General features: G+C 48.2%; 2 protein-coding genes and 1 pseudogene across 5 annotated transcripts in view; 1 reads left to right on the top strand and 2 right to left on the bottom strand.

Annotated features, from left to right (window-relative positions):
* The window catches only part of LOC125638580 (membrane-spanning 4-domains subfamily A member 15), a 13,841-nt gene extending 6,695 nt beyond the window's left edge, over nt 1-7,146 (bottom strand). The window contains exons 1-3 of the mRNA XM_048854535.2: nt 7,037-7,146; nt 4,444-4,610; nt 2,361-2,480 (exon numbers count right to left, since the gene is read on the bottom strand). Of these exons, the coding sequence (XP_048710492.1) occupies nt 2,361-2,480; nt 4,444-4,599 (276 nt within the window). The 5' untranslated portion in view covers nt 4,600-4,610; nt 7,037-7,146. The remainder of the gene's footprint in view (nt 1-2,360; nt 2,481-4,443; nt 4,611-7,036) is intronic.
* A 27,608-nt stretch (nt 7,147-34,754) lies between these two features.
* Nucleotides 34,755-35,666, top strand: LOC125637881 (olfactory receptor 9G4-like; annotated as a pseudogene).
* Nucleotides 35,667-46,607: 10,941 nt separating this feature from the next.
* Nucleotides 46,608-70,599, bottom strand: LOC125637882 (membrane-spanning 4-domains subfamily A member 15). 4 transcript variants are annotated; one of them, XM_075129244.1, is made up of 9 exons: nt 70,185-70,599; nt 69,970-70,077; nt 69,276-69,349; nt 66,519-66,801; nt 65,085-65,201; nt 63,079-63,135; nt 50,940-51,065; nt 49,902-50,015; nt 46,608-47,020 (listed from the first exon to the last, which is right to left on the bottom strand). In XM_075129244.1, exons 4-9 carry the CDS (start codon nt 66,786-66,788, stop codon nt 46,907-46,909), a joined length of 798 nt encoding a protein of 265 aa, XP_074985345.1. In that variant the 5' UTR covers nt 66,789-66,801; nt 69,276-69,349; nt 69,970-70,077; nt 70,185-70,599; the 3' UTR covers nt 46,608-46,906. The 4 variants fall into 4 exon arrangements, with proteins under 4 accessions (XP_074985345.1, XP_074985344.1, XP_048708889.2 ...); XM_075129243.1 differs by lacking the exons at nt 69,276-69,349; nt 69,970-70,077; XM_048852932.2 differs by lacking the exons at nt 69,970-70,077; nt 70,185-70,599 and having other exon boundaries at nt 69,276-69,947.
* Between the last annotated feature and the right edge of the window lie 506 nt (nt 70,600-71,105).

Below are 71,105 nucleotides of genomic sequence, written 5' to 3'. Positions count from 1 at the left end.
ATCTGCTGGGCGTTTCCATATGGCAGGGTAGCTGTGAAGTTCTCCAGACAGGATTTGCTTTCCCTCCATGTCACCACCTGGATCCATTGCCTCCCTGACAGTTGGACAGAAGCCTAAAGCCTGTATGCCCTATTCTACTTGCGCTATATTGATGACATCTTCATAATCTGGACCCATGGAAAAGAAGCCCTTGAGGAATTCCACCATGATTTCAACAATTTCCATCCCACCATCAACCTCAGCCTGGTCCAGTCCACACAAGAGATCCACTTCCTGGACAGTACAGTGCTAATAAACGATGGTCACATAAACACTACCCTATACCGGAAACCTACTGACCGCTATTCCTTCCTGCATGCCTCCAGCTTTCACCCTGACCACATCACACAATCCATTGCCTACAGCCAAGCTCTGCGATACAACCGCATTTGCTCCAACCCCTCAGACAGAGACAAACACCTACAAGATCTCTATCAAGCATTCTTACAACTACAATACCCACCTGCGGAAGTGAAGAAACAGATTGATAGAGCCAGAAGAGTTCCCAGAAGTCACCTACTACAGGACAGGCCTAACAAAGAAAATAACAGAACGCCACTAGCCGTCACCTTCAGCCCCCAACTAAAATCCCTCCAACGCATTATTAAGGATCTACAACCTATCCTAAAGGATGACCCAACACTCTCACAAATCTTGGGAGACAGGCCAGTCCTTGTCTACAGACAGCCCCCCAACCTGAAGCAAATACTCACCAGCAACCACATACCACACAACAGAACCTCTAACCCAGGAACCTATCCTTGCAACAAAGCCCGTTGCCAACTGTGCCCACATATCTATTCAGGGGACACCATCACAGGGCCTAATCACATCAGCCACACTATCAGAGGCTCGTTCACCTGCACATCCACCAATGTGATATATGCCATCATGTGCCAGCAATGCCCCTCTGCCATGTACATTGGTCAAACTGGACAGTCTCTACGTAAAAGAGTAAATGGACAAAAATCAGATGTCAAGAATTATAACATTCATAAACCAGTCGGAGAACACTTCAATCTCTCTGGTCACGCGATTACAGACATGAAAGTTGTGATATTACAACAAAAAAACTTCAAATCCAGACTCCAGCGAGAGACTGTTGAATTGGAATTCATTTGCAAATTGGATACAATTAACTTAGGCTTGAATAGAGACTGGGAGTGGCTAAGCCATTATGCAAGGTAACCTATTTCCCCTTGTTTTTTCCTACTCCCTCCCCTCCCCCAGACGTTCTTGTTAAACCCTGGATTTGTGCTGGAAATGGCCCACCTTGATTATCATACACATTGTAAGGAGAGTGATCACTTTAGATAAGCTATTACCAGCAGGAGAGTGGGGTGGGGGGAGGTATTTTTTCATGCTTTGTGTTTATAAAAAGATCTTCTACACTTTCCACAGTATGCATCCGATGAAGTGAGCTGTAGCTCACGAAAGCTTATGCTCAAATAAATTGGTTAGTCTCTAAGGTGCCACAAGTACTCCTTTTCTTTATGCACAGGTAGCTGACCCTGAGCTTGGGACTCAGAGAGAGAATTGCATGAGCCTCTTGATCTAAGAATAAGGGCCAATTTAGTCCCCTGCTGATGGCTGCATCAGTTTCAGTAGTGTCTTATGGGGCGCAGCCACTGGCGGGAGGCAAAGATCCACCATCTCCCAGACTGGGGTGTATACACAGTGGAGCCTGATTGAACGTAGGGGTGAATTTCCATCATATCTGAGAGTTCTTCCCTGCCAGAGCTGGGGCCTCTCCGTCGGAGCGGTGATTGTGGGGTGAAAACTAGCAGACTGAACCCCACCCTCACACCAGCCTGAGGAGTGTGGGGGTGGGGGGATGGATCTGATCTGGGGCAGGATTGGGGCAGAGCAATGTCATAGGGGTAGGGTTGCCAGTGTGCCCCAGCATTCAGGGGTCTCGCCCACGTTTCCATGAGCCTCATTTGCAGGCCTGCATCCCAAAATGTGTGTGAGCGCTGATGATGGCATGCTGGCCCAGGGTCCTGCACAACTGCATGCCGTGACCCTGCACCATGGGGGGGCCCGATGGAGCTGCCACAGGTTGAGCAAACAGACCCATCCTAGGGGGAGTGAGTCCACCCTGAAAGCATTTGCAGGGTTACCACCACCTTCTCCGCCCCTCCCAAGGGCTCAGTGCATAGCACACTCCCTGTTATTCTGAAAGCCTTCCTGGCTATGCTCACTGCCTTCTGTGCCAGAGTTCAGGGCATATCCCAGAGCAAATTTGTTGAGACACCCCCCTGCCGCCCCTGAAACTGGATCAAAGGGCTGAGCTTCTCACTCCCGGAGCTGGCTGTGCCTACCAGGAAGCCGATCCAAAAGTAGACTCCGCTGGCCACGGTGAGGGCTGGGGCTGGGAATTCAGTTACCATCAAGGCAATCCCAAAGGAGATCTGCGTGAAACCAGATACGATCTGAATAGCCTAGAGGGGAAGAGGAGATGGAGCTTGGTGTTACTTATACACAATATGTGCAGCAGCATTACCATGATCTATGGCATCACTGTTATCACCATAGCCATCACCACTGACATCATTACCTCCATCACCCCGCCATCACCCCATTACCCTGCTAACATCATCACCCCACCATCATCATCACTGCCAATCTCATCACCCCGCCAACCCCATCACCGCCATCACCCTTATCAACCTCATCATCCCCACCGTCATCACCACCATCAGCCCATCACCCTGCCAATGTCATCACAGCCACCAACCCCATCACTCCATCATCCTGCCAACATCATCACCGCCATCAGCCCAACCAACCACATCATCCTGCCAACATCATCCCCATCACCCTGCCAACATCATCACCCCCACCATCATCATCCCGCCAACCCCATCACTGCCATCACCTTCACCAACCTCATCACCCCCACCATCATCACTGCCATCAGCCCCACCAACCCCCTCACCCTGCGAACCCCATCACCCCGTCAACCCCATCACCGCCATCACCCCCACTAACCTCCTCACCCCATTACCCTGCCAACATCATCACTGCCATCAGCCCCACCAACCTCATCACCCTCACGATTAGCCCCACTAATCCCATCACTAATCCCATCAATATCATCACCCCATCACACTGCCAACATCATCAACCCCATCATCCGGCTAACATCATCACCACCATCACCTCTGACAACCCCATCACCCTGCAATTATCATCATCACTCCCACCACCCCCACCAACATTATCACCATCACCCCATCACCCTGCCAACATCATCACTGCCATCACCCCCACCATCAATGCTAACCATCGTCTTTACCATCCCCACTACCGTTATGAACAGCAGCTGCATCCCCACTGCTGCCATTGTCATTATTTTCTGTTTTCTCTCCCCCCACCCCACCCGGGGAACAAATTGCGACTCCCCTCACATCGCCTCTTGAGATCTCCGTTCCTGGAGGAGCTCGTCTCCTGATGACCCACAGTGTCTGAGACACACATGCTCAGTGGCAGCCCTTAGGTTAGCCCCAGGCCCTAAACTTATCAGCAGAATGAGAGCAGATGGGGGAAATCAGCTGGGTTGAGGCACCAAAATCCTCCCATGGAGATAATCCTCTCTGATTTACATTGTCTGGCTGGCCAGCATTTTTCTGGGCATACGGGGAGATGTTTATGCCTTTGAATGCCAGGAAGCTGTTAATCTAGGAAACCCTGCAGCTATAGCACTCCATGGTGTGCTCTTGCCAGCTCTCGCCAGCTAAACGGGGCTCAGGCTGTGTTAATAGCACTGTGGGAGGCTGGTGATGCAATAGGGGGGTTCTTCACTTGGGGTTAGGTCCAGACCTGCTCCCTAGGGTAAGTGGGGCACTTGCCTGTTGGAGCAGAGATAAAACTGAGGTCACACATGGTCTTTTAAGATGCCAAAGGGGGAGGTTTGATGTGGCATCCTGGCTCATGGAATTACTCACTGCCTTCCTCAAATTTCCCTCCCGCTGTTTCACTTGCACATGGCTGCTGCACAGTTGCTGTGTGTCACCCCAGAGGTGGCTGCATTTCAGCGGCTGGAGCTGCAGCGTGGAATCTTTAGGGATGCAAGGGGCTACGTGACCATCCAGTGGGGGGTGACGCTTACAGTTCAGCTGGCGCTAGCTGAGCCCCTTGTTGGGCCATCTCAGCAGCCAGGCAAGGGCTGAATGTGCAGGGCGCGGGTTCCAATTCTAAGCCCCCCCCCCACCCAGTGAAGAATTAATTCTTGCTCCTCTAGGCCTCACCCACAGCATCCTTGCAAGTGAAGGGAAGGAGAGTCCTTTAGTTTCCTAGTGACCCAAGGGGAAGAGCCCCGCTGCCCCTCACTAAGTGCACTGTGCGGGGGTGGGTCACTCTCAGTTCCCCTTCGTTCATCCAGCAGAGATGTCAGACCCTCACCCCCAGTGCCTTGGGCTGTGCCTTCCTGAAGCCTTTGACCTGGGCGGAGCTGGGCTGTGGAGCCGTTGAGTCCAGCTGTGCAGCCCGGGGGTCAGTCTGCGGGATGACCTCTGTGATGACCTTCATCCCCCCGGATTCTGTCACTGTTGCTGCCATTTCGGTGCCAGCTGTGGAGAGAATGGGGAAGTTGGGGTCAGTAGCAGGACAAGGCCGGGGCAGAGGAATGGCAGCTCCCCACTGCGGGAGTTAGGCAGAGGAGAATCCTCCACTTCCTGCCAATGGAATGGGACAGCCGACTCCTTCCTAGCTGGGGAATCCCTTCAGACAAATAGCCTATAGAGGAAGGGTGAGCTTGCTATGGGCATCCCAGGGTCTGCTCGCTAAGGGGTTCCCATGGAAGAGATCCCAGGGACCTGCTGGCTAAGGGGCTCCTAGAGGAGAGACCCCAGGGCCTGCTTGCTAAGGGGATCCCAGAGGAGAGACCCCAGGGGCTTGCTCACTAAGGGGATCCCAGAGCAAAGACCCCAGGGTCCTGCTTGCTAGGGGAATCCCAGAGAGAGACCCCAGGGGCTTGCTCACTAAGGGGATCCCAGAGCAAAGACCCCAGGGGCCTGCTTGCTAGGGGGATCCCAGAGGAGACATCCCAAGGGCCTGCTCACTAAAGGGATCCCAGAGGAAAGACCCCAGGGGCCTGCTCGCTAAGGGGATCCTGGAGGAGAGGTCTCAGGAGCCTGCTCATGAGGGGGATCCCAGGGGAGATAATCCCTGGGGCCTGTTCACCAAGGGAATCCCAGGGGAGAGATCCCAGGGGCCTGTTTGCTAAGCGAACCCCACGGGAGAGATCCCAGGGGTCTGTTGGCCAAGGGGATCCCAGGGGAGAGATCCCAGGGGTGAGCTAACTAGGGGGATCCCAGGGGAGATCCTAGGGGTCTGCTTGCTATGGGATCCCCAGGGAGAAGTCCCATGGATATTCGATGTACAATGATCCCAGTGGTTTACCCCTTAGGGTTTCCAGAAGAAGCTAGGGGAGGGGCAAATCGCAGGCTCCACTGAAAGGCAGTGCAGGGGCCATTGAGGCCAGTCCTGTGGCTGCGTTCTGTGGGGACAGATCCTGGCCCCTGTTACGTCCCAGGCACCTGGAAGTGATGAGGCTGTAGGCTTCAGGGAGTGGGAAAGGAGTCATGGGGCAAATAGCCCCGCACCGGGTAGACTGCTGTGAAGACTGGTGGACTAGCAATACAAGTAGGTCCCTAGGATCCAGGGCGGGCTTGGACAGCTCACATCTTTACTGCAATTTTGTTCCACGCTAGCTCGATGAAAGCTAGTGCGGGTATGCCACAGCGCTGCAGTCAGACCTCTGACAGCAGCATGGACACACTCAAAGATTGCTCCATGCCAAGCATGTGGGTTACTTCCTGACATTCCCCCCTGCCCTGGCAAAGGGAGAAGAAATTCCAGGGGATGAGGCTAAGGGAGTGGGTGGGGGTTAGAGAGAGGAGGCCAAAGCAGGGAAGGAGGACACCCTCCATTTGCTGGGAGAAAGCAGGGCCTGGGGAACAACAGAACCAAACAGAGATGGGGGGAGGGGGGAGAGTGTGAGAAATGAAACAACAGGAAGAGAGGTTTCAGAGTAGCAGTGGTGTTAGTCTGTATTCGCAAAAAGAACAGGAGGACTTGTGGCACCTTAGAGACTAACCAATTTATCTGAGCATAAGTTTTCGTGAGCTACAGCTCACTTCATCGGATGTAGCTCATGAAAGCTTATGCTCAAATAAATTTGTTAGCCTCTAAGGTGCCACAAGTCCTCCTTTTCTTTTTACAGGAAGAGAGAGAGTGAGAGAGGGAAAAACAGAATTGGTGTGGAGGGGAAGATACAGTAGAAAAGCTATAGGGAGGGAGAAGGAAACAAAGGGAAGGACAAAAAGTGAGGAGGGGGGACAAAGTATTTAGGAGACCAGATCCCAGGGCGAGCTCCCTATGGGAGGTAGGGATAGAGTAAGAGGTGCAGAGGAGGAGGAGGAAAGATAAAAGGGAGGGGGAAGAGAGAAGCACACAGGGGAATAAGGAGGATGGAGGAAGAAATGAAATGATGGACTCAGAAAAAAACAGAGAGAAGGAAATTGGCAGAGACACATTTTGACTCCAGTTGTTCAGAACTCTTGATGGATTCAAAACTACCACAATGCAAGTGCCAATCTAACGATTGCCCCCAGTTCCTTGGGGATCTCCCACTCCCCTCCCCCTACCCCCCAACCTAACAATCACCTCCAGTTCCTCAGGGATCTCCCACTCCCCACAGCCCCCTGCCAACTTAATAATTGCCCCCCCAGTTCCTTGGGGATCTCCCACTCCCCCCCCATCAATCTAACAATCTCCCCCCAGCCCCTTGGGATCTCCCACTCCCCACAGCCCCCCCCCCCAATCTAATAATCGTCCCCCAGTTCTTTGGGGATCTCCCACTCTCCCCCATCAATCTAACAATCTCCCCCCAGCCCCTTGGGGATCTCCCACTCCCCACAGCCCCCCATCCCCAGGGTCTCCCTGCCTCAGTGAGTGTCTGTCAGGGGGAATGCAGGGGGCTGCCTTCACTTACTCTGCCTAGCTGTTTGGCTGGTGGGACGCCGTGTGTTGTGTTGTGCAAGCCTCGGGTTCTCTCTGCCTTGGCAGCTTTCCCCAGCTTGTTGGCCAGAGTCCAAGGGTGGGCGGGAATGCAGGGAGCCTGTCAGAGGAACTCATTGCCATTCTGGCAGCTCTGCACTGACAGGAAGTTTGTTTGTGGACATTTGGGAGGGTTCCTGTTTCCCAAGTCTCCCATTCTGGCCTGTTTCCCAGAGCTGGGGAGGAAAGGGGGCGGCGAGAGGGAGGATCTGTCCACCTCTGTGGATCTGGGTGCCTGTAAGAGAGACAACATGGACCGGAGACAGAGACCATGCGCAGGGAGAAAATAATGTGAATTACTCTGTATCTTCATGAAGTATGCACAGCCCTGGGCACTTGAAGGCCCCTCTGTATCCCCAGTATATCTTCTGTATACAGCATGTGCCCTGTGACCAGGGAGCCCTTGATGTCAGCTGGCAGAGGGCACAGGGCAGCATAGGGATTCCCTGGGTTGGCTACCTGCATAATAGCTCACCGAAGGGTGGCATGTGAGGTCTCTATCAAGAGCCAGTAGCCTACTGATTGTCACAGTCATTGTGAAATGTACATACAGGTAATATTTAAAGAGTCATGTATCTATAATAAAAATTATGTTCTTAAGGTCTTGGAGTTAAGGCCGGTCACCAGGCAGTGACATACCTCGGAGATGTTCCTTTCAGACAGGAGGTAATAGACACCTATTTCCCTGTCTGGCCATTTGTGTGTTGTGCGCCTCTCAGTGGATGTCTATTTGCAAACTTAGCCAGGTCTGAATTGAGAGGCTGTACAAGAGAGGCAATCTATAGGGAGAAAGAAGCAGCAGGGGTGGGGGTGGCCTGTTGATGAATAAAGACAAAGAATTGGCTGGTATATCTTGGTGTGCAAGAGACACGCTGAATTCTTCACCAAGGAGGCCAACTGACTGTATTCTTCTCATGAAAGGAGGGTCCCAGCCAGCCTGGCTATAAAACTCTGCAAGGATTTTGGGTGAGCAATATTCTACAAGACATGAGAGTATCTTGTGAATTAAGTCTAGGCTCTAGAATGCATGTTATGATTTTGTTTTATATGTAGTCATTTGTTTCCAGTACTTCTACTTGCTACTATTTGGATCTCTCTGCTTTGGTAAATAAACTTGTATTTGATTTCACTATAAACAAATTGAAGTCATGTGAATTGAGCAGAGTGGTGGTCTGAGGTGGAACTGATAAGCTGGGCCATATGGCTTCTTTGGAAGTAGCAGATTGGTGAAGTCTGTGAGTGTCTAGAGGGCCAGGGGGTGGGCACTCCAGTGGGATGCTTGGAGGGTGCCTGTTGCTAGCCTATAGAGAGCCTGCAGGGCTTGGGAGGTCTAGAGGGGAGTGATTGTGTTGCTTGTGGCTAATGGAGTTGGGGAGCTGACCCCCACCAGGCACAGACAAAGCTCCCTCATGCTAAGGGCAGGTGGTAGCAAGATGCTTTCACTCTTGTGTGACAGGCACACTTCCTTCACACAGCCCTGGCAACATGTCTCAGCCCTGCCTTGGAAGGAATGGCTGCCTCTGGGAGTGAGCGGGACTCCTGTATGCCCTTGTCATCAGCCTCATCTCCTCATAGCACTGTGGCACCAGCGGCCTGTGGCTGACAATGGCCAGAATCTCCTGCAGAAGCTGTGGGGTTTTGGGGAAGATGCTCGGAAACTTTCTGTGGGAAAATGCCCTTTTTGCATAGTCCAGAGTTTTCAGCAGGACATCTCCCTGGCTGGCCAGCCTGGAAGACTCATGTCAGTTTCACTGCCTGAATTTTATCTGAATTTCAGAATGTGAAATTGACAAAAGCCATCCCAGAGGGGGTGCCCAGTTGTAGTGCCTTGACTCTGTGCTGCCCGAGCTCTCAGCCTCCCTACCTCCTCCCCAGCTCTGGGGCTGAGGAGGCTGAATGCCCTGACTGCCTCTCTGCTTCTCTGGCTCTCAGAGATGGGGGAACCAGGAAGGTTGAGTGGCTGGGCTGCCAGAGCCAGGTGCCAGGGTGAGTGGTGGGGCTTTTCATCTGTTGCAGCCAGGTGGGAAGGCTCTTGTCAGTTTCACTTTCAGAAACTAACAAGTGTTTTCCAGAGGGGCAGTTGAAAAGCTCCAAAGGAATTTTACTTGAGATCCCTTCCTGCAAACAATGTCACATGTTTGTCTTTTCCTCCTAGAATGGAAATTTTTCAAATATGCGACATTGTCCATGGAAAGGGATTTCCATTTTCCAGCCAGCTCTAGGGAATACGTCTGTGTCCAGTTATCTTTTGCTGTGGTGTTATGACCACGATTAGTGACTGTAATGGTCCTTGTGAATTAGATCATCCATCTGGTGTGTGAGGAGGAAGCTATGTTTTGGGAAATGGGGCAATCAAGGCTGCTCTGGCCCTCTGGCCCCATCAGCAGTGAGTGGATTTCCCTGTTTGAACAATAGGGTTTTGAATGGACTTACCTCTTCCCAAAGACTTTTTAGGGGGAGAAGAAGGGAGGCTGGAATTTCTTCCTTCTCCCCGCTCTCCAATCTCGGCCCACGACTTAAAGAGCTGCAATTTTCTCCAGCTGACCACCTGACATGGTGTCAGGAAAAATCTGCTTTTAAAGGAGACTGGCTCTCTAAGGAAGGAGAGCCAGTTCACTGCCAGAAAGACAAGACATGGCTGGAGGCATCGGGGCAAGAAGCAACTTGCTGTTCCTTTAGGACACTGGCCAAAGCCCCAAGGACTCTCAGGAGGGATGAGAATTCCAAGGAGGTGAAGGTGGTGAACTGCATTCAGATGTTCATTGTTTTGTCTACATCTGAATTTCTCCTGTGCTGTCTACAGGGTCTGTGTTTAAGAACTTCCTTTGCAAAGCTTGTATTCCTTGCTTTATCTGCCATGTGTCCTCTAAGAGTTAAACTTCTGAGTGCACAGCTCTGGGGACAGCATGCATAAACTACGGGTGGGAGGCCTGGGGGGCTCAGCACTGCTCTCGGGGTGGAGGGCAGTATGACTGTGGGATCTCACATGCCAAAATGGGCACCAGAGAGGACATCTGCACCCCGGGAGTGTGCTGAGAACTCAAAGCTAGAGACAGTATCAGGAGGCTGCTCAGAACCAGCAGGCTTGAAAGCACAGGGAATCCTGACATTGGGTCCAATAGAGCTGACTGAGTTCACTAGAAGGGAACTCAGCCAGGGCTGTAACAGAGGCCAGAGAGGATTTAATTACCTCCGGCAAGCCATGGTGCAAATCCCAGAGGGAGGGCTTGACATGGGGACTGGGCTCATTCAGTTATCTCCATTGGGTTAATCCAGTTGTGTCCTGCCAAGAGGATTTTCCATGTAACATGGTGGATAGGGTGGCTCAGATCTGGACTGAGAAATCTCCCGGCATGAAGGCAGAGCAAGGTCTGGAGGGACGAAATGCCAGATCTTCTCTGCTTGAGTTTCAGCCTCTGCTGGGGGAGCACAGGGCTATGATCTGAGGGTTGGACTCAAGTTTCCTGGCTGGTGAAGGACAGCAGGCAAAATCCAGTGCTCAGGGAGAAAGTCCTTGGGCTGCTGCCCTTTGGAAGGACTGTCAGGCCTCTGCTCTAGACACCGACCATGTGATGTGGACAATCTGGTTGTCTGTCAGCCCCTTTCAGATCTCCCTGAGAACGCTGTGGTGAGGCAGCTCTGGCAATGCCCGGAGTCCTCAGCTTTCTTAGGGCTGGATGCGAAGACTCTGGAGGTCAGTGGGAGCCCTTCGATTGACTTCAACAGGCTTTGGGCCAGGCCCTTCGACTGTCAGTTCTGTGGAGCCTCAGGGGGAATGTAAAATAATACAGACATGAGTTCAATTCATTGAGGTTCAGATTCACAGCAGAGATGGTGAGCTTTGCAAAGAGTTCCTTTAGAATTCAGTTCATAGGTCATAGTCCAATGTCCAAATCTCATATTCAGGGTGTACCAGCATAACTGGGACTTCAGTCTTGTGACTCAAACTTCCCCTGATGAAGCCTAAGCAGATCTGAGATGACAGAATCAGGACCCAAGGATCTTTTATACAATTTCATGTCTTTTGACAAGTTGGAATTTCTTCAGGGAACAAAAGGTAATTAGGATGACTTTGAAGGAGGTCCATCACCAGTACTTAGCTATATGAATTAACATAAGGCCATTCACAGTACATTTCAAAGAGAGATGAATGCCGAGATATCCTATGTTTACAATTAATTTAAATGCAAGGATCTTCTTTTGACCTCTGAATTATCAGAATACAGCATAGACAGGGACTGTTGATTACATTGTCAGACCCTACTCATACATATGTAAAAACACAAACATTATCTCCCCACATGTCTTTTGAGGGTTATTTATTTTGCAGGATGTTTAACCCTTTCTAGCCATGTGTCACAGAAGGGTAACACTAAGCTCAGTTTTAGCTTATGCAATGGGGACTGAAAATCATTTGCCTTTGCAAGGAAGGAAATAAAAATATGTGTCACATCCTTCTTCAAAAGCCGGACAAGCATTTCATTCTCTAAAAGGAACTCTGTACGCAAACAGATGAGGTTTCACAATAGGGTTCAGAGAAAACATGGGAGCCTTTGCCCAAGCTCTACATGAACAAGCAGAGCATTGTGGCTTTGGCATCCAAGATCAAGGACACTGTGCAGCAGAGATTGTCTAGTAGCTGGGGTTTTCAGCAAGGAGCTTTCAGAACAAACAGCCAATATCTTAGCTAGCGCTGGACTAGGCAAATCTAACCGGCACGGCAACGTGAGCTAGTGAAAATTAACTGCCAAAAAACTTTGCTATTGCAGTGTTAAGGTTGCCCAGTAGTGCCTCGTGCCCTTCAAGATCATGGAGAGAGATTAAATTTAAACCTCTGAAAACTAAGAAATTAAGAGTTATGGTACATAACAGCCGGTTGGCAGCCGGTGTCAAGTGGAGTGCCCCAGGGGTCGGTCCTGGGGCCGGTTTTGTTCAATATCTTCATAAATGATCTGGAGGATGGTGTGGATTGCACTCTCAGCAAATTTGCGGATGATACTAAACTGGGAGGAGTGGTAGATACTCTGGAGGGCAGGGATAGGATACAGAGGGACCTAGACAAATTGGAGGATTGGGCCAAAAGAAATCTGATGAGGTTCAATAAGGATAAGTGCAGGGTCCTGCACTTAGGACAGAAGAACCCAATGCACAGCTACAGACTATGGACCGAATGGCTAGGCAGCAGTTCTGTGGAAAAGGACCTGGGGTGACAGTGGACGAGAAGCTGGATATGAGTCAGCAGTGTGCCCTTGTTGCCAAGAAGGCCAATGGCATTTTGGGATGTATAAGTAGGGGCATAGCGAGCAGATCGAGGGACGTGATCATCCCCCTCTATTCGACATTGGTGAGGCCTCATCTGGAGTACTGTGTCCAGTTTTGGGCCCCACACTACAAGAAGGATGTGGATAAATTGGAAAGAGTCCAGCGAAGGGCAACAAAAATGATTAGGGGTCTGGAACACATGACTTATGAGGAGAGGCTGAGGGAACTGGGATTGTTTAGTCTGCGGAAGAGAAGAATGAGGGGGGATTTGATAGCTGCTTTCAACTACCTGAGAGTTGGTTCCAGAGAGGATGGTTCTAGACTATTCTCAGTGGTGGAAGAGGACAGGACAAGGAGTAATGGTCTCAAGTTGCAGTGGGGGAGGTTTAGGTTGGATATTAGGAAAAACTTTTTCACTAGGAGGGTGGTGAAACACTGGAATGCGTTGCCTAGGGAGGTGGTGGAATCTCCTTCCTTAGAAGTTTTTAAGGTCAGGCTTGACAAAGCCCTGGCTGGGATGATTTAATTGGGGATGGGTCCTGCTTTTGAGCAGGGGGTTGGACTAGATGACCTCCTGAGGTCCCTTCCAACCCTGATATTCTATGATTCTATGATACCCTCCCCACACAACCTTAACTCTACCCTCCTGGAACTGTCAATAGCCACTAGAAATGGCTCAGTCAGGGTGGTGCCACAATAAGTGGATACAAATCACCCAGCAAGAAAATAGTGGCAGCAGATGTGAGAAGGAGGAAAGAAAACATTCCCATGGGGAAAAGGGAAGCATCATTTTAAGAGCGTAGAGTTCCCATGGGAAAAAGGGGGTAGGTGAGGCAAAGGCAGACTCAGGGCAAGTGAGGTCTGCTCAGCTAGTAGAAATGTGCAAGAAAACCAAGAAATAATGACAGTGAAAACATGTTTGTACAACAAAGGAATTAAGGAGATGACCTCACTCACCTTCCCTTGGTTTTTTTTCCAGAGATCTGTGTCCAGAGAAAGCATCATGAGCAGACTGGGCTGTTAATCTCAAAATCTGCAGTACTATTGTTAGATTTAAAATTGATTCAGGGGCAGAAGGGTCTGTGATTTGTGAAGCGTCTTTTAAGAAGAGCCCTAGCTCTGACCCAGAGTAACCAAGGGCAGAGCTCAGTAGCCTAGAGGCACAGATAAATGAGCCAACCTTATCAGAGCTTGCGAGAGTAATTCTAGAAGGATGGACTATGTGAAAAATCCCAGGTCCTTCCAAACACAAAATCCCTTTGGGAACACAGTGATGGAATTCCTGCATCTCATGGGATTCTTTCCAAAGGACACCATTGTCATGATGCCACACAGCGTGAGATCACAAATACTAAGCATTATCCACAGTGCTCTTCTGGGTATGGAGAAGTGTAAGAACAAAGCCCGAGATGCCATGTTGCAGCCAGGCAGGAATGCTCCTTTGAAGATAAGGTATCCTAGTGTGGAATCTGCAGTCAGGTGAGGAAACAAGAACCTCTGTTTGCCTTTGGTTTAAAATTGGTACAGATCTGTTTGAATTAAGTGGGAATGATCCTCCATTATTAGTGGACAACTACTCAATTAAAAAAAATTTGAAATGTTGCACAACACATCAAGTAGCAATGTAATAACAAACACTGTGAATTGCAGGTAGCTCATCATGTGATTCCAGAAGAATCACAGATAAAGGTGCCCACAAGTCACAAATTATTTTTATTATAGTAACATGTAGGGGCCCCAATTTTGGACCAGGCACAGTACAAAACACCACAGATAGTTCCTGCCCCAGAAAGCTGACAATGTGAGTATATGACAAGACAAGAGACAACAGATGGATGCAGACAGGTAGGGGAGCACAAGGAAACAATGAGAAAATACTGGTAGTTGATCTCAGTACGACATTGTCAAGTTTTTTGAAGGCCAATAGCTCAATTTAACCATTCCCTTTGATATCTCAGTTCAGCCACGTTATGTCACATCCTTTCGATGCACAATCAAATAGGTTAGCAGAAGAGTAGTACAAATAGCAAAAAACTTGAGCAGATGAAAACAAAAAGTGGCAGATTCAGTGGATCCCAAACTTAGTACTGTCAGAATATTGCAACCCATTTATCACTGCTTTATTTGGATCCCCAGCTGAGATACTTGTGGGCAGAAGGACAAAAACCTAGCACCAACATATGAAAAAGTTCTTGAGCCATAATCAAGGCACGCTGAAGTAGTTTATCAAAGAGCTACATACCAGGAGACAAGAACAGAGGAAGTTCTATGACAGGAATGCCAAATTGCTACCTCCACTGTGAGTGGGAGAATGTCAGATTCCAAACCCACTGCTGGACTAGCCACATTAAGGTCCATCATAACCACCGCTCAGTCCTCCAGAGGAGAAGAGGTATTGGCTGTGTTTCTTGAGGAACATCCAGAATGTTGCTGGAAGTGCTTGGATGCTGCCAAGAATTGGTTCTGAATGGAAAAATGCTAATTCATCACAACTGTTCATGAAACAAGGTTGGCTTTGATGACTTTCCCAACTTGAGAAAATGTGGAGGAAAAAAATTTCAAAATTGTCAAAACATTTCCACATTTTCAAAATGAAAAGTTCTGGTTTTCCAGTTCAAAATAACTTGTTTTTTTAAATGTAAGCTAACTGGACTGAAAAGAAAAGAAGTTGAAATTGCAATGAACTGTTTCAAAATTATTGAAACATTTCAATTGACCACCTCCCACAAAATTAGTTTTTCTCTTTGCAAAATTTTTTTGAGATTACAACTTTTTGTCCTGATTCAAGATGGGGAAAAATTTCTAACTCTTGAAAAATACTTGCAGGGTGGAAAAACCATTTCCCACCCAGGTCTCACAAGTAACAACGGCCCACTCAGGCTGACATCTTATTCGTCATGGACTTCAACCTGGTGGCCACCATCTCCACCATCCTGGCCTCTTATGGCTCCATTACTGTTGCCTGTATTGGACCCCAGTTCTGAATTTTCACTGTTTTGGACATAGCTAATGGGTTTTGGTCTCTGCCACTAGCTACCTCGTGTCAGTATAAAACTGCATTCACATGGGAGGGCAGTCACTTCTGCTGGACAGTCCTACCCCAGGGATATAGGAACTCCCCGGCAATTTTTCACAGATACATGAGACAGGCTCTGGAGAGGGTGGATTCAGCAAGGTGCATACAATATGTAGATGACCTGTTGTTAATGTCAGGGACAGAGGAAGAAGACAGGGAACTAACCGAGCAGGTCCTTCAAGCTTTGGCAAGAGAAGGATTGAAGGTCAATGGGAAAAAGGCTCAGATGGGACAGACAAGAGTGACCTACTTAGGAGTGGAAGTGTCTCAGATGGGAAGGGAAATTGATAAGGGACGGGTGCAACTGATCCAGTCCCTGCCACTGCCTACAGATGTTAAAAGCTTGCAAAGTTTTCTGGGTCTAACTGGATTTTGCGGGGATTTTGTGGCCAATTATGCAGAAATAGCCCAGCCTCTATTTGACCTAACCCGAGCCTCAACTTGGGAATGGTCAGAAGAGTGTACTGAGGCAGTGAGAGTGCTAAAGGAAAATCTGGCCAGTGCTCCAGTGCTGGCCTCCCGGATGGGGAGAAATTCTTTTATCTGTACCCTTTGGTATCGGACACTACCATTGGTATTGGACACTACCATTAACACAGGAGTATGGAGCAAAGGACTGACCTGTGGCCTTTGCCTCTTGACTTTTGAGTGCTGTGGAACTGAAGTATGGATGGTGTGGAAAGGTGCTGTTGTGCTCCTACTGGGGGGTTGGGAAATTCAAATGCCTCACGGGAATGCAGAAAGTAATAGTCCAATCTCATCATGACCCCCTGTGGCTGTTAAACATGCACACAATCTTACAGGGACAAGTGAGTGGGCAGCATATTGCCCAATGGTTGCTGGCTCTACAGGCAGAAAATATTAAAGCAGAAGTGTTAAAGGAACCCATAGTCTGGGTAGCTGGATTACATCTGGCTGGCACCCCACACCAATGTGAAGCCAGCCCAGGTAAAACCCAACATCAGGTGTTTCGGGCGGCTAACCCCAATCAGGTAAAGGAGGGGACACTGGTATGGTTTTTGGATGGAAGTTGTATGTATCAAGGGGGACGGAAAACTGCAGGCTTAGCTGTTGTGGGAATCAGAGGCAATGAGACAGTCAGCACCACTGGTTTCTCACTAGAAGCAAAGTCAGCTCAGGAGGCAGAACTGGCAGCCTTGCTAACAGCTTTAAATGAAGTGGATCCCAAATTTGAGCCAGAATGTTGGGTGGTGGTAGATTCAGATTATGTATTTCGTGGTGCCACATTAATGCTGAGATGGTGGGCAGATAATCATTTCAGGGCAACAGACGGCTCCACAATCAAGCATGCTACCTGGTGGAAGCGAATGGAGGAGCTCAGTCACTGTTTTACACGGATCAATGTGGTAAAGGTAAAGGCACACAAGAAAACAGGACCCCTAAGCAAAGGAAATAATCTGGCCGATGTAGAGGCCAAGTGGGTTGCAACAGAGGAACCCCTATGGCCCTGGGAGCCAGAAGAGAGTGTGTCTGTAGCAGTGTTAACAAGAAGCGGGGTGGATACAGATCGGGGAGGGTGAATTCGAGAGTTGCAAGAATCTGACCCAGGACTGGAAGGCATCATGAAACTTGGGGACAGGCATGTGCCAAAGGTGGAACTAATGGAAGGGATTTGGTGTGTCTTAACAACTGAGGGACCAGTAATGTTGTGCCCTCAGGGAAGTCAGACGGCTTTCTTAAGCTGTGTCAAGGTTCCTTCCCCACTCTGAACTCTAGGGTACAGATGTGGGGACCTGCATGAAAACTCCTAAGCTTACTTTTACCAGCTTAGGTTAAAACTTCCACAAGATACAAACTAATTTTACCCTTTGCCCTTGGACTTCCACTGCCACCACCAAACTTTATCTGGGTTCCTTAAAATACATAGTTTGGAAACATCTTTCCCCCCAAAATCCTCCCAACCCTTGCACCCCACTTCCTGGGGAAGGTTTGGTAAAAATCCTCACCAATTTGCATAGGTGACCACAGACCCAAACCCTTGGATCTGAGAACAATGAAAAAGCATTCAGTTTTCTTACAAGAAGACTTTTAATAGAAGTAAAAAGGAATCACCTCTGTAAAATCAGGATGGTAGATACCTTACAGGGTAATTAGATTCAAACATAGAGAATGCCTCTAGGCAAAACCTTAAGTTACAAAAAAGACACACAGACAGGAATATTCATTCTATTCAGCACAGCTATTTTCTCAGCCATTTAAAGAAATCATAATCTAACGCATATCTAGCTAGATTATTTACTAAGTTCTAAGACTCCATTCCTGTTCTGTCTCCGGCAAAAGCATCACACAGACAGACACAGACCCTTTGTTTCTCTCCCTCCTCCCAGCTTTTGAAAGTATCTTTTCTCCTCATTGGTCATTTTGGTCAGGTGCCAGTGAGGTTACCTTTAGCTTTTCTTAACCTTTTACAGGTGAAAGGATTTTTCCTCTGGCCAGGAGGGATTTTAAAGGGGTTTACCCTTCCCTTTATATTTATGACAAACTGGGTGCATGGAAGCTTGGCAGGGGGACACCCCGGGTTTGAGGAGGCACTGGGAACTTTAAAAAGGTTTTGCTGGTGGCCAGGAATGGCAGCTGATTTAAAATCACATCTGGAACGTTGTTTGGACTGTGCCAGGCACAGCCCACCACACAAGGTGCTAAGGGGAGAATTAATGAGACAAGCTCCAAGGGGACCATGGGAAAGAATACAAATTGACTACACAGGACCCCTACCACCAGATCACAGGAAAAACCGATTCATGTTGGTGGTAGTGGATGCTTTCAGCAGGTGGGTGGAAGCTTTCCCATAAAGTATCAAACTGCCCGGGTAACTGGTAAATGAGGTATTCACTCGCTGGGGGGTCCCAAAGGTGATTGACTTAGACCAAGGAGCAGCTTTCCAGTCAGATCTGTTAGGGGAGCTATCGGCCTTCACTGGAATCACACAGTTGTTCCATATTGCTTATCACCCACAGGCTGCAGGGCAAGTGGAACGCATGAACCACACCATTAAAAGTGAGCTAAGAAAGGGAGTAGAAATGGGAGGAAAAAACTGGTCAGTTACTGCCCTTTGTCTTAATGAGAATAAGGGCACAGGATTTTCTCCATATGAAGCTCTCATGAGAAGGCTCATGGAACGGTGGGAAAATCTACTTACCCCAGTACCTGGGGAAGTCACTATACACGGCTTAACACAAGAATGGATTTTAACTCTAATTGAACATGTAAAAGCAGGCGGTGGCCTGGCAAGACGAGCAAGGAGCAGCAAGAGTCAAAGCATGGTATGACCTGCCTGGGGAGCGTAATCTACCCATGGTGGGAGATCTAGTGATGTACAAGATTCCAGGTCAACACCATCCGTTCCCAGCTCCTAAATGGAAGGGCCCCTACCTTGTCCTTGACCAATTAGGGCCCAGTCTGCTATTACTGGGTACAGAGAATGGAGGATGAAAGTGGGTTCACTGCATGCAAATAAAAAGGTACAAACAGGGGATTGGGAAAGGGGACGTGTAAATTTTGTTATGTGTGTATTACAGGTTAATTCAAAAAGGAGAAAAGGATGAAAATTCCCTGGCCCTGGATGGAACAATTACTAGTGCTAATCACAATTGTCACATTTACAAATTCTATTCAGATCCCACGATGTGAAGTGTCAAAAGGAGGAAACACATGGACGGCTACACATGCAACCTGTGACAATAAAGCTAATGAAGACTATGAGAATCTCCCCATAGAAAGATGTACCACTAATACTCCAACAGGAATTTGGCAGTGTTGGTATATGGTTTATGGATTAGATGGGGGAATCCCAACCTGGTGGAGAATATCAAATTTATCAGAAAATATCGCATGGTACTCCCTGGGTGCTGCCATGATTAACGATAGTGGAAAACACAGTTACCCAGCTATGTGGTTTGTTACAGAGGGTCCAAAGAATATAACCCTCTGGTCTCCTGGAGCAAATGATCCCTCTTGGGAAAATAGGGCCCCACATTTAGGGTGTGATGTTACCATATGTAACCACAATGGTACTTCCATGGAAGATAATCCCCGAAGGTGTGATTGTTATGTACATATTACATTAGGTGTAAAATCCCCTTTGGGACGCTGGGTGTATGATGAGTTAACCATTTTACAGAATGTAACCCTACAGGTGATATGGATGCCAAGTTGGAAGAATCCAAATTTAAAGTGGCCACAGCCTGGAGCCGAGAATATTCCCCGATGAGCAAATGTATGGGAGCCATTGTGGGAGCAGGTGCAGCCAGCACTTTTTGACATGTCCTTTCACTCTATTACATGGGTGGTATGCCCCAAGGAATGGTGGGTGGACCAAATCCATCCTAATTGTAGTATGTACATAAAAGGATTGAAACAACAATTCAATGGGTGGGTAAGGGGACACACCTGGAATCGTCATCGGAAGAGGGGATTGTGGGCAGCGGGGAACACTATGCTGGGTACATGGAATGTGGGGGACGAGTGGGTAACCAAACAATTAGTAAGCCAAAATATGAAATTTCAACAACAAATTAATGAATTAATGGCACAGCAACAATCGGCAGTTGCCACAGGGTGGAGGACAGCAGTAGAGGTAAACTTGCAGTTAAATCGTTGGGCAGGGGACCTGGTGACATCGGTAGGGGATGGCTTCAGAAGACTAACATGGGGAGAAGTGTGCATAGGTATTCAAAATGCTCAGCTAATAATGTTAATGGATATTATGAGAGATGCTTGGTCAGAACAATGGCCTTCAGTATTAAATCGGGAGGCTAGCCCATATTTATCCACAATTGCAAAAACATACCCATCTACCTGGAAAATAACATCCCCGACCTGTGGGGACAGTTCTTGTGCAATTGTTACTATGATACCATGGGAAGGAAATGCAAATAAGGTGGTTCCCTTGAACCCTATGGGAGTAAGTAGGGAAGGGGGAGTGCATTGGGAGCCACTAGGAAATAGGTGGTGGGGGGGTGGAATGGGGTAAATTGGACTGTCATCACATTAAGCAGTTGTATATCCAGAGGAGGAATATGGATGTGCTCCTCTCCTGTGACTATGGAGGAGCAGGATCAATGGCCTATTGCAAAGGGGGGGCATTTAGGGGTAATATATATGGGGTACAGTGTATTCTGTTGGGAATGTATGCAATCCTGCAATATAACACTAGGAGGCAAAATCCTTCCAGTGTATGACCAAATTATGAACTTCTATACACTGCCACCTGGACTATGGTGCACCAATGGATCAGTGGACTTAATTGTTGTAAACAATCGAACCGGCACCTACTACCCCATACTGTACAAAGTAGTTGAATTGGTTTGGACAATACCAAATTTCACTGTGGATATTCAATGGACACACAATATGGACAAAAGTACACAAAGATTACAAGAGCAACTTGCTGCAAGCGCCAACAGTTGGACACACTTACAATACACTACAGGATGGCACTGACAAAATTTTAACCTTATCAAAGGAGGAGAAGCAGTGTTTTTGGTGGTGGCCAGGATGTTGGACCATACTGCAGTGGTCAGGACTCTCGGTGTTGCTGTGGATTATCATAGCAGCTGATGTATTGTTAACTATATAGTATGCATATGGAAACGATCAAGGGGGGCACAACCCCCTAGAGAACAGCCACTAATTATAACCTATAAGTAATGTAGTAAGCCCCCCCGCCAAGTGTACTAGACAACCCGGACCCAACCTTCTCGGGCCCACTATACTGGGAAGTCTGGAACACTAATTTTAATAGATGTAGTATGCCCGTACGAGAGAAGGTGCAGGGCATGGTACTACACAATGGGCAGTGGGACAGATGGAGCATCGACACCTTCCACCTTGATGCCTGGCCCTATCAGAAAGTGTGTCGCCATATGTCCTATGCTTTTCCTGGGATACTTGGTGTAGCCAAACAGCCAGCCCCCCCCCCTCAGACCAGCATTGCTGGGAACACAAGGGAGCCAAAACAACAGGGCACTTAACATAAATTCCAGCACAGCCTTTGAAGTTGTGAGAAGCCCAGGTGTGCTGCTCCAATGTGCCTCTGGGAACATATACAACGATTAGGCTCACAGCAGACAGAGAAGCTGTGACAGACATGGCTCTTAGCCCCTACTAAATAGCGTGATGCACACACCCCTACAGCACCATGATTTTTGAGTGCTTTTCACTATCTACCTGCTGGTCAGATAAGTGACAGCCTCCCAAGGCTTCTGCAGCTAAGAGGGTCCCTAAGCCTTGTCCCTTATTCGTCTTTCCGCGGAATTGAGTGACCGATCCTGGCTTGGCACCGCTGGAATCGAGAGATGCAAGGAGGGTAAGAAGCACCCACACCTGATCTCCTATCTTTAGTGTACACATATTTTGAAATAGAGCTCTATACTTTGTTTTCTTTCTTTGGGATTGTGGCTTCAGTTTTGTAACTTGTTTGTGTGTGTAACATCTCTACATTTAAATAAGTAGGCACTAGCAATTTTGTAACCACATGATTAGAATCTAGTTTAATAAATTTTGGTAACCATTTGTGCATAAGCCTGACTTGTTTCTCTGGTTTACTGTAAAGCAGCCAACACAATTAAAGAACCTCAGCCGTTTTGGCTATAAAGCCTGGCCATTAGGTGAGAGTACTAAGAGCCTAGCATTGAGTTGTGCCGCCTCCACGGGGCAAACTCTTGGGGCGCCTGTCAGTCAATCCTGACTGCCCACTGCGAAGGAGCTCTGAGCTCTAGCAGTTAAAGTCACGGGTGTGGAGAGGCTCTTAGTGCTGCCATTGGGGCACCTGTCAGTCAGTGTTGACTGCCCACTGCGAAGGAGCTCTGAGCTCTAGCAGTTAAAGTCACGGGTGGTTAGGACCTTGGGGCATCCGTCAACCTAGCCCGGGCTGCCCGCCGCGAAGGGACAGTGTGTCCTAGCGGTTAAAGTCACGGATGGTATAAAACGGGCATAGCTGGCACCTCACCAAACATCCTTGGCCATCGGCTAACACCTGGGCAGGAGGATCCCAAAAGAAAAAACGGGGTGGAGTGTTAGGATATAGATATTCAGGCCTGTCTGTAAAGGCCTATACTCTAAGAATGTAGGTATATGTTTATTATTTAGCTAGTAATAGAGGTATACAAGAAAGAATCTGTGTAAGGGCCTTCTCTCACTGTGACAGTCTGAGGCCCTGTTCTTAGGCCAATGCCTTTGGCTAAGCAGCAGAGGCAGCCATAAACTGGGAAGCGACCGGTCACATCCTCACATTCCAAACTAGTCAATCTGGGGCTGTTAGGAAGGTGATCCAATCTATCACCTCCAGAGAAAGGGAAGAGCCTAGAAGATGTAAAAGGAAATTTAGGTTGATAGTTTTCTGTCTGGTAAGAACTCACTTATCAATAGATACAGCTGGGAAACCCTTATGTCTTTATAGATGTAGTTGTGAAATCCTCACTTCTGTATTATTTTGTCATTATAGTTCCCACTTTGCTATTGTTTATTGGCATGGTCTCTGTCTGGTTCTGTGATTGTTTCTGTCTGCTGTATAATTAATTTTGCTGGGTGTAAACTAATTAAGGTGGTGGCATATAATTGTAACCCTTCTGCCAGGCCAAGTTGATAGCAGCAAGGGCCGGGTTCAGTACACAGGGGCTCCCTCTCATCAAAGCAAATGCAAAACTGGCTCGAACCCCCACCCAGTGACCTGGGAAAATCTTACACACCCCCTGGGCGCCTCAAAGAGGCAATACTTCCCCTCTCGCAAGCACAGAGTCTCGGTGTAGTAGAGAATCTTTAATAACATGAGGTAAACAACATCAGCATTAAATTGGGGAAACACCACAACTAGTGTTCATTAACCAAACCATGAGCAAAGACCCACCCCAGCAAATTGGGCCACATCCTTTCCCTCGGTTCTTGAGTCCCAGAACCCAAAAGTTTCTTGAGTCCAGCAATCCACAAATCACCCAAAGTCCAAAAAGTCCAGCCCCAGAGTTCAAAAGTTCATCTGCAGAGTGCTACTCCCCAGTCTGGCTAAAATATGCCTGTGTGTGGGGGGAAAGAGGTAAGGGGCACCTTACGTGTCCTGAAGCTGACTGCCCCACAGGGCTCTGCTCTGCTGTCTCACGAACGGCTCCGCTCCACCACAACCGGCTCCGCTCTGCACAGCTCACCGTCTCACAAACGCTCCACTCCGCCGTCTCATGAACAGCTCTGCTCAGCTCACCGTCTCACGAACACGCCGCTGTCTCATGAATGGCTCTGCTCAGCTCACCTTGCCGTCTCACAAACACTCCACCAGCCTATCCACGAACGGCACTGCTGCACTCTAGATCTTCCGGCTCCCCACTACTTGACACCGTGCTCAGTGATTCCAGTTTATAGTAGTGGGAGCCTTAGTGCTGGTGCACCATAAGGCCAAAGTGAATTCAGCACAGTACCTGTAGCAAGACTCTTAATCCACCCAAAATTAGCTCTGACATTCCACAGTGGAGAGAGACAGAGGTACAATTGGTGTTTCAGGCCATCACAAGAGGGCCCACACCACCAGGTACTAATACCTATCTCAAGCCTCTCTCAATTCACAGAATTTTGGAACCCATGTCCCTTGCCTAGCGAGTGCTACTTAGTTGATGGTGAGTCCCTCCATCATAACAAAAGGCCAAGTACAGTTCCAAGCACAGTTCCCATAATCAGGGTAATAACAATTTATTCTTCCCGCCTCAATAACAGAGACACTGGGGATCCCACAACAGCCAAAGTGACCATTTGGGCAGTTATGGCCTCATTCTAGTTGGGGTGGGTGTGCCTATGCAAATGAGATCAGCCCCTGAAGTTCTTTTCCACAACTTGCCACACCTCACCACCAGATGTCAGGGTGGAGCTCATCCTGACTCTGCTTACATAATTGGTTAGCTAATCATGTTACAATATGTTAGGATTGGTTAGTTAAATTTCAGTAGAATGATTTGTTAAGGTATAGCTAAGAATATTACTATATAAATTAGGGGCAAACAGGAAGTAAGTTGGGATTCGAAAATAAGGAAAAAGGAACTTGGATTCAAGCTTGCTGGAAGTTCATCCCAACGAACATCGAATGGTTTGCACCTTCGGCCTTCAGGTATGGCCGCTCTCTGTTCATGCGAGAAGGGCCCGGGAAGTGGGAGAGTGAAGGAATAAGCTCTCTCTATCTAACTTTTTGTGGGCCCGGTGCCAAACATATTTGAGGGCCCCCATATAGTCATTATGGGCCCCTTCCAAGTGTGGGCCTGGCGCAATGCCGCTGTAGTATACCCAGCACTGCTGGGATGGGGATGAAAACCTTTATTCATACAAAATCAGATATTTGAAGCCACACTTGATTGAGACCTCCACTCAGCCCACAGAGAACAAACTGGGCTAGCATCCGTATATGCAGAGTACTCTTGAATTTGTTTTATTTGTGTGGGAGGGGGGTTGTTTGTTAGTTTTGTCTTTTTTGTTTAAACACTCAGGGCCTGCTTGGGGCCCTGAACACAAGTGCTTAGGTAGCACATTTATGAGCCATATTAAGCCCGGATGGAGCAGTCAGTGGAGTTGCACCTGCAACTCCGCATCATCACCACCACTTCCTCCACGCAAAGTTATGTTTCATTTTTTTTTTTTTTGAAAGCTGGATTTTCTACTTTGGTACAATAATGTTTACAAAACTTTTTAAAAAGTTAGTTTCTTTAGCCTATTTCTCCCTTTGCCTCACCACCCCTCATGACTTCAAGTGAAACAGTAAAGTTACTGGGGAGGAGTGTGGGAAGGAAAATTGCTGGTGCCCTTTTTGCAGGGAGAAAGGGCCACTGAGACATACACCAAGGCTACCACAATCCAGCCTCAAGCCCCCACCCCAACCTTCACATCTGGGCTCTCCTCCTATCCCTCCTACTGTCTGCATCCCACACAACTAACCTCCACTTTCACACAAAAGCTCTCCTCAATCTCCCTGCTACCGCCCACCCACCCCCCACTTTCACCCCAGGGCTGTCACCTTCCTCCCTTCTACTGCCCCACACAGAGCCAACCCCCGACCTTCAAGTCAGACTCTCCCCTCCCTCCCTCTTCCACTCCACCCTGCTTCTCCTACCTCCACCCGGGGTCACTGCCAGCTCCCACAGCGCACACGGACTTGCCCCACAATGCCCCTTCCCCTGAAACTGTGCTGTGCCCTCTCCCCGGAGTGTGGGGGAAGTTTCTGGGCATTCCCACTGGCAGCCAGCCCCGCTGTCATCATGCCCCCAACCCTGGGGGCCACAGACAACCAGCCTCCCCTGTATCGGCCCACTGGCAGGGGACACACACTGCACAGGCGCTGACTTTATAATGTGCCCCCTGGCTCTGCCCCAGACCCCTCCCCCACTATACCCCTTCCCCCAAGGCCCAACTTCCACCCTGCCTCTTCCCAGCCTGTTCTGCCCCCTCCCCAGAGTGTGCCATGTCCTCACTCCTCCCCCATCCCCCCCAGAGCCTCTTGTGTGCCAAGAAACAGCTGATTATGGCAGGCAGGAGGTGCAGGGAGGGAGGGAGAGGCGTTGATTAGTGGGGCCCGCCAGTGGGCAGGAGACACTGGGGGGAGGGGGAGGTTCTGATGGGGGGCATCTAGAGAGAGGATTCTCTGCACCACCTCAAACCACCAGCCCACCCCAACCAAGATCCCATCTCTAGCAGTGGCCAGATCTCTAATGCTTCAGAGGAAGATGGAATAATTCCCTAGATTACAGCTGAGCATCAGTGGGGGGCAAATCTTTCCTGACCCCTTCAGTGTCTGGCTGAAGCCATGCAGCTTGAGGGTGGATTATAGTCATTAGGGTCTCCAGTACGTGTCCCCAGAGCACAGCACTGTGCTTGGAAGAGGAGGCTTCCAGGTGTCTTGCCTACGTGCCTGTATTCAGAAAGTCTCTAGCTGTGTTTTTGGATGGGGTGGGGAGCTAGGGGAGAAACGCTTGCTCTGTGCCAGAGTCATAAAGCCACTCAGGGTGGGGTGAGGATTCCCTGGCCCTCGGACAGGGGCCAGTCACAAAAAAAAGTGCCCTGTATCTTGGCACCAGGGTTTCTGAATGCCCTGGTGGGCAGTGGCTGCCATGGAAACCCAAGGAGAATGATACGGGTTGCAGTGTAAAGCTGTGAGTCGGGGGGGGGGGAGGGGAGTGCTCACTCTGGGAGGGATGGTTGGGGGGAGGGATAGCTCAGTGGTTTGAGCATTGGCTTGCTAAACCCAGGATTGTGAGTTCAATCCTTGAGGGGGCCATTTAGGGATCTGGGGCAAAAATTGGGGATTGGTCCTGCTTTGAGCAGGGGGTTGGACTAGATGACCTCCTGAGGTCCCTTCCAACCCTGAGATTCTATGATAGGGGAATTCTGATTAATTCCTGCAGGGAACAGCCCTGGGGCCTGTTTAACACTGAGATCCCCTTTTCTCCGGTAGGTCTTGCCTCTGGTTTCAGCCTCCAGTCTAGCAATGGGGGCAGTCCCTGCACTCCTGGCCTGTGTCTCTTTACACGGACTAAATGAGTGTCTCTGCTACAGGGAGTCAGTGTACACAGAGCTGATAGCTCGAGGTTCACGCTGCCGTGTCTGGTTGCCATGCAGCCAGGTTGGCTCTCGATTCCATCGTCCAAGCGTTTCCCAGCTCAAGTCTGCATCACCCCATTAGAGGCAATGCGTGTGTGTGTGCAGGGGCAGGATGTGGGGTCAAGTGCCCCCCCATTGGCCTGCCAGGGGAAGGGTGGGGCTCTACTTTCTCTCCCTGCGCCCCCTCTTCCCCCTATTGGTTGCTCTCCCTGGCAGCTGGGTGGGGAACAGGAAAGAGCCACGTCTGCCTGAGAGCGGTAACCTGCTCCCTGCCTGGGCTTGGCTGCATGGGGGGAAGAGGGGACTCCAGCTCACTTGGCCCCTTTTGAAACCCTCTAAAGAGCAGGCAGCAGAGTCAGAGTGGAAGTAAGGGCAGAGTGAGGGCAGCAGCATCAGCAGATGTTACTGAGCCAGCTCAGTTCCTGTGAGCATGCTCAGTACAACCGAGACAGGGAATTCTGCCCAGGAGGGGACTCTGGCTCGCTCACCCCTGACCCTGGCAACTGGGGCGGCAGCGGGCCACCCCCCATCCGGGCCCTGCTGCAGGGACAGGGGCCGAGCAAGCCAGAGCCCCACTCCCTCTCCTTGCAGCCAAGCCCCAGCTGCCTCCCAGCCAGGCTCTCTCATGCAGAAGCGGCTCTGTCCCGCTCCCTGCCCGACTGCCAGGGAGAGTGGGTCAAACTTGCCTGGGGGAGGGGGAAGACACAGGGAGAGAAAGACAGAACCTCCCCGGGACCTCTCCCTGCAGGTAATGTGGGGTGGGGAGAATGCGGCGGCCCTGGGCTGAGAGGGGGAGTGTGTCACTCAGCAGGGGAGACATGTGGAGCCGGCATATGTCCTCCCCTTTAGCTTGTGCTCCCCCAGTCATAATTTGCCCCACAGCAAATGACTCACTGGAGCCGCCGTTACTTCTCCCTACTCTTGTGCTGCCCCATTTCACCATCTTTAGCTGAGTCTCCATCGTGGTGACAGGTCTTGTGAGGCTGTCGCTTGAGCCTACTTCCCTCACCAGCTTCTTCACAGTCTCTTCACTGAGCATTTTCTCATAAAACCTCTGCCTAGTGATTTCACCGTCTTCCACAAGCAGTCTTCCCTTTTCATCTCCTAAATGCTCTGTGCTTCTTTGCCTAATCTTGGCTAATCTATGTATTCCTTCCCCCCTTCCTTTGTTAGTAGTTCTGCATAAAAACCTTTAAATGGTTGACCTTTAGCTTCCACCCACCGCACTTTCACCTTTTTCTTTCCCAGCTTGTTTCCTCATCACTTTCCACCAGTCTGACTTTTTGCTATTGCTTAAGCCTGCCTGTCCTACTTCTTCTTCCTCCCTGCCTCCTGCCCATTGTTGGATGCCACATCTCCTTGCCGTGAAATTTCCCTCCTTTCCTTTGGACAGAGGGAGCTTCTACACTTCCTGTAATCTGATATTTTCCCCCAAAACCTCCTTGGTATCGTTGTGGTCATTGTCCAACCTCTGCAGAACCTCATCCTTATATCTTCGACTAACTTCGCTATCCGCGAACCTCCACCACTCTGTCCTTTGTTCCACAGCTTGTTTCTTGCCCTTCCCTAGACTTTTCACCCAGACATCCATTACAAGCTGTCTACGTCGCTCCACAATCTGCTCTCCTGGCATCACCTAACAGTTTCATGCTTTTTAGATCTGTTCCTCTTGTCAGGAAGCTGTTGAGCTGGGATGTGTTGGCACCACCCTGGTGTGTAATTAAGAGCTTCTCCCTCTTTACAGAGTCTGTATTGGCAAGACTCAGGCCATGGGCTCTGGCTAACTCTAAGCTATGCTCACCAGCTTCGCTTCCTGTTCCAAAGCCTCGGCCTCCGTGACCATCGTCAGAGCCTTCACAGTGTTCTGGCACACATCTGTGGAGATCGTCTTTGATACCACAGGCTGAGTGCTTGGTTATGGCATGAGACGTTGCACTCTATATGTTTATGGAAATATGCTTACGAGTGTGGATATGATGTAACTGGAATATGCTTTATGCAAAAGGTCTCTTGTAAGGTATCATTACAAAGCTTATAATCTACTGAGTGTGGTCATCCTATTTGTATGTATGTATCATTCTTGTATCTAAAACTAGAAATATGAAGTATTATTCTGAAGTCCTGTTGTAATTACGCAAAGTGTGGGCCATCAACGGTGGCTTGGAATCTTGATGGCTCCCATTAACTAGGACAATTGATTGTAGATGGCTCTGTTTACTTGCAAAACTTCCTGGATACGTGCAGGTCAGTGCTGGAAGAATGAAGGCTGGGGTCTCACAGGATATGTGACCATAACACCTGTATCTGCAAAAAGAAAAGGAGGACTTTTGGCACCTTAGAGACTAACACATTTATTTGAGCATTAATAATAGAATACCATTTATTTTATTATGGTATTCTATTATTAACAGTGTGATTAATTGTGCGATTAATCATGATTAATTTTTTAATCGCTTGACAGCCCTAGTATTCACCATTGTGGACAGGATCCACACCAGACCAAGGGCAATGGGGAGTTCTTAACTTTAACAACTGTGCTCGGACCACACAATAGTTATGCTAAGGAGGGTGCTCGCATTGGGAAACCAGTCTGGCCAAGTTGATTTGCTGGGGTTTTGGGGAGTGGAAATTCCCGAAGCAGGACAAAGAAAGAGGGGTGACTAAACTGGGGGTTATAAATGGACTCCTGGGGGAGGCTGGAGAGGCACACATAGGGAGTTTGGACAGCAGAGGGGAAGGGGATGGGCCAGCCCTAGGGGGTGAACTGGAGGAGAGATGGATCCATGTTTCAGAACCCAAGCCCCCACGGGGGGGAGCGGGACAGGAGGGAGCACCACCCAGCCCTGGCCCGCCCCACCCCCAGCTCTGCTCCAGCCCCGCCTCCAGCTGCAGACCCAGCTCTCAGCCGTGCACCTGTCCTCGTCCCCAGCCTTGGTCGCTGGCTGTGGCTCTGGATCCAGACTCATGCCCAGCTGCGGCCCCAACCTTGGCCCCCTTACACCTGTCTGCATCCATTTTCCTCCCCTCCCCCAGGAGCCTTGGCCCTGCTCCTGGCCCTGGCTCAGGGGGAGGGGGGGAATGGAGGCACGAACATGAGGACAGGGGTGGGGTGACCCTCAAAAGTTTGGAGACCACTGTTGTAGGGGCTGGGCAGGGGGCTGCATGGTCAGAGCTTTCAGGATGGGGTGCTGAATAGAGGCTATGCGCCCCGAGCGTGTGCCGAGGGACCGCAGTGTCTGAGCTCTGTTCAGACTCTGCAGGCTCAAAAGACCTGGGACAGCAGTTTAGGGAGAGGCCGCAGGGGGCGGGAGGGGGGTGCTCGACTGGACCAGCCCCACGGACAGACGCACAGCCAGGGGATGGAACTGATTGCAGATCAAACGTCTCTTGCTTCACCTTCTGTCAATGCCCCTCACCAGCCTGCCCAGGGGGACCTGCTCTGGGCAGAGAGGGGCAGGCCCGACTATGCTGCTCTGCTGAGGCTGCCAAGGACAGGCGGTTAGCACAGCTGGGGTTGGAGTTTTTGAGATGGGGACTCCTGTGAGGCAGGAGCTGGGCTGGGACCCACCCAGTGGGAACAACGCCTGGCTTCTCCAAGGGCGGTTATGGCACCAGCTGCTCCTCTGCTCATTAAACTCCTCTAGGTGGTGCCATGTTCCCGCTGCCCCCTCCTGGGGTCTAACAGCAGCCTGGGCTCAGTCTCCTTCTCTCTGCAGGTGTCCAGAAGCTGGACCGAGCCCAGAAGTTCAGCGGTGTCACCCTGGTGGCTGCAGAACAGAGCTTCCCCCACACGGGGTGGGTATGTGTGTTATGCTCCGCGCTCCCGCCTGCTGGCAGAAGCGGGACAAAGGAGCACCAGAAACAAGTTGTCCGCTCAGGGTACAGCAGGGGCTCTGTACTCCAGCACAGGCATCGGCCCACCCCTGGGGACAGCTCTCGCCTGCGTCCTGGTGTATGTTGCACAGTGTGCGGTACCCCCTGGGAACAAGTGATGGGTTTGTAGGCAGCACTCTCTTGCCTTCAGCTTCCCCCAGGCACACTCCCCCACCATCCGTCAACTGCTTTGGGGGTGGCTGAGCCTTCTGCTGCCAGGCGCTCTCTCATCACGGTTTAGCTTCATAAGCCAGGGCAGGGGCTGGGCCTGGCCACCCACACAAAAGCGGGCACAGACACCCCATCTATAGCCGTATCATGTGGGGGGACCAAAGCTCCTTCTTGTCCAAACAGGTAAATGGCTACGCAGGTGGTGTCAGAGAGAAGGCTTTGGATTCTTTGACCATGGGATGGTGTTCCAAGAAGGAGGAGTGCTAGGCAGAGACGGGCTCCATCTTACGAAGAGAGGGAACAGCAACTTTGCAAGCAGGCTGGCTAACCTAGTGAGGAGGGCTTTAAACTAGGTTCACTGGGGAAGGAGACCAAAGCCCTGAGGTAAGTGGGGAAGTGGGATATCGGGAGGAAGCACGAGCAGGAGAGCACAATGGGGGAGGGCTCTTGCCTCATACTGAGAAAGCAGGACAATCAGCGAGTTATCTCAAGTGCCTATTCACAAATGCAAGAAGCCTGGGAAACAAGCAGGGAGAACTGGAAGTCCTGGCACAGTCAAAGAATGATGATGTGATTGGAATAACAGAGACCTGGTGGGATAACTCACATGACTAGAGTACTGTCATGGATGGATATAAACTGTTCAGGAAGGACAGGCAGGGCAGAAAAGGTGCAGGAGTTACATTGTATATAAGAGAGCAGTATGACTGCTCAGAGCTCCGCTATGAAACTGCAGAAAAACCTGAGTGTCTCTGGATTAAGTTTAGAAGTGTGAGCAACAAGGGCGATGTCGTGGTGGGAGTCTGCTATAGACCACCGGATCAGGGGGATGAGGTGGACGAGGCTTTCTTCCAGCGACTAACGGAAGTTACTAGATCGCAGGCCCTGGTTCTCATGGGAGACTTCAATCACCCTGATACCTGCTGGGAGAGCAATACAGCGGTGCACAGACAATCCAGGAAGGTTTTGGAAAGTATAGGGGACAATTTCCTGGTGCAAGTGCTGGAGGAACCAACTGGGGCAGAGCTCTTCTTGACCCGCTGCTCACAAACCATCAAGAATTAGTAGGGGAAGCAAAAGTGGATGGGAACTTGGGAGGCAGTGACCATGAGCTGGTCGAGTTCAGGATCCTGACACAGGGAAGAAAGGAGAGCAGGAGAATACGGACCTGGACTTCAGAAAAGCAGACTTTGACTCCCTCAGGGAACTGATGGGCAGGATCCCCTGGGAGAATAACATGAGGGGGAAAGGAATCCAGGAGAGCTGGCCGTATTTTAAAGAATCCTTATTGAGGTTACAGGGACAAACCATCCCGATGTGTAGAAAGAATAGTAAATATGGCAGGCTACCAGCTTGGCTTAACAGTGAAATCCTTGCTGATCTTAAACACAAAAAAGAAGCTTACAAGAAGTGAAAGATTAGACAAATGACCAGGGAAGAGTATAAAAATATTGCTCGGGCATGCAGGAGTGAAATCAGGAAGGCCAAATCACACCTGGAGTTGCAGCTAGCAAGAGATGTTAAGAGTAAAAAGAAGGGTTTCTTCAGGTATGTTAGCAACAAGAAGAAAGTCAAGGAAAGTGTGGGCCCCTTACTGAGTAACCACCCACCACCTCACCTGTCTTCGAGGTGCCCTTTATGGTAATTTATGCCACCACAGGACATGACAGTGTCATGACAGATTCTGCTTGAGGCAACAAACCAGTGTTCCCATTAATTTTTCGCACACGTTTGTGGAATGAATTTTGTTATGTGCACTAATATGGAGGTGATGTGTGACTAATATGGAGGTGATGTGTGACCTCCATATTTGATGCATATAACAAAATTGATGTGATGGGTGTGGGGCCGAGGGGTTCGGAGTACAGGAGGGAGCTCAGGGGCTGGGGCAGAGAGTTGGAGTGTGGGGTGGGGGGTGAGGGCTCCTGCTGGGTTTGCGGGCTCTGGGGCGAGGCCAGGGATGAGGGGTTTGGGGTGGAGGCTGCCCAAGGGCTACGGTGGGGAGAAAGGACTCCCACCAGCTCTCTCTCTCCCCACAGCAGCACCTGGGCTGGTGGACAGGAGAGGTGCCTCTCCCCGCCATGAAGCTCCAGGGTTGGGGCTGCAGGATAGGCGCCTCTCCCCCGGCCACTGTAGGTCTGGACCAGAGCTGGGTTTGGGTGCCTCTCCCCCGGCTGCGGCATGGCTGGGGAAGAGGCATCTCTCCTCACTGCAGCCCTGAGGGCCTGTGCGGCGCTTAATCGTCTGCTGCACGGCTGAGCAGATTAGAGGGAATTTAGGCAACAACTGGTCAGTGACAATGGTGGTTAATCACTCTGTCATCACTGACCCAACCATTTGTCCATCAGGTTTTGATCTGCCAAGGCACCTGTGGTCATCTCTGAACCAGTTTAGAACAAGACAGGGCAACTGCATGGCCAATCTCTTTAAATGGAGCTGTTCTAATGACCCTCGAGGCAGCTGCGGTCAACTTCAGACTGTCACATATCCTTGACGAGGGCTCACAGGCTTAATTTGACAGTTGGCTACTGTCTCTCCTCCTGGCTGATGATGAAGCCATCAAATGGCTGGGCACATTGTGCATATGCTGATAATACTAATTATCCGAACCTGGGAAGAAGGGCAGACTGAGTCACAAGTGGGGTTGGAGCCATTATCGTTTAAAGGATCAGTCACCCTGTGGTGGGGACATTCTGCAAAACAGAAAGGCAGCAAGCAAACTGATCAAAGGAAATACTTTTTAAAAAAGATGCACGACTAGCCAGTGGAACTCATTGCCACAAGCACTACCATTGAAGCCAAGAGCTTAACAGCCTTCAGTAAATGGGGAGGACAATTATATGGAGATTATGTCCATGGCTACAATGAAAATGATTTAAAAGTATTATAATGAGATAAAAACCCGCATTAGATCTGGTCAAAATTTTTCCAATTGAATGTTCTTTTTTGTCAGAAAATGCTGTTTAGTTGAAATCGAAACATTCAGTGGGAACTTTCACTTTTGACTGAATTTTGTATAGAAAAAAATTGGAACAAAGCATTTTGATGATGTCGAAATGTTCTGTTTCAGTGTTATCAGAATGGACCATTTCAATTTTTTGTTTCAAAACCACTTTTCATTTAGAACTTTTCTATTTTAATTTAAAAAAAAAAAGAGAGGTTGAAATTGGAATGAAACATTTCATTTTATCAAAACATTCTGATTCACCTGAAAATGTTTGTTGCTGAAAATTTCACATAGAGGAAATTTTCTGGTTTTGTTTCAATTCAGAACAAAAATAAATTTCAAAATCGGGACATTTTTCATAGAATGGAAATTCCAGGTCCTACACTGCTCTAACCCAGGTGACTTGAGGCAAAAGCCAAATAGTAACTGCCTGGGGTTAGGAAGAAATAGATTATTCCATAATTGTCCACCATGGATTTTTTTTCACCTTCCTCTGAAGCTGGTACCAGGCACTGTTAGAGACAGGATACTAGGAGATATGGAATCTGTTCCAGTGTGGTAGTTCCTATATTCCTAGGGGCTACAAACAACTAAGTGGCTGGGGTAACAGAAAGTGTGTAATTTCCTATGGGTGACACAGAGACACGTATGGCCCATGGACCATCCTCTCCCTCACAGAGAAATGCAATGGCACGCTAGGCACTATTGCTACAGATATGACTGCTCCTACCGAACCCAGCGATGGCCTATTCCAACTCAATGAGAGGCAGGAATCACATCATGACTGAGTTTATCCTGGGATTTACAACCAATGGGAAAGTGCAGGTTGTCCTCTTTCTGGTGTTCCTAGGAACCTTGGCCTCATCATGCTGATCTGCACCAACAGGCACCTCCACACCCCCATGGACTTCTTCACTGGCAGCTTGTCCTTCCGGATCCTGGCTGACTTGCTGTTAGACTATAGGGGCACCTCCCTGGCTAGCTGTGCCGCCCAGTCCTTCTGGCTTGGCAGACATCTTCCTGGCGGTCATGGCCTACAATTGCTACATGGCCACCTGCAACCCGCTGCACGACACCACCACCATGTCCAAAGGGCTCTGCCTCCTGCTGGTAGCCTGGTCCTATGTGGGTGGCTTCCTCAATGCTGTGGCCCACACAGCCACACCTTCCGTTTGGACTTCTGTGGCTCCAATGTCATCAACCATTTCTTCTGCGATGTGCCACAACTGCTGGGCCTCTCCTGTGACTCCAGCCACACCTACTAGGCCATCCTCTTTGGCTTTGTCAGTGGCACTGTCGTCGTCAGCATTCTCATTATCCTACGGCTACGTTGTAGCTGCCGGCCTATTCATCCACTCAGCCAAGGGCCGGTGCAAGACCTTCTCTGCTGGTGCTGCCCACCTGGCCTCCATCGCCTTGCACTACAGTTCCCTCCTCTTCATGTAGATGAGGCCCAGCTTCAGCTACTTACTCGATCAGGACAAGGTGGCCTCCCTTCTCTACACGGTGCTGAACCCCTTGCTGAATCCAATCATCTACAGCCTGAGGAACAAGGACATAAAGGAGGCCCTGAGAAAGACCATCAGCAAAGGCAGGCTCCTTGTTAAACAAATGTCATGTGACACTGATGAACCAATAAAGACAAAGGCCTGATAGGCTGCTACTGTCATTACTGCCCCTGGCAGGTGATGTTCAAAGGGTGCCAGATGGGAGAAAATCAGAGCTACTCCCTTGCTTCCATAGTCACCAGTGTAACTGCAGGGACAGCAGGGAAGGGTGAGCATGGGACACAGAGCCTCTCAGCTCTGGGCACTGATTCCAGACTGGCCACCCCCCTAGGGGTCGTGCCCTGGGGCCAGAGCTAGCCCCATGGGGGCGGGAAGGGAGTGCCACACCACACTTCCAGCTTGGGGCAGGCACGGCTGGAAAAGTTTATGCACCACTGTGGTACATAATACCTTACATGGGACCTTTGAGATGAATATCATGACAACACCATGTGAGGTGTGCTTTTACTGTTACATATCAGGGAGCCAATTGCCAACTGGCATTGGGGTGTTCCTAGAGTCACAGCTTGATTAGGGTGTGGTAGCAGACTGTCCTGGGGGTATACGCAGAGAGGAAGTGTCTAGATTGGAGTTCACTCTCTCTGGGCATCCAGTGACAGCAGGTAGGGTTGCCAATTTTGGTTGGGCATGTTCCAGGAGGTTTCATCACATGAATAGGCAGCAGGTTGAAAACAAATAAAAGGAAGTATTTCGTCACACAATGCACAGTCAACCTGTGGAACTCCTTGCCAGAGGATGTTGTGAAGGCCAAGGCCATAACAGGGTTAAAAAAAGAACTGGATAAATTCATGGAGGATAGATCCATCAATGGCTACTAGCCAGGATGGGCAGGAATGGTGTCTCTAGCCTCTGTTTGCCAGAAGCTGGGAATCAGCAACAGGGGATGGATCACTTGATGATTACCTTTTCTGTTCATTCCCTCTGGGGTACCTGGCACTGGCCACTGTTGGAAGACAGGATACTGGGTTAGATGGACCTTTGGTCTGACCCAGTAGGGCCATTCTTATGTTCTTATATGACATAATATTTAATTAAAAGATTCATCTGGAGACTCATGGACAATCCTGGAGGGGTGGCAACCCTAACAGCAGGAGACTGGGAGAGTCACTGAAAGGCAGGATACAGGCCTGCACAGAGCCTGTGGGGAAGCAATAGATACTGAGGTAGGAGGCCCTGCAGCCAGAGTGGAATAAGAAGGGGATTGTAGGGCAGCTCCCACACATGGTTCTCAAGGAGGCAGCAACCTGAAAAACTGTGGCAGCCCCAGGAACCTCAGACCCAAGGGATGAGTCTGGGGAAGGGATCTGTGTGGCTCGCCTGGATGTTAGGCTTAAAGGGAAGGAGCTAGGCAATGGTGCTTGCAAAGGGCGGACGTAGGGAGTACATCATGGGGACTGTGGGGTGGGGGCTGGTGGCCTAATTACTGTGCACAGGGGGGAAAATCTGCAAGCATGAAACAGGAGGGAACTGCTTCCTTCAGGCCCCACTGTGGAGGGGACCCCAAGTGCTGCCAGCCCCACGTGTACAAAAATCATGAGTCAGATACTACCCCACTTCCACATGCAGCTGGGCTGTAGGAAAATGGCCATCCTGCCCCCTTTGGCCCTATTGGCAGGAATGAGCAAGGGTGGCCATTTTGAATAAGGAAAAATTGGTGAGTTGGACAGCCTTTGCTGGCATTTTCGTGAGACAGGTTAAAAAACACCCACCCCCCACATTGCGGGGGTCACGATAGAATCATGAGAGTTGGCAACACTGAGACCATAGATGACAAGAGCGAATCCTGGCTGGCGGGATAGACAGACCAATGCCTAATTCCTTTTAATTAAGGGATGGGTTATCCAGGTTACTAGTCCTGAGGCACCAATGGAGAATGGATACCCATGTACACCTATATTGGACTTCCCCTAGGGGTCTAGTTAGGAACTGCTGTTAAGCTCCTATTGTAGCTACCTGAGCCATTGTATTCTGCTGTCTTCTCTTCCCACCAACCCTAATAAAGAATCATTTACCTCCAGCTGTGTGTGCACCTGCTTATTGGGGTTACACTTCATGCTACAACCTATAGGCTTAGCTGATGATGTGCCTATGGATTGGCCTCTGAGCTCACGATGTACAGGGGTGCTACTGTGTATCTGGAAAGGTTTGGTGTTCCACAGTGCCCCCAGTGGGTGGAGTGAATTACACTGTTTTGGGAAGGATATGAAGAAAACCCCCTGGGTTAAGCACAGAAGGGTTACAACTCTGAAGAGAAGTGAGGAACAAGGGACTTAATATAGTTACTTAATTACTTCACAGCACTGCATGTATCTGATGAAGTGAGCTGTAGCTCATGAAAATTTATGCTCAGATAAATTTGTTAGTCTCTAAGGTGCCACAAGTACTCCTTTTCTTTTCACAGCAATACTGTGAGCCTAAATAAAGGAAAGAAAGGCTGGTGCTGTGGTTAAGGCAAGGTGGGTTCAATTCCCAGCTCTGCTAGATACTCCCTGTCTGATTTTTCAGCAAGTTACTCTTTCTGTGCCTCAGTTCCTCATCTGTAAAATGGGGATAATTATCATTCCTTTGTCTATTTAGATTGTATCCTCTAGGACTTTCCCATTATGGGTGTGAACCTCGCACAATGGGGCCTTGATCTAAGTCATAGAATCATAGAATATCAGGGTTGGAAGGGACTTGAGGAGGTCCAACCCCCTGCTCAAAGCAGGACCAATCCCCAACTAAATCATCCCAGCCAGGGCTTTGTCAAGCCTGACCTTAAAAACCTCAAAGAAAGGAGATTCCACCACCTCCCTAGGTAATTCATTCCAATGCTTCACCACCCTCCTAGTGAAAAAGCTTTTCCTAATATCCAACCTAAACTTCCCCACTGCAACTTGAGACCATTACTCCTTGATCTGTCATCTGCCACCACTGAGAACAGTCTAGATCCATGCTCTTTGGAACTCCCTTTCAGGTAGTTGAAAGCAGCTAACAAGTCCCCCCCTTATTCTTCTCTTCTGCAGACTAAACAATCCCAGTTCTCCTCAGCCTCTCCTCATAAATCATGTGTTCCAGTCCCCTAATCATTTTTGTTACCCTCCGCTGGGTGCTTTCCAATTTTTCCACATCCTTCTTGTAGTGTGAGGCCCAAAACTAGACACAGTACTCCAGATGAAGCCTCACCAATATCGAATAGAGGGGAACGATCATGTCCATTGATCTGCTGGCAATGTCCCTACTTATACATCCCAAAATGCCATTGGCCTTCTTGGCAACAACGGCACACTGTTGACTCATATCCAGCTTCTCGTCCACTGTAACCCCTAGGTCCTTTTCTGTAGAACTGCTGCTAAGCCATTCGGTCCCTAGTCTGTAGCGGTGTATGGGATTCTTCCATCCTAAGGGCAGGACTCTGCAATTGTCCTTGTTGAACCTCATCAGATTTCTTTTGGCCCAATCCTCTAATTTGTCTAGGGCCCTCTGTATCCTATCCCTACCCTCCAGCGTATCTACCTCTCCTCCCAGTTTAGTGTCATCTGCAAACTTGCTGAGGATGCAATCCACGCCATCCTCCAGATCATTAATGAAGATATTGAACAAAACTGGCCCCATGACCGACCCTTGGGGAACTCCGCTTGATACCAGCTGCCAGCTAGACATGGAGCCATTGATCACTACCCATTGAGCCCGACAATCTAGCCAGCTTTCTATCCACCTTATAGTCCATTCATCCAGCCCATATTCTTTAACTTGCTCACAAGAATACTGTGGGAGACTGTTTCAAAAGCTTTGCTAAAGTCAAAGAATAACACGTCCACTGCTTTCCCCTCATCCACAGAGCCAGTTATCTCGTCATAGAAAGCAATTAGATTAGTCAGACATGACTTGCCCTTGGTGAATCCATGCTAGCTGTTCCTGGTCACTTTCCTCTCCTCTAAGTGCTTCAGAATTGATTTCTTGAGGACCTGACCTGCTCCATGATTTTTCCAGGGACTGAGGTGAGGCTGACTGGCCTGACAGGATCCTCCTTCTTCCCTTTTTTAAAGATGGGCACTACATTAGCCTTTTTCCAATCATCCGGGACCTCCCCCGATCGCCATGAGTTTTCAAAGATAATGGCCAATGGCTCTGCAATCACATCCGCCAACTCCTTTAGCACTCTCGGATGCAACACATCCGGCCCCATGGACTTGTGCTCGTCCAGCTTTTCTAAATAGTCCCGAACCACTTCTTTCTCCACAGAGGGCTGGTCGCCTCCTCCCCATGCTGTGCTGCCCAGTGCAGTAGTCTGGGAGCTGACCTTGTTTGTGAAGACAGAGGCAAAAAAAGCATTGTGTACATTAGCTTTTTCCACATCTTCTGTCACTAGGTTGCCTCCCTCATTCAGTCAGGGGCCCGCACTTTCCTTGACTTTCTTCTTGTTGCTGACATACCTGAAGAAACCCTTCTTGTTACTCTTAACATCTCTTGCTAGCTACAACTCCAGGTGTGATTTGGCCTTCCTGATTTCACTCCTGCATGCCTGAGCAATATTTTTATACTCTTCCCTGGTCATTTGTCTAATCTTTCACTTCTTGTAAGCTTCTTTTTTGTGTTTAAGATCAGCAAGGATTTCACTGTTAAGCCAAGCTGGTCGCCTACCATATTTACTATTCTTTCTACACATCGGGATGGTTTGTCCCTGTAACCTCAATAAGGATTCTTTAAATACGGCCAGCTCTCCTGGACTCCTTTCCCCCTCATGTTATTCTCCCAGGGGATCCTGCCCATCAGTTCCGTGAGGGAGTCAAAGTCTGCTTTTCTGAAGTCCAGGGTCCGTATTCTGCTGTCCGTATTCTGCTTTCTTCCCTGTGTCAGGATCCTGAACTTGACCAGCTCATGGTCACTGCCTCCCAGGTTCCCATCCACTTTTGCTTCCCCTACTAATTCTTGTCTGTTTGTGAGCAGCAGGTCAAGAAGAGCTCTGCCCCTAGTTGGTTCTTCCAGCACTTGCACCAGGAAATTGTCCCCTACCCTTTCCAAAAACTTCCTGGATTGTCTGTGCACCACTGTATTGCTCTCCCAGCAGATATCAGGGTGATTGAAGTCTCCCATGAGAACCAGAGCCTGCGATCTAGTAACTTTTGTGAGTTGCTGGAAGAAAGCCTTGTCCACCTCATCCCCCTGGTCCAGTGGTCTATAGCAGACTCCCACCACGACATCACCCTTGTTGCTCACACTTCTAAACTTAATCTAGAGACACTCAGGTTTTTCTGCAGTTTCATACCGGAGCTCTGAGCAATTGGACAGTTTAATTTTAATTGGACAGTTTAGTCCAATAAAATTTATTACCGCACCCGCCTTGTCTCGCTAATACCCTGGGACAGACATGGCTACAACAACACTGAATCTCTCTCATTGGAAGACATTTTTCCCAGACTTCAAATAATTTCTGTATCTCTTCTCTGCACCCTCCTCAATTTTGTCAGCTGTGAGTATGTGCTCACATACTGTGGGAATGGGAGCTATGCAAGAATCAGGAGGCAAATCCTCAGCTGGTGAAGTCAATGGAGCGATGACAGTTTACACAATCTCAGGATCTGCAGCTAGACTGACAGAGAATACTCACAACAAACTGTTCTGAATCAGTCTGTAGAAAATTCGGGGCGGGGGGGGGAGGAAGTGTCTAGTAAACTAATAACTTTCTGAAAGTTGTGATCTGTTCTCAGAAGTTCTGCAAGCAGAAAACAGAAGAAATGTGATCAATTAGTTATGTGCTGCTAGTGGATTTCCTCCCCTCTGATTATTTCAGCCTGTGATGCTCCATGGTGGTATATCTGCTATCACCTCTGGTTGCGTTGTTCACACTCAACTAAACTCAAAAGCTTCAGATCAGAATTTTACCATATTTTCCAAAAGAAATTCATGTCTGGGCTAGCAGATGTCAGCCCAATGGAAAATATTGTCAGAAAGCTACAAGGAAGCCAGGGCTTCTACGGAAAGTGTTGCTGCACATTATATAGCCCTTGATATGTATATGTATCCACACACTATGTACTACCTCAAATGACCACTGGAGGCCACTTTCGTGCCATAGGATTATCTTGCAAGGGCCCGGTTAAAGTAAGGATGTACAAACTCATAAAAACAGCCAATTTCAGGATTTGCTTTCATCAGCATTTTGTAATCACACATTTCATTCCTCAGCCTTAATTAAATGGTAACTTCCCCTGAGCTCTGCCCTCAACATAAGGAGAAAATATCTCCAGGTCACTGATGTCAGAGCTGGAAAGACCTAAATCATCTGTCCTATGCAATGCATAACTCCACTGTAGGACTGCTTTCTACAATACATGCTCCTGTGCAATTTAATACTGAGTGACTCAGATGATGGTGCTCTTGCCAGCTCAGTCCACAGCCAAATAGATCTTGCTGTTCAGAAATGTTTCCTGGTATCTTGCCTAAAGTTGGCTTTGGTCAGCCTCATGAAATAATTCCCAAACATTGGAACTGGTTGGAAAACAAGGCTCCCCCATGCAAAAAAAAAATAATAATAATTTTATGGTAAAAAAATATTTTGTCCAAAACCTGAAATAAGTCAGTGAGAAAATGCCACTATGATTCCTCATGGGACATGTAGTTTGGGTGCAGCATGCCCTCCTTCTCCTCTGAGAAGGTTGTGTAGTACTGAACATCACTCTGTAGGACAGTCAGCTAGAGCCCATGAAATGCATTACTATGCAAATCAGAGTTGTGTAAGAACCAATTTTCGGTTCAATGCTGAACCAAAAAAATTTAAAAAAAAAATTGCTTTGTGTAACCGAAAAAGCTGAATTCTTTTTGCTTTAGCTCAAAGAAAATGTTTTGGTCGACCCAAAATGAAATGTTTAATTTTGTTTGAGTTTTTAACCTTTAAAAAAATTAAATAAAATTGAAATAAAATACAAAACTAAGTAATTTTGAATTGAAGTCAAAACATTTCATTTTGAAAATGTTGAAACAAAATATTTAGACTTCTTTTTTTCCAACCAAAACAATTTAGCGAATTCAATACAAATTCACAAAACATTTTGATTGACCCCCAAGCTACATTTTTTGGTGAAAAAAAACCCCGTGGCTGAAAAATTTTGCTCACGTCCAGTGAAAACTACACAGTAAGCCATACATACACAACATGGACTAATGGTTAGAATTAGCTACTATATCTAAGGCCACTGAAGTTCACAGCTAATTTAGTTAAGTGTCTCACACCCTCAATTGTCCCTTGACAGGAAAATGTATAGTACATGGAGGCTGAAAACACTACTAAACTACAGATTGTAGAGGAGACAATTTACCATGTAAAATCGCTAAGCCACTAAAAATCAGCTGGGTCATGACACTAAAAATAATGTCAGTATACAAAAAATGCTCTGATACGTTGTGAAATCTGAGAAATAGTGTATGAAGGATTAAAGACTGAATGCTAGAAACCCACAAAAGGGGCAGAGCTAAGATCACGTGTGGGCCAGATCTACAGCTGGTGTGAATTGACATAGCCCTAGTCAGTAGTGTCTACAGCCATATGCATGTTACGCACAATTGGCAGCGGTGAGAAGCCCCAGCACGGGCCATGCCTCATGCCGCTACTCTTTGCTGCTGCCGTAGGGCCGGCTGCTGCACCAGAACTCTACCCCAGGGACTTGCCCAGCCTCGCCCCACTTCCAGCAGTCCGTGTCCCCTCCCAGGATGGGGAGTGACACTGCACCTGTGGGGGCTGGACTGGAAGGTGGGGGCTGAATATGGTGTGGTTAAGCAGGTAACATGCTGGGGCCAGCGGCTGCAGCAGGGATGGCCCCACAGGGATTGACAGTGCGTACCATGGGAAAAACTGGGGGCACCTTGGCCCTATGGAGGTCAGAGGGGATTTATTCCAGCTGAGGATCTGGTCCTATCTGCTTATCTAATAGCGTTCCTCTTCATATTCATAGATTTGAAGGCCAGAAAGACCACAGTGATCATCTGACCTCCATTATAACACAGGCCATAGAACTTCCCTGAGTTAATTTCCATTTGAACTAGAGCAGATCCTTCTCACAAATACCCAGTCTTGATTTAAAAATTTCCGATAGTGGAGAAGACACCACAGCCCTTGGTAATTTGTTCCAGTGGTTAATTACTCTCACTATTAAAAATTGTGCTTATTTCTAGTCTGACTTTATCTAGCTTCAATTTCCAGCCATTGGATCTTGTTAGACCTTTGTCTGCTAGACTAAGAGCCCTCTATTAACAGCTTTCTCTTCTCCATGTTGGTTCTTAGACTGTGATCATGTCACCCCTTTACCTTTCCTTCTTTTCAAAGAAAACCTTTGTAGACAGCACCCACGTGCTAGTAATTTGCACGTTGTGCCAAACTCTTTGTGATATGAGCAAATAAACTTTGAACTCCCAGCTGCTCTTGGGACATGACCTGGGCATCAGAAATATCATTTCAGTTGTGACCTTACTCACTGGAGAAGGCAGGTTACCATGAAGTTTAGGGGCAGATGGAGTCTTTGCTTTTACAAGAGCTGACCTGTGGAGAAGCACTTTTCTGCTCAGCAGCCAACACTGAAACTGCAGTGAGATGTTACATGAGGGTTGTGGGGAGGATGCGCATCAGAGGAGACCTAGTGCTCTCTTCTGCCATGTCTGTGACCCGATGATCCAGCTGGAAGATCTCAGGGCTGGTTTTAAACATAACTTGGGTGTCCCACCCCATACTCCTCTTTTAGGGAAAAAGGCTAACACCCAAAACTGGGCATGGGCTGTGACTGTGTGCTGGATGGCAGCCAGGGGTGCATGCTGGGATCAATACTGGGGTCTGACTGGTGGGTCCAGGCAGCAGTGTGTGAAGCACCACAAGGATCCCTGAATGTCTGCCATTCACAGCCATCTCCTGAGTGAAGGAGAGAAAGATTAAATCCATGTTTGGCCATCATGGTCCTAGGGCTAATGGGGTAGAGAAGGGAGGGGGCTAGACAATACCTCATACCTCATTCAAGCCAGAGGTAGGGGGCGAATGGGATCCTGATCCTACCATTGCCTGGCATGGCCAGACTTACCTGTGGAAGAGAAGGTACATTTCCTGGCTGACTCCAGTGGGCTCCTACTTGATAGAAAACTTGGATGATTAATAGGAGGAGTTTGGTGAATGGAGGAGATCTTCTCCCTAAAGGTCCTCTCCAGGCAGGGTGTCTCAGACAGGTCCCTGTGGGACCAATTAGAACAGCACCTTGTTTCTGCTGTGGGCAGGTGGGAATACCCCTGGTATGCCAATGTGACCAGTTATTGCCGCTACCCCTGGTGGCATCCATGGTTGAAGGAGAAGGCGAGACAATGTCTCAGGGCTCCGCGTTATGCATGGAAACCAGAGGTCTTTATTGTACTGGCCTGCATCCAAAAGTGAGCACTGGGTCGATCAAAATGAGTCGTTCCAATTTTTGACTTTTTAAACATTTTATTACATAAAATACAAGCATTGAAATGAAACGTCCTGGTGAAACAGAAGATCTAAATATGGTGACTTTCTAAATGAAATGTCATCAAAATTGCCATGTTTTGCTTTCAACGAATTGGCATTCAACTAATGGATAAAAGTTCCATTGGAAAATTTCTAGTCTGTGCCTTAAGTATCTCGTTGAATCAATGCCCTGCCATTGCAGGGGCCTCAGGGATTGGCAGATCTCGGTCCCGCCTGGTCTTTGCCTCTGACACAATAGCTTAGTCTCCAGAGGATTGTAATACTTTGGTCTAATACAGGTTAATGACTTGCTTGTCCCATTACTGGGACCAGTACAGACCACACTGAAGGTCTCAATACAGACCACAGTACTGGTCCCATGACTTGTCTCAGTACAGAACCCAGTACTAGTCCCAGTTCAGACTCCAGTACTGGTCTTATGACTGGTCCCAGTACAGACTCCAGTACTACTCCAGTACTTTTCCCAGTATTGGTCCCAGCACTGATCCCAGAATAGATCCCAGGACTGGACCCAATACAGGTCAAAGCACTGATCCCAGGACTGGTCCCAGGACTGATCCCTATATTGACCCCAGTAACGGTTCTGATTCACTCTCTGTTTTACAGCTCATGAAATACTGCAGGATCAGCCGTGTTGTGTTCATAATGATCATCACCAGACTGGTCAGCAGTTCAGGATCCATGTTTCAGGCAGAGATGGCAGGCACATAGTTTACAAGGGCTGGTGAAAAATGGTGCAAAATGAAGTCAGAAGCCCATGGAGTGATGGGATGGAAAGAAATACATCATGGGATGGCGAGCATGCCTCCATGAAACACTGTGATCTGTTCCCAGAGGTCCCAGTGGCAGAGGGTGGTGAATTGCATAGTGGGGTAGCTACCCATGATGCAACACTCTCTGTTGATGCAACAGCAATGACTATGGACACACTCCACCAACACAAGGAGCATTGTGTGGACGTGCAGAACCTATGTAATTAAAGTGGCTTATGATCATTGACATTCCGTAAGTCAACTTAAATGGCCTTAGGCCAGGTCTACACTATAGACCTATATCGGTATAACTACGGCACTCAAGGGTGTGAAAAATCCACAAACTTCTGAGTGATGTAGTTTTATCGACCTAATCCCCCCAGATAGACAACACTGTGTTGATGGGAGAGCACCTCCCATCGACACAGCAACTGCTTCTCAGGGAGGTGGATTAACTACGCTGACAGGAGAAGTTCTCCCATCGGCATAGGAGCATCTTCACTAAAACACTACAACGATGCAGCTCTAATGCTGTATGTGAAGACAAGCCCTTCATGCTTCAGTCACGTTCCAAAGGAAGAAAGTGTGTGAAACTTTCGGGGCCCACAACAAACAAATTAGTGCTAGTTGCAATAGTCGGTTTTGTGATGTATGCTACTAGTGAAAGGGGACTCCCTGCTCCACCACACGTGTGTGGTAAGAGTTACATGTGGGTACGCATATGCCACATCTATATACTACATGCACACACAGACACGCATGCCACATGCACACACAGACACATATCTGTGAACAAGTGCTTTAAACTGACTCAGGATCCATTTTGAAGCTTTATTGACAAAGTTGCCAAGGGAAACTTTCAGGACCAAAGCCTCTGGGGGGCTGAACAGTGCTGGTGAGTCACCACCTTATTTCATTCTGTGTACCGTGAACTACAAATGGTGTGGCAGGTGGGATGAGTTCCCTGTGAGACGAACAATGGAGCTGGGTACTAGAACTCCCCTCAGAAAATGAAATGAGATCTATCATGCAGGACAGGGTTGGGTTTTACTTCTCAGAGGAGCTGCTGCTGGAGCCATCTCTCATAGGAGTTCCTTATGAGGCCCATTGTTAGGTCTCTTCTTTGGGGTCATAAGCCTCATTGGTGTAAGGTGGTGGAGGGGGCACTGGTGTGGAGGGAACCCCAACGTTTTCATTGGCAGCACATGGCCTGAACGCAATGGCCTGCAAAACAAAAGATATCAGCCCTCACTAGTAACATCATTATCTTCATTCTCACCCCCACAACCATCACCTTCCTCACCCCTTCATTCTTGCTCCATCATCTTCCTCACATTCTTCATCACCACCACCTTCCTCATCCTTCCATCAACATATTTTTCAGCATTACCACCATCATCTTCCTCATCTCTCTAGTTTTTATAAGTCTCCTGTATCGACTGGCATTATCCCAGGGATGAATCTGTGCCATCATCACTAATTCCACGATCAACCCCCAATTCACTATCTGTAGGATTTTCCCTGTGGAGGTGCATGGCTCCCAGATGTCACAGAACATGACCATGGTCTTTTGCAATACTCGAGGATACAGAATCTATACTTCCTTTGGGTCCTGACTGCAGCAGGTTTGCTGTAAGGCACTTAAAGAGTTAACACGGTAGGTCTCACTATGCTACAGAGCGTCCCTTTGTGTTCCTTGCTAGGGCTGTTTGAAAATTTCCTGTCAAAAAGCTGCTTTTCAACAAAAAAAACAAAAAACAAAAACAGAATCCCCAAACTTTTCTGTGTAACTAAACAAAATGTTTCATGAAAAAATATCCAGTTTCCCTGGAAAAATTCAATTTTTCATAAAAAAAGTGAATGCCCCAAAACCAAAAGATTTCAATTTGAAGATGCTGCTGCAGTGCTTCATGGGAAATGTAGTTTGGTTGCCTAGTGTCCCCATTCTTCACTATGGGTCAGGCTCATAGGCTAGACTACATTTCCCATGATGCACCATGGCCAGGGTCTCCCAGGATGCAACAACCTCCCCCCACCAAGAGGGCAGACGATGTTGCGTCATGGGACTTGTAGTCAGACCAAGGAGACTGTCATACAAAGGAGAATGGCAACATGAGGCATTCAAATTACAAACCACATTAGGCACCATGGCAACATTTCTAAATTGAAATCTTTTGATTTTGTCAAAATATTCTGGTATTTGAATTGTTGCTGAAAAAAAATCAAAAATGTCTATGGAACATTTAGACAAAAACTGTTTTTTTTCATAAATACTTAACAGTTGTCATCACAGTTTGAGAAAACATTAGCCTATCAGTGTGTGACCTACTCCCAGGTCAACAAGGGGTCAACCTCATCTCAGCTACCCCCTTCACTATGCAAAGGTGCTCAGAGAACGGACCTGAGACCTGCTGATTGGGAGGCAGCCAGCCTTTGAGAAGGTCAGATTCTACACCACCATCACAGCAGTGAGTTGACCCCAAACAAGGAGTTTTTGTTGCCTGGATTCATTTATTTTCCTGTCTGGCTAGAAACATTGTCGCTGGAGGGAACGTCCAAAGCTGTAGCTTTTGGGCGGGGAGTTTGCAGCATCATGATTCCATGGCTGGTTCTGTGCTAGCCCCAGCAGCTGCTCTAAAACAATGAGGCTGGTGATGACCCCAAAGGAGTTGTCCACCTGTCAGGTATTGCTGGAGCACAAGGCACTCTGGCCATGCCATAGGCTCCTGACTTACGAGGAGAGGCTGAGGGAACTGGGCTTGTTTAGTCTGCAGAAGAGAAGAGTGAGGGGGGATTTGATAGCAGCCTTCAACTACCTGAAGGGGGGTTCCAAAGAGGATGGAACTCAGCTATTCTCAGTGGTGGCAGATGACAGATCAAGAAGCAATGGTCTCAAGTTGCAGTGGGGGAGGTCTAGGTTGGATATTAGGAAACACTATTTCACTAGGAGGATGGTGAAGCGCTGGAATGGGTTACCTAGGGAGGTGGTGGAATCTCCATCCTTAGAGGTTTTTAAGGCCCGGCTTAACAGAGCCCGGGCTGGGATGATTTAGTTGGTGATGGTCCTGCTTTGAGCAGGGGGTTGGACTAGATGACCTCCTGAGGTCCCTTCTAACCCTAATTTTCTATGATTCTATGCCCTCAATACATTGCCTCCACCAAGGGAGTAAGAGCTGCCTGTGCCAAGCGGGGAATTCCAAGCCAAGGGAATTCTCTGCTGGAGAGCTCCAGTTACTTTCTGTGGCACAAAAGAGTGTGATTGCAGCTCAGAATCTGGCCCAGTTACAGTTTCCTGGGTCCCCTCATCCCCACCTGGGAAGATGAAATGCAGCCCCACAGAAATTAAAACACTGACAATGAAGGTCAACGTGGTGGCAATGAAAACTGGGATTACTTCCCCCCCATTAAAAAAAGATTCAGTAACTTGGATCGTGGTGCCAGCAGCCCAGTTAGGAACCAAGGTAAAAAGAGCCAGAAAATAGGGCTATTTTCCCTGCCAAAAATGTCATCAAAAATCTATCAACCACCAAAATATGTTGATTCAACATGGAACCATAGTGCCTCACTGGAGTTGTAGTTTGGGTGCCTTATACTTCTTTTGTCCTTTATGGGCCACGGTCACTGGCAGGACTCTATCTCCCATGAGGCTATGTGTCACAAGCACCCTTGCCCATGGTGCATCATGGGAGATGTAGTCCAGCTAGAGAACATGGCCCAGAAGGGAAAATGTGCGTACATGGCAGCTGAACTACAACTGCCATGAGGCACCCTGGCACCACTTTGAATCTAAATAGATTGGTTTTCAGGCATTCAGTGTTCTGGCAAAATAGTAACATTTTCTGGAGAAAGCAGGTGCTTTCTGCTAAAATTCTCATGTAGTCAAAACCCCAGTTTCCCATTAAAAAAACCCCATTTGACAGACTTGTCAACCAGCCCTAAATCAGGGCCTGTCACTTTCCCCCATCACTGCCTCCCTCATACACATTCAGGCCCTTCCCCAGGGACACTCCTCCCATCAGGGAGGGCGCTTCGCAGAGGTGTACATCTCCCCCTCCTTTCAACACATGCTCTGATTCACATCCCGTTTGAGAGCTGGAAGACTCACGGTGTTGGGGGTATAGCGGATGGCTTGGGATGCAAAGTATGAGGTTGAGACAGCAATGGAGAACTCCAGGATGGACAACAAGAGCAGCATGCCCGTGATCCCCTTTCCAGCACTCTGGAGAGCATAAAACCACAGGGGATGCTAATTAATTTTGGCTGCTAGAGGTGTAACATTGCACAAGGCTGCTGTGAGGTGCATAAAAAATCCCTCTTTTCCCACTTCGGGGGATGTAGAAATCTGGTTCTGGTTCTTCCCTCCTCCCAGGCACACAGAATTCTCCTCCTCTTTCTAACTACTCAGTAGCCCCGGTTATTGTGATGCATGGAGCCACACCACTGTCAGGAGATCATAGAATTCTGTTTTCTCCTGGGTCTACAGGGATATACGCCCCTGAGACGCTCCCCGGGTTGGCCAGCCAGGATTTTGTAGCATGGAGGCAGTGTTGTCTAGTGCATAGAGCACTGGATTAGGATTAAGAAAATCTGGGCCTGTTGGGTGACGCTGGGCATGTCGCTTCATCTCCCTGTGCCTCAGTTTCCCCATCTGTGTGAAGTGGGGATTAAACAAAGTAAAACAGGTATTTGGGTCCAATCCTGCTCCTGATGAAGTCAACAGGAGTTATTATTATTATTAATTTGTATGTTGATAGTGGCTGGAAACCCCAGTCATGGACTAGGACCCTACTGTGCTAGGTGCTGCAGAAAACACAGAACAAAAGCATGGTCCTTGCCTGGTTTTTGACTTTGACAGGAATTTTGACACTGGCTTTATCAAGAGCAGAACCAAGCACGTTAAGAGCAAACTTTCGTCAATTTTTCCCCAGATCAAAGGTCTGGAGCTGAACACATGGACAGTTTCTACCGTGGAGTCAAGGACTTAGGACAATTCCAGCTACCTGATATTTTAAAAACACACCTGTTAGGGATGGTCCAGGTAGACATAACACAGCCTCAGCAGAGGGTGATGGACTGGATGACCTCTTGAGGTCCCTTCCAGCCTTATACTTCTATAATTCTATGGCAGAATCTGGCCACTTACCAACCAACGATATTCCTCATCCTTGTGGTCATGTGACGTATTCAAAATCAGCTCCGTTAGGAAGAGAATTATCCCAATGGATGAGAAGATGGCACTAGTGTTGTTCATTCCCTGGCTGCTTTTCACCTGAGAGAGACGTGCAGAGGGTCAGGTTGTGTGTAGGCAGAAAACAGGTTTGGTTATCATAGAATCATAAAAGTTTAGGGTTGGAAGAGACCTCAGGAGGCCATCTAGTCCAACCCCCTGCTCTAAGCAGGACCAGCCCCAACTAAATCATCCCAACCAGGGCTTTGTCAAGATGGGCCTTAAAAACCTTTAAGGATGGAGATTCCACCATCTTTCTAGGTAACCCATTCCAGTGCTTCACCACCCTCCTATGAAATAGTATTTCCTAACATCCAACCTAGACCTTTCCCACTGCAATTTGAGACTACTGCTCCTTGTTCTGTCATCTGCCACCACTGAGAACAGCCTAGCTCTATCCTCTTTGGAACCCCCATTGCAGGCAGTTGAAGGCAGCTATCAAATCCCCTCTCACTCTTCTCTTCTGCAGACTAAACAGGCCCAGTTCCCTCAGCCTTTCCTCGTAAGTCATGTGCCCCAGCCCCCCGATCATTTTCGTCGCCCTCCGCTTTGTGCCCTCTCTCCAATTTGTCCACATCCTTTCTGTAGTGGGGGGCCCAAAACTGGATGCAATGCTCCAGATGTGGCCTCACCAGTGCTGAATAGAGGGGAATAATCACTTCCCTCGATCTGCTGGCAATGCTCCTACTAATGCAGCCCAATATTCTGTTAGCTGTCTTGGCAACAAGGGCACACTGCTGACTCATATCCAGCTTCTCATCCACTTTAATCCCCAGGTCCTTTTCTGCAGAACTGCTGCTTAGCCAGTCAGTCCCCAGCCTGTAGCAGTGCATGGGATTCTTCCTTCCTAAGTGCAGGACTCTGCAATTGTCCTTGTTGAACCTCATCAGATTTCTTTTGGCCCAATCCTCTAATTTGTCTGGGTCACTCTGTATCCTATCCCTACCCTCCAGTGTATCTACCTCTCTTCCCAGTTTAGTGTCACCTGTGAACTTGCTGTGGGTGCAATCCATCCAATCAACCAGATCATTAATAAAGATGTTGAACAAAACCAGCCCCAGGACCGACCCCTGGGGCACTCAGCTTGATACTGGCTGCCAACTAGACATTGATCCGTTGATCACTACCTGTTGAGCCTGACAATCTAGCCAGCTTTCTATCCACCTTATAGTCCATTCATCCAATCCATACTTTTTTAACTTGCTGGCAAGAATACTGTGGGAGACCATAACAAAAGCTTTGCTAAAGTCAAGATATATCATGTCCACTGCTTTCCCCATATCCACAGAGCCAGTTATCTCATCATAGAAGGCAATCAGGTTGGTCAGGCATGACTTGCCCTTGGTGAATCCATGTTGACTGTTCCTGATCACATTTCTCTCCTCTAAGTGCTTCAAAATCATTTCCTTGAGGACCTGCTCCATGATTTTTCCAGGGACTGAGGTGAGGCTGACCAATCTGTAGTTCCCTGGGTTCTCCTTCTTCCCTTTTTTAAAGATGGGCACTATATTTTCCTTTTTCCAGTCGTCCGGGACCTCCCCCGATTGCCATGAGTTTTCAAAGATAATGGCCAATGGCTCTGCAATCACATCAGCCAATTTCCTCAGGACCCTTGGATGCATTAGATCTGGACCCATGGAGTTGTACATGTCCAGTTTTTCTAAATAGTCCTTAATCTGTTCTTTCACCACTGAGGGCTGCTCACCTCCTCCCCTTACTGTGTTGCCGAAGACAGAAGTGTGGGAATTGACCTTGTCTGTGAAGACCGAGGCAAAAAAAGCATTGAGTACTTCAGCTTTTTCCACATCATCTGTCACTAGGTTGCTTCCTCCATTCATTAAGGGTCCCACACTTTCCCTGACCTTTTTCTGGTTGCTAACATACCTATAGAAACCCTTCTTGTTATCCTTCACATCCCTCTCTAGCTGCAACTCCAGTTGTGTTTTGGCCTTCCTGATTACTACAGGCCAGTCAGCCTCACCTCAATCCCTGGAAAAATCATGGAGCAGGTCCTCAAGAAATCAATTCTGAAGCACTTAGAGGAGAGGAAAGTGATCAGGAACAGCTAGCATGGATTCACCAAGGCCAAGTCATGCCTAACTAATCTAATTGCCTTCTATGATGAGATAACTGGCTCTGTGGATGAGGGGAAAGCGGTGGATGTGTTGTTCCTTGACTTTAGCAAAGCTTTTGATATGGTCTCCCACAGTATTCTTTCCAGCAAGTTAAAGAAGTATGGGCTTGATGAATGGACTATAAGGTGGATAGAAAGCTGGCTAGATAGTCGGGCTCAACGGATAGGGATCAATGGCTCCATGTCTAGTTGGCAGCAGGTATCAAGTGGAGTGCCCCAAGGATTGGTCCTGGGGCCAGTTTTGTTCAATATCTTCATTAATGATCTGGAGGATGGCGTGGACTGCACCCTGTGTCCAGTTTTGGGCCCCACACTACAAGAAGGATGTGGAAAAATTGGAAAGCATCCAGCGGAGGGCAACAAAAATGATTAGGGGACTGGCGCACATGACATATGAGGAGAGGCTGAGGAACTGGGATTGTCTAGTCTGCAGAAGAGAAGAATGAGGGGGGATTTGATAGCTGCTTTCAAGTACCTGAAAGGGGTTCCAAAGAGGATGGATCTAGACTGTTCTCAGTGGTAGCAGATGACAGAACAAGGAGTAATTGTCTCAAGTTGCAGTGGGGGAGGTTTAGGTTGGATATTAGAAAAAACTTTTTCACTAGGAGGGTGGTGAAGCACTTGAATGCATTACCTAGGGAGGTGGTAGAATCGCCTTCCTTTGAGGTTTTTAAGGTCAGGCCTGACAAAGCCCTGGCTCGGATGATTAAGTTGGGGATTGGTCCTGCTTTGAACAGGGGGTTGGACTAGATGACTTCCTGAGGTCCCTTCCAATCCTGATATTCTATGATTCTATGATTACACCCCTTGCATGATTGACCAGTATCTTTATACTCCTCCCTAGTCATCTGTCCAAGTTTCCACTTCTTGTAAGCTTCCTTTTTGTGTTTAAGATCACCGAAGATTTCACTGTTAAGCCAAGCTGGTTGCCTGCCATATTTGTTATTCTTTCTGCACATCGGGATGGTTTGTTCCTGTGTCCCCAATAAGGCTTCTTTAAAATACAGCCAGCTTTCCTGGACTCCTTGCCCCCTCATATTAGCCTCCCAGGGGATCCTGCCCATCAGTTCCTTAAGGGAGTCAAAGTCTGCTTTTCTGAAGTCCAGTGTCCATGTTTTGCTACTCTCCTTTCTTCCTTTTGTGAGGATCCTGAACTCGACTATCTCATGGTCACTGCTGCCCAGGTTGCCACCCACGTCTACTTCCCCAACCAATTCTTCCCTGTTTGTAAGCAGCAGGTCAAGATGAGAATGGCCCCTGGTTGGTTCCTCCAGTAGTTGCACCAGGAAGTTGTACCCAACACTCTCCAAAAACTTCCTGGATTGTCTGTGAACTGCTGTATTGCTCTCCCAGCAGATGTCAGGGTGATTGAAGTCCCACATAAGAACCAGCTCACCTATATGTTCTGGGAATACGTCTATACTCATGTTTTTGGAAGAACTTAATTGCAGAGTTACTTTTTTCCTGTCAGATAAAATTGTGTTACAAGCTAAAAATGTAATTTTAAACCTAATGGATGTTGGTTGGAAGCTGAATAAATCTGAAAAACATTGGCTAAGCAGAGCACTAGTAATTGCTAAAAGCATGTCAATCCAAAAAGTGACCAACAATTGAAGACTGGAACATAGATATCATAAGCATGGCCACCATGGAAAGGACTTGTGTTCTGTAACAGACATACCCAAGAACAAGTCTCAGAGATATGGGATGCTTTCCTGGAAATATCTGAATAATCCCCTATTTAATGAATGCCCGCACTCCTGCTTTCCCCTTCTCTCTAACCTCTTCCTTCCCTCCCCAACTCTATTCCCCTCCTCTGAACTTTGCTTCTATTCTTTAGGATAACTTAATATTTTTGCTGTAGCTAGTTGGATTTTTACAAACAAATTTTGTCTGTAAATTGTGTAATAGAAATAATTGACTCATATTTTAACCATTCATATTATATACATAATTAAATGTTTCACGTATAGCTAAGGTTAGGTAGCAAATGGTTAATATAGTATAAGTAATTTAAATACAGTTTGTTTTTTCTATATATATATTTTGAAAAAATTTAATACAAATTTAATAGACCAATATAAGAACCCGCTTCAGTCCTTCTCCTTCCCCCCACCTCTCCCTCCCACAGTTTCAATAAGGGACCAACAGCCCTCTTACACTAAGCCTCGCTCCCCCGATGTTGGGACTGGAGAACAGGGGATGCTTCACCTAATAATTGCCCTGTTCTGTTCATTTCCTGTGAGGATCTCGCACTGGCCACTGTCAGCAGACAGGATACTGGGCTAGATGGGCCAATATGACCGTTCTTATGGTCTTATGTTATGGCAGCTAGGACTGAGAATGGCACCCATAGAGAATGGCCAAGCTGTTCTACTGGCATTTTCTCTTCAGCCAATAAAGACAACCTTCCTACCCCCCCCAGGAAAGACTAGAACTTTCATGATGAAAAAGCCCGATTCTTCTTGGGGCACTGGGAACTGGATTTGGGGCTTTGCATCTCTCAGTGACCAGCTGGTGACAACACATGACTCCTGTCTGATATCTCATGGCTGACCGGAAGGTGGCTGGAAGTCTCAGTTGGAGTAACTGGCTCCATTGTTGGCTGTGTGTCACCCCCAAGGAGCTCAGCCAGGTTCCCGGAGCTCTGTACGCTGGTTGCTCAGGGAGAGGCACTGTCCCTGGGAGGGAGGCAAACCATGGGCAGACTCAGGGTCTGCCGGGGAACCAATGGAGAGAGGAGACAGTGACAGGGGGTGGATGGCAAGTAGGCTGCTTGGAGGAGGGGCAGTGTCTGAGAGAAAGGAGGGAAAGGGCAGAGTCAAATGATTGACAAGTGATAGCCTGGGAAGAAGAGCTAGCCTGACCAATAAGAAGTGTGATGCCTGCCCCTGGGAGCACAGTGGGAGGGGGGAAGCCATTTTGGAGGGGTCTGGAGCCAGCCACAGAAAGGGCAGGACTGGCTGTGTGGGGAGGTGGTGAGTCCATTCCTTCATGCAGGGTTCCCCCTGAGAACTGGCCTCTGGGCACCTGGAAGCAAAATCCCTCAGCTAGGCCCTTTCCCTCTTCAAGGTGACTCCCAGTTTATGGAGTTTTGTTGGGAAAACTCTCCCCACCCCCGACAGCCCTTCAGCTCCCCAGGTACAATCAGCCACCGCATGGCACCGCGGCTCTGGCTGCTAGCTCAGGGCTGCCTGCCTGCTGTGAGAGTGTCTGAGTGCTTGGGTGGGAGATTGAAGTTTGGAATTTAGTAGAGTTATTATAATCTGCACCTTGAGCCCTGCACCCTTTGGTGGGGAGGCGAAATACTAGCACCAGAAGCAGCCTGACTCCTGCACGAAGAAGATGCCTGTCTTGAATATATTTTATATGTTTATGTTATTTCTTGGGAGTCTCCAACTATCTGGCAAGTAAGTTGAGGTTACTTTGTGGTTAGAATTTCTCTTCCAAGCTGCCCTGGAAAGAGTGATGGCGGTGGGAGCACTGCCAAATAAATACATATGGGAAGGAAATAAGGAAGTTACATCTTGCTGAGCTGGAGGAGGTTCCAGAAGAACCCAGGCCTGTGCCTCAAAACCCATAGAAGAGGTAACCAGGTGAACAGGGTACTACATGCAAAAAACAGGCCAAGACCTGACTGGGCTGGAATGCTGATCTATACACTCACTCTTGGAGGTGGTCCCAGCAGACCTGGGGTGAGGCGCACTGGTGAGGTGGTTTGGGGCTAATGTTGCACTGTCCATAGGCAAGTCATGCTAGGAAAGGGTGGAGTTCTTGTCTGCCTCTAGTAGCTGAGCCACAGAAGGGTTTTAAGGCTGCTGCTGCATCCATTTAAGGCTCCCCATCTGCTTGCTCAAGTAGTAGAGACTTTTCCTTCTAAGGTTCCCAAGTTGCTGAAGGTTCCCAAGTTGCTGAAGGTTCCCAAGTTCTAAGCCCTGTGGCTGGTTTAACAGTCACTTACACATGCTGTGTATGTTCCAGGGTAAACAGTGAGTTTGATTTTTCTGTCGTAGGTCTTCTTATAAGCAATAAATTCAATTAAAAATGAGATTTCACGGTTTATGTAATTTTGGGAGTTCAAGGAACTGCCTGAATTTTCAGGCTTCATACAAACCAAGCCTATGACACTTTGGACGTTCACGTCTCATGACCACAGCAATAAACCATAGCAGTTGGCTACTGCAGCCCTTAGTCACCTCTGAAGCCTACCAATAGCTAGCTAATATATTCCTAGGAATGGCTCATTGTTATCAGAGTACGGTTCATAGGGTGAATTATGCAATGTGTCTTTCTACTTAGAAAAAAACTGTTCCTACTATGCAGAGAAAAGAAAATAGCAGGTAAAAGGTAAGAGGCAGAGCTGGTTGAAATTTTCAAAATGTCATTGAAATCATGATTTTTTGGGGGGTGTGTGTGTGAAAAAATTTCTACATTTTTCATTTTTCATTCATTCCCCTATTTTTTGATCTGCCTTTAGGTCTCAATTCAGGAAAGCACTTAAAAACATACTTAATTTTTAGTACATCCTTAAGTCTCACAGATACTTAGCCCTGGTCTACACTATGAGTTTAGGTCAAATTTAGCAGCGTTAGATCGATTTAACCCTGCACCTGTCCACACAACAAAACCATTTTTGTCGACTTAAAGGGCTCTTAAAATCGATTTCTGTACTCCTCTCCGGCGAGGGGAGTAGCACTAAAATCGACCTCTCTGGGTCGAATTTGGGGTAGTGTGGACCCAATTCAACGGTATTGGCCTCCGGGAGCTATCCCAGAGTGCTCCATTGCAACCACTCTAGACAGCACTTTCAACTCAGATGCACTAGCCAGGTAGACAGGAAAAGCACTGCGAACTTCTGATTTTCATTTCCTGTTTGGCCAGCGTGGCGAGCTCATCATGCAGTCCAAGAATCGCAAAAGAGCTCCAGCATGGACCGAACAGGAGGTACTAGAGCTGATAGCTGTATGAGGAGAGGAATCCGTGCTATCAGAACTCCGTTCCAAAACACAAAATGCCAAAATATTTGAAAAAATCTCCCAGGGCATGAAGGACAGGGACTATAACAGGGACCCGCAGCAGTGCCGTGTGAAACTTAAGGAGCTGAGGCAAGCCTACCAAAAAACCAAAGAGGCAAACGGCTGCTCCGGGTCAGACCCCCAGACATGCTGCTTCTATGATGAGCTGCATGCAATTCTAGGGGTGTCCCTACCACTACCCTACCCTTGTATGTGGACTCCTGCCATGGGGGAGTCTCATGCAACAGGGATGAGGATTTTGGGGAGGAGGAAGATGATGAGGAGGCGGAAGATGAAACCATTCTCTCCGATAGCCAGGAACTGTTTATCACCCTGGAGCCAATACCCTCCCAACCTGGGCTCACGGAGCATGAAGCCGGAGAAGGCACCTCTGGTGAGTGTACCTTTATAAATATAATACATGGTTTAAAAGCAAGCGTATTTAATGATTAATTTGCCCTGAAGACTTGGGATGCGGCCAGTACAGCTACTGGGAAAGTCTGTTTATGTGTCTGGGGATGGAGCAGAAATCCTCCAGGGACATCTCCCTGAAGCTCTCCTGGAGGTACTCCAAAGGCTTTGCAAAAGGTTTCTGGGGAGGGAAGCCTTATTCCATCCTCCATGGTAGGACACTTTACCACACCAGGCCTATAGCACATAGTCTAGAATCATTGCATAACAAAGCATGGTCCCGGTATTTGCTGGCATTCAAACAACATCTGTTCTTTATCTCTCTGTGTTATCCTCAGGAGAGTGATATCATTCATGGACACCTGGTTGAAATAGGGGAATTTTATTAAGGGGACATTCAGAGGTGGCCATTCCTGCTGAGCTGTTTGCCTGTGGCTGAAAAGAAGTCACCCCTGCTGTTAGCCACGTGGTGGGAGGAGGGGTGAAATGATCATCCCAGAGAATTGGGTGTGTGTGGGGGTTTAGTTGGGTTTGTGCTGCACATTAACCCGAAAACCGCAGCCCCTCCTTTTAAATGGCCAACCCATTTTAAATGGCCAACCCAACGGGTGCTTGCTATGGGAAATGAGGGTGCTGCTGTTTGAAACCATTCCCACATATTATGAAGGTTGAAGAAGCCAAAAGACTGTGGCTTATCATGGCTGCTGCAAGCCGAATTCTGTTGCCCGGCCCTGCGTTTGTGATCTCTCACACCAAACCGGCAGGCCCTCAATACAAGAGGCAAGCACATGTGCTATGTTATGTTAACAGCTTGGTTCACTGTGAAAGAGTCTACGCATTGTTCTCTAAAATGTGTCTTTTTAAATACTACTCTCCCTTTTTTTTCCTCCCAAAGCTGCAAATGTTTCAACACTCCCCCTATCATCTCCATTGCAGAGGCTAATGCAGATAAGAAGGCGAAGAAAACGCACTTGTGATGAAATGTTCTCTGAGCTCATGCAGTCCCCCTGCACTGAAAGAGCTCAGCAGAATGTGTGGAGGCAAACAATGGCAGAGTCCAGGAAAGCAGGAAATGAACATGAGGACAGGCGGGATGAGCAAGAGGAGAGGTGGCCGCAGCGTGATGAGAGGAGGCAGGATGCAATGCTGAGGCTACTGGAGGATCAAACTGATATGCTCTGGTGTATGGTTGAGCTGCAAGAAAGGCAGCAGGAGCACAGCCTGCCGCTGTAGCCCCTATGTAACTGCCTGCCCTCCTTCCCAAGTTCCATAGCCTCCTCACCCAGATGCCCAAGAATGCGGGGGGTCGGGGGGGGACCTCTGGGTACCCAACCACTCCACCCCAGAGGACTGCCCAAGCAACAGAAGGCTGGCATTCAATAAGTTTTGAAGTGCAGTGTGGGTTTGTCCTTTCCTCCTCCCCTCCTCCCCCACTCCACGCGGTGCTTCCCTCCTCCCCCACCCCTCCCGGGCTACCTTGGCAGTTATCCCCCTATTTGTGTGACAAATTAATAAAGAATGCATGATTTTGAAACAACAATGACTTTATTGCCTCTGCAAGTGGTGATCGAAGGGGGGGAGGTCAGTTGGCTTACAGGGGAGTAGAGTGAACCAAGGGGGCGGGTTTTCATCAAGGAGAAACAAACAGAACTGTCACACCATAGCCTGGCCCGTCATGAAACTGGCTTTCAAAGCTTCTCTGATGTGCAGCATGCCCTTCTGTGCTCTTCTAACCGCCCCGATGTCTGGCTGCGCATAATCAGCGGCCAGGCGATTTGCCTCAACCTCCCACCCGCCATAAACATCTCCCCCTTACTCTCACAGATATTGTGGAGCACACAGCAAGCAGTAATAACAATGGGAATATTGGTTTTGCTGAGGTCTAACCGCGTCAGTAAACTGCACCAGTGCACTTTTAAAGGTCCAAATGTACATTCTACCACTGTTCTGCACTTGCTCAGCCCATAGTTGAACTTCTCCTTACTACTGTCCAGGCTGCCTATGTATGGCTTCATGAGCCATGGCATTAAGGGGTAGGCTGGGTCCCCAAGGTTAACTACAGGCATTTTAACATCCACAACGGTTATTTTCTGGTCTGGGAAGTAAGTCCCTTCCTGCAGCTGTTGAAACAGACCAGAGTTCCTGAAGATGTGAGCATCATGTACGTTTCCCGGCCATCCCACGTTGATGTCGGTGAAAAGTCCCTTGTGATCCACCAGTGCTTGCAGCACCATCGAAAAGTACCTCTTGCGTTCTGTCTGCCAAGGTGTTCCGGTCCCAAGATAGCGATATGCGTTCCGTGTATTGCCCCACCACATTTAGGGAATCCCATTGCAGCAAAGCCATCCACTATGACCTGCACATTTCCCAGAGTCACTACCCTTGATAGCAGCAGCTCAGTGATTGCGTTGGCTACTTGGATCACAGCAGCCCCCACAGTAGATTTGCCCACTCCAAATTGATTCCCGACAGATCGGTAGCTGTCTGGCGTTGCAAGCTTCCATAGTGCTATTGCCACTTGCTTGTGAACTGTGAGGGATGCTCTCACCTTGATATTCTTGCACTTCAGGGCAGGGGAAAGCAAGTCACAAAGTTCCATGAAAGTGCCCTTATGCATGCAAAAGTTTCGCAGCCACTGGGAATCATCCCAGACCTGCAAAACTATGCCGTCCCACCAGTCTGTCCTCGTTTCATGAGCCTGCCCCATTGCCACCAGGATGTCCAAATTGCTGGGGCTCGTACTTTGAGAGAAGTCTGTGTCCATGTCCTCATCACTCTCGTCACCACGCTGCCGTCACCTCCTCGCCTGCTTTTGCAGGTTCTGGTTCTGCATATACTGCAGGATAATGCATAAGGTGTTTACAATGCTCATAACTGCCGCAGAGATCTGAGCGGGCTCCATGCTTGCCGTGGTATGGCGTCTGCAGGAGAGCAGAGTTGCAGCGGAAGCGATGGCTGACGACGGATGCCACGAGAATAGATATTTATAGAGAATGACGAGAGGACCTGCGAGGTGGATTCATGAGACCAGGAGAGCAGAGTTGCAGCAGAAGTGGTGGAGAACGACGGTTAGCACCACGCACGTTTCCCAAGGAAGAACACACGTACCCGGGAGCCCATGACAGACAACATGGAGAAATTAGCTATTGAGATAATAGCAGCAGAGCAGAGTTGCAGCAGAAGAGGTGGATGATGATGGTTAGCAGGTCTACTGCACCGTCTGCTGCCAGCAGCACCAGAACACAACAGTGGCAGTGTTGGTGAGCTAAGCTGACCGGGCTGCACGCTTGCCATGGTATGGCGTCTGCAGGAGAGCAGAGGTGCAGCAGAAGCGGTGGATGATGATGGTTTGCAGTCCTACTGCATCATCTGCTGAAAGCAGCATGGTGTCCGCACGGAAAAAAAGGCGCGAAATGATTGTCTGCCGTTGCTTTCACGGAGGGAGGGGCAACTGACGACATGTAGCCAAAACCACCCACGACAATGTTTTTGCCCCATCAGGCATTGGGAGCTTAACCCAGAATTCCAATGGGTGGCAGAGACTATGGGAACTGTGGGATAGCTACCTACAGTGCAATGCTCCGGAAGTCGACGCTAGCCATGGTCCTGTGGACGCACTCCGTTGACTTAATGTGCTTAGTGTGGACACACACAATCAACTGTATAAAATCGCTTCTATAAAAATCGATGTCTATAAATTCGACCTAATTTCGTAGTGTAGACATACCCTTAGTGCTTTGCTCAGTAGGGGCCTAGCTGGAAGTCCGCTTCTTTTCACTATTTTGAATATATTTCTGGTTACTTTAATTCTTCTAACTAATTCTTCTAATTCTTTTTCAGCCTCCCTGGACACTTTGTCTTTCTTTTGCTCCCTGGTAGCCTGGCTGAAAAGTTTGCAGCTTTTCTTTCTATTGGACTCCTTTCTATTGGGCTCTTAATTGAGGTTTATGTGTCAGTAGAAAAATTGAAGGTGGTTGTTGAGCCACAAGCTGCTGCTACAGATACAGCAGGCAGACAGCAGGGAGCCGTTTAAAGTATCCCCATTTCTCTTCCAGCTCCCTATTTGTCATAGAATCATAGAATATCAGGGTTGGAAGGGACCTCAAGAGGTCATCTAGTCCAACCCCCTACTCAAAGCAGGACCAACCCCAACTAAATCATCCCAGCCAGGGCTTTGTCAAGTCTGACCTTAAAAATCTCTAAGGAAGGAGATTCCACGACCTCCCTAGGTAACCCATTCCAGTGCTTCACCACCCTGTCTCTTCTGTCTTCCTCTCCAATACAAGTTCCAACAAAAATTGGTCCTGTAAATGATATTACCTCCCCCACCTTCTCCCTCTCCAACATTCCTTCTCCATGTTCTTGATCAAGCACTCTGCTCTTTCCCATCAGCCACTCTTCCTGGATAGTGCCCTGGGTGAAGCAGAGCTAAACTCTGAGAATCATCCGCCCCCTCCAGTTAGGAAAGGGATGGGAACATTCTCTAGAAACTCACCAGACAGATGTTGCCACGATTCTCAGCTACAACCGAGAGGGATCCAGAAATGATGAACTGCCCGGGAAAGAGAAAACCATCATTCACACTTACAAGAAAGATCTCTCCTCTGAGACAGGCTCTATGTGATGGAAGCAAAGGGAAAGAATGACACTTCTCTCAGCAGGGGCAGTCATAATAATTATACCTCGTGCTTAGAGAGCACTTTCCATCTAATAATGCTGCCATCCAGGTTCACTTCAATCTAATCAGTTAAGGTGACACCCATACCATAATCTTTCCCCCCAGATTCTCTCCTCCTTCTGAGTTCTTGCTCCTTTTTGACAACTGAGCTTGCTCTTCTCCCCATAAATAGAGCAATGACTGGATGGTCCTGAGAAGAGCTCAGGAAGTCACCAGGTTCCTCACCCCACCTTCCATCCAATGCAGCTGTGCCATCCTCTGCCTATGTCTCCACCTATGGAAGTTGTATAATACTCCCATCACCATGGGATTGGAGTACCTCTACATTTCAAGACTGACCTGTAGTGGGGACACAGGCTGGGGGCTGCTCTCAGGTCCCCCAGCCCCCTGCTCAGGGCAGATGGAGGATCTGGGGCTCCCCACAGTGTCCTGGGCTCCCTGGGCCACTCTTACCACATGGCTTGGCTCTGGCTTCCAGCCTGGCTGAGGGGTGGGGCTTTGGGGGAAGAGGAGGTCCAGGGGGCAGGGCCACACGGAGCGTGGGGCTTCTGCATGTGTCCTACTTTTGCCTTTTGAAAAACTGGTCACCTTACCTGTCCTCTGCAGCCTCCCAGTTGTGCTAACATGCCTCAATCCAGACCTGCAGTGCCTCCTGCTGTCACCTCCATACTCTGCTGTCTGTGGTGAAGCAGTTACCAATTTCACTTAAGAGTTGAATAGTCCCTTGGTTGGAAGGTGACAGAAGATATGCCCTTTTTGCTCATCAGGCAATGTTCCTCGCCTCCACCCCCGATTCAGGGTAGATAAAACCCTAACAAGGCCCAGTTCAGCCAGGGGAATTGCAAAGGGACAGAGACCTGAGCCTTGACCTCAGCCTAGTAAGCTAGAGATGCTCAGACAGTGACCTCACAAAGGCTTGGGCCTTGACAACAGCCCAGTAGGCAGAAGTGCTGAGCCAGTGACTTCACAGGTGTCTGAGTGCCAACGTCGGCCCTGGAGAGGGGCTAAGGCAGGGACTTCACAGCATCTTGGCCCTTAACACCAGCCCAACAAGACAGTTTTGGTGAAGAGGGTGAGCAGATTTTCAAAACGAGAAGCCAGGACAAGGTAAGATAGCAGGGATTGTGAGAGTGGTAGTTGGTGGAAGGCTCCTGTCTTTCAAGCACATGTAGGTGGGTTTTACTGGGGGACTAAGGTGGCACATGGGGAAGGTTTTTAGAAGCCTATTCCGGGGCACTGCATGATACAGATTAATGCAGATTGAGGAGTCTGGTGGCACCTTAAAGACTAACAGATTTATTTGAGCATAAGCTTTCGTGGGTAAAAAAACCCACTTCTTCAGATGTATGGAGTGAAAATTACAGATGCAGGCATAAATATACTGACACATGTAGAGAAGGGAGTTACCTTACAAGTGGAGAACCAGTGCTGACAGGGCCAATTCGATCAGGGTGGATGTGGTCCACTCCCAATAATTGATGAAGAGGTGTCAACACCAAGAGAGGGAAAATAGCTTTTTTTGTGAGCCAGCCACTCCCAGTCCCTGTTCAAGCCCAAATTAATGGTGTTAAATTTGCAAATGAATTGAAGCTCTGCAGTTTCTCTTTGAAGTCTGTTTTTGAAGTTTTTTTTGTTGAAGTATGGCTACTTTTAAATCTGTTATAGAATGTCCAAGGAGATTGAAGTGTTCTCCTACTGGCTTTTGTATGTTACAATTCCTGATGACTGATTTGTGTCCATTTAGAGCTTTAATAATATACAATTATTATTTATCCATGTGGTCATGCCATCATTTCATAAAAGCATTAAATTATTCTACTCACAAAAATTCCTTCGCAGAACGGGTACCCCACGATGCCAGAGACAGCAATGTATTTAATGAAAATTGTAGAGACACCTCCAAAGCCGATGTGTATCAGCCCAATCAAGATCTGGATGGCCTGTGGGAAGAGAATGGGGAAGTAAGAGGAGCCAATTCCCCCCCATCTTGGGGATGAGCAGAGCACCCTGTCCTGAACAGAGCTGATTAGAGCTCCATCCTGTGAGAAATTCTGATCTTTAGACTGTTGTTTTAATCTGAAATCTGAAAATTTTCAGTTTGGAAAATGTTAAACATTTCATTTCAGTTTGTCAAACCGTTGCCCTTTAGGAGTTGTAGTTGGGGTCCCATTCTCTTCTATGGGCTAGACTTCCTACATGGACTACATCTCACATGCAGAATCATGGGACTCTCATGGCATACCATGATGGTTCAGTAAAAGAGACGACCGCAGTGCAGCTGGGAAGGCGTAGTTTGGAATAGGGAGCCAGTCCTATTGGGAAGAATCACCTCAACTTCCTTGAGGCATCGTAGCAGCTCACGTGGGTGCAGTTTAATGTCAAACTGACTTGAGAGGAAACAGTTCAGTTTGACAAATTGAGGTAGTTTGATTTGGGAAGACCCAACCCAAAACCAAAATATTTTGTTTTGATTTTTCCAATGGAAATCTTTGATTTTTGTGGAAACTACATTTCCCATTGAAAAATGTCAACCTCCCCACGCTCCCCTCTTCCCCCCAATGGTCCCCTCAGCAGGAAGGTTCTCTGGGCTGTGATATACAGGAGGTCAGGGGTCCCTTTTGGACTTCAAATCTATTAATGGATTTGCTTATTTATTTACATAATTGTAAATAAACAACCAATCATTGCCTTATCCATGTAGACTGATGAATAGAAGTTGCAGGTTGGTTGTTTTCACTAGCAGCGCAAGGGTGAATGGAATCAGCTCTGCACTGCAGTAACTAGGAGTGGGACTCTGGGTTTGAACTGCTTCTTCTCAGACCAGATCCTCGGCCGGAGTGAATTAGCACAATGAAGCTACATTGATTTACACCAGTTTAATAGCCATCCCCACCTCCCCAAGATGGGGCTGTTTTGTTCCATTAGTTCCAGAAATAGCTGGTTTATAATCCTTTCCCCCTGTTTCTCTTTTGCTTGATTAATCCTCATTTCTCCCTGTTTGGGCAGCTAGGAGGATTCAGTGCCCCTGGAACTCTGGGTGTATTTCCATCCACCACCCCCTACAAAGCAATGAAGTCTCAGGAAGAGGCCTGATGGTACCAGCTTCTTGGCATCCTTCCCATAAAGCTGTTGGTTAAAGTAAAAAAGAAAAGGGTGGAATCTGGAGTTTGCTCATGCTCAGGCCTTCAGCCACTGTTCAGGCCCTTCGGTATTGAAATGACTCATCCTCATGGACTGGGAGCAAAGATCACACTTACCCCTAGGGTCTTGGGCTGTGCTTTGAGGAATATCTCCATCATCCCTACGTTTCTTAGCTGTGCGATCTGTTCAGCGGGACACCTGGGGTACGTTGACCCAAGAGGTTGGTTCCCAGGGTTCATGACTGTGAACTGCTGAGGCCCACATTGCACCATCCCAGGAGTCTGGGAAATGGCACTAGATCCCCCCTGGCCTTGGTGGATGACACCAGCGCTGTTTGGGGGCATGAACACAAGCACCCCATTGGCCGTGCTTCCTGGTGCTGCCATGATGGCGAAGATGCTGCAGAAAAGAGTGATTAGCCCAGATGAAGCCATATGTAATAACACTAGTCCCAAAATTAGCCCCTGGGCCATGCTGAGTAGGAATCTTCGTTACCTATTGCTCAACCCCCTTTGAGTCCCTGCCATGATTTTGTCCTTCTCCTGGAGCTATAATTGGAGCACGAGCAACACCTTAAAGCTAAGGGTTGAGATTCCGAAAGCTGACTCAAGGATTCAGCCACACAACTCCCATTAATTTCAATGGGGTTTGTGTGGCAAAACAGTCTCGTTGGCTTTTAAAATCTCAGCCAAGGAGCTCAAGTGTCTCCATTCCACCCCTCCTTTTCCAGGTGCTTTTAACTTTCTGGATCATTCAGTTTTTGGGATGGAATTTTCCAGAGCGGTGTAACTGATTATCCTAGGGTTGATAGAGGGTGAAATTAACTCGGGTTCTTTGGCACAGAGGCTCTGGTGTTGCTCCCATTGAAGCGAAGGAAACATTCCCGTTAACTTCAAAGGCATGGGATCAGACCCGAAAGCATTTACAAAAGAGCTGGCCAAAAATTTTCCATCAAAACTGTTTTTTGCTGGAAAATTGGGTTTTCCATTAAGTGGATATTTGTGTGTGTGGAAAGGATCTCCTTTGCACAGAACTTCATGTTTGCATAAAAAAACTGAAAGCTCTAAACTGGAAACATCACAATTCAGCTATACTGCTGTGGTGCCTCATGGGATATGTAGTTCAGTTGCCGCATATCCCCATACTCCTCTGCAGGCTGAGCTCCTTGGCTGGACTACATCCCCCATCATGTGCCATGGACTCCCATGATGCACTGTGTCCATTACCAGGAGGAAGGACCATGGTGCACCATAGGAGATGTCTGACTAGGATTCCTGGGCTACAGAGCAAAAGGGGGGCAATGAGGCAAGGAATGACCACTCCTGTGACTCAGCATTTCCAAATGAAAATATTTTGGTATTCAGATTTCCACTGAAAATTGAATTTTTCTCTGGAAAAAAATGAAATTTTGAACCGGCTCTAGTTAACAGCACAAAGGCTTATTAATAATCTCCCAACACTCCAAAAGAAATATGGCTCCAGAGGGTTATATGTGTATTTCCTAGTTTGCGAGACATTTACAGGTGCACCCGCATGGCAGTGTACAGCACTAACCCCATAAGGGGCCAGTCTTCACAATGCTCCCAGCTGCTGCTAGGTTTGGCTTGTTAAGAGGCTCCAGATATTTTTTAAGTGTTAACAAGCACTGGAAAGCAGGTTGTGGTCATGATCTATAAGTGGGGAGATGATTTCTAAGGAGAGAGAGCTCTTTCATTTGGCAGACAAAGGCATAACAAGATGTAGTGGCTGGCTGCTGTATGAATTGCTACATACATTCAGTTTAGTGCAAGCAGGAATTAAGAGGCTTGATGCTGAAATCCCTGGGGGGGAAGTTCTTTGGCCTCTGTTACAGAGGAGATCAGACTAGATGACCATAATGATTCCTTCAGGCCCTGAAAGCTCTCAATCTAAATGCCATTCTAACCTATGTGGATAGTAAGGAGGAAGGAAAGGCTAAAGGGCCATGGGAATAGTCAGGACTGTCTCTTCCTTCCCAGAGATTCTATTCTCTCCAACCTGTGCAACCCCCTTTTGTCCAATTTCTGTTTCCCTTTCACGGTCCAGGCCAGAGTACTTTGTTCCTTGGCTGGGGGATGTTGTGGGCAGGGCTGGCTCCAGGCACCAGTGGTCCAAGCAGGTGCTTGGGGCGGCAGTTAGAAAGGGGCTGCAGTGTTTCCGTGGTGGCAGCCATTCGGCGGCAGCCCCTCTGTCCCGCCGGCCGCGGCGGCAATTCGGCGGCAGCTTCTCTGTCCCGCCGGCCGCAGCGGCAAATCGACGGCAGTTTGTCCCTTTTGCCGTCTGCAGTGGCAGTTTTATTCACTGCTGGGGTCAGCAAAAACTGTAGAGCCAGCCCTGGTTGTGGGGGTGGGAAGGTGGCCGATTGACACCACGTTTGCCAGAGGCACCTCCCTTTGGAAGCACCAAGTGCTCACCCCAGAGCCAACTGTTATTAGACAGGAGACATCACAGACCGTGTCAAGACCATCTCAATCTCTGAACCTTGCCCCTTTTACCCACTGGCTAGCGCCACGTAGTGGAGAGCAGCTGATGCATGAAAAGCTTTGGGTGAATGCAAGCAAGTTGTGTCACTGCTCCATCCTTCTGTATGAACATTTTCTAGAGGTCTGAGAGGTGCCGCTTGCTGTCACAGGAGCATATGCCTTTGAGCCACAAATTTCTCCTCCTCTCCTCTCTCCCCTGCTTGTCAGGTAATGGGATCTGCTGCTCTTTAAATTCTGACCTTATTTCCCCTCAACTCTAGAGGCATAAATTACAAGGGTCCTTGTCAGGGTGTCCCCACTGCCTCCCCCAGTATGGCCCCCAACACCCAATTTTAACCGTCACCCTAAGAATGTTTGCGCTGATGAACTTACTCTGTTTTCGCTGCAGCTACTGTCCTCCTTCCAGCTGTGGGCAACTCCCAGAGTCATCGGGAAATTCTCACAGGCTCATGCAAAAGGGATTTTAATAGCATCAGACTTTGAATCCTGCCCTGCCTGTTATGCTTAGCTCCTCCCTGTCTCTCTGCCTTGTTTTATTGCAGGACTCCAAAGTCCTCTTCCCCTTTGGATGTTTTTTCTTCATCCCCCTCAGAGTCCCTCTTATGCCTTTTCCCCACCCCAATCACCATCCCTTCTGGCTCAGAACACATGGGGCTCCCCGTAGGAGCCCACCAACATTGTCCTTTGGCCACTAGGGGCACTACAGAATGAAATGAGACCCTTCCTTTTCCTCTTTGTCTAGAGGGAACTGCCACAAAAGTAATGAGGGCTGGCTGGACATTTTCTGATCAAAACTTTTCATCAGGAAAATCTGGTTTTTGACTAAACAAAAATGTTACGAGGAAGCTCCAGCTTTCCCCAAAATTGGTTGATGTTTCAGAGGAAAGCTGAACAGCCTGAAAAAACATTTATGTCCATAAAACTGAAATTTTTTCAGTTTTTTGAAGAAAACTAGGAATTTCCCACTGAAAATTTTGATGTAAATGACATTTTTGTTTTAATGAAATTTTCTATGGGAAAAAAGCCCATTTTCCAAACAGCTCTAATAAATGCTTTCGGGACTTACCGAGTGGTTTTCATCTCCAAGGCGCTCTCTCTCTCTCCTTCTGTAGCATCCCCAGGACAGCAACTAAGCATCTTAAACATTTAGGAACTTCTTATTCGGCATTTACCCCTAAGAGAGATTGTGAGGTTCTGTGGTCTTAAATGCCAGCTGGCTCTTGCTACAGAGCAGCTGAGAGGAAAACACCTGACAAGCCTCTGCTGCCCACAAGAACTTACCAGATGTAGGACAAGCTGATCTCCATGGTGTTGCCGGCACCCAGTACCAAGAGGCAAAACAACAGCAGGGGTTCGTTACCCGGTGTGTGTCATCCAATAATCACAACGGGGTGGAGAAGCAGAAAAGTTTATTTGCAGCTGCAAAAAAGGCACAGGGAGAATAGAATCTCAAATCCTGCACACAGAGCAGGAAGTTACACAGGCTTTTATACACCCTTTCTTCAGCATACTTATCCAATAGCAAGCTGCCCTAAGTATCCATATAGCCAGCCAATCCAGTTACCAGCTAGTTCCCTTGTTCTCTGTATCATTTGTTAAACCATACATAAAGCTGCTTTATTCAGCATTGTTCTTCCATATCTGCCCTGTTTGGCCTTGTTTAGTTTCAGGCAGTCTGACTCTGCAACATATTGTTGCAGATCCTCAGCATAGCGGCTGCGAGTGCCTCCAGGTCGGGGGGGGAGGCCAAGGACACTTGGGTCTAGTGCAAGGGGGCTTCATCGACACTTGTGGTCTTCCATCCCCTCGAGTTACATAGTGGCCATGCCCCAGTGTCCCCAACATGGGGTAGGTGTTGAAGGTAAACCCTGACCCAGAGTCCAACTGTGCTGGATCATCATATACAAACCAGAGCTGTATAAGAAAACTCAGACACTGCACATCCCCATAATCAGAAGACTCACACAGAACCCAGAAAGGCTGAAGTAAAGATCCCAAGCAAGGAAGAGACTTAGACTGCCTGCGTGTGACCTCAGAGAATGGCCCAGCCTATCACAACCAGATAGTTATCACAAGCAATGTTTATACCTAACAGATCAGTGACAGATGCCACACAGCCTTCCCCAATGCTTAGCTCAAAGGTAGCCAGTGAATAATGAGGAAGAGAAGAATTTAAGGGCTTGGAATTAATGAAGAGAGACT

The sequence above is a fragment of the Caretta caretta genome, chromosome 6 (assembly GCF_965140235.1).
Source record: "Caretta caretta isolate rCarCar2 chromosome 6, rCarCar1.hap1, whole genome shotgun sequence".
Classification (NCBI taxonomy): Eukaryota; Metazoa; Chordata; order Testudines; family Cheloniidae; genus Caretta; species Caretta caretta.
The sequence above is the reverse complement of the archived record's forward strand: the minus strand, read 5'-3'. Positions and strand labels throughout refer to the sequence as shown.

Bases quoted from the DNA above. Each gene is read 5' to 3' on its own strand.
- LOC125637882 (XM_075129243.1), bottom strand. From the start codon at position 70,210: ATGGAGATCAGCTTGTCCTACATCTG. The intron at 51,066-63,078 runs GTGAGTTTCTAG...CGTCTCTCTCAG, and splicing joins ATCGTGGCAACATCTGTCTG to GTGAAAAGCAGCCAGGGAAT. The intron at 50,016-50,939 runs GTAAGTGGCCAG...TATGCTCTCCAG, and splicing joins ATGAGGAATATCGTTGGTTG to AGTGCTGGAAAGGGGATCAC.